At 42.8% G+C, this 57,089-nt stretch overlaps 3 non-coding genes across 3 annotated transcripts; all 3 read left to right on the top strand.

The window, feature by feature from the left end:
* The first annotated feature begins 16,603 nt into the window (after positions 1-16,603).
* Positions 16,604-16,675, top strand: Trnah-gug (transfer RNA histidin (anticodon GUG)). The gene has a single exon. It is a non-coding gene; the product is annotated as a tRNA-His (tRNA).
* A 9,463-nt stretch (positions 16,676-26,138) lies between these two features.
* Trnah-gug (transfer RNA histidin (anticodon GUG)) lies at positions 26,139-26,210 on the top strand. The gene has a single exon. It is a non-coding gene; the product is annotated as a tRNA-His (tRNA).
* A 20,790-nt stretch (positions 26,211-47,000) lies between these two features.
* On the top strand, positions 47,001-47,072 carry Trnah-gug (transfer RNA histidin (anticodon GUG)). Its single transcript has one exon. It is a non-coding gene; the product is annotated as a tRNA-His (tRNA).
* Positions 47,073-57,089: the final 10,017 nt, after the last annotated feature.

Raw genomic sequence — 57,089 nt, 5'->3', positions numbered from 1 at the left:
CTCACGTTGAATGATTCTCTTCAGTCGTCTTTGGACCGCCGGCCGGTGTGGCCGAGCGGTTCTAGGCGCTTCAGTCTGGAACCGCGCGACCGCTACGGTCGCAGGTTCGAATCCTGCCTCGGGCATGGATGTGTGTGACGTCTTGAGGTTAGTTAGGTTTAAGTAGTTCTAAGTTCTATGGAACTGATGACCTCAGATGTTAAGTCCCATAGTGCTCAGAGCCATTTTTCGTCTTTGGACCAGTTCTTGCAGGATCTTTTTCCGGCCACAGCGATGTCGGAGACATGAAGTTTTACCGGATTCCTGATATTTACGACGTCGCACTCGTGAAATGGTCGTACGGGTATGTCCCCACTTCACCGCTACATCGGAGATGCTGTGTCGCAATGCTCGTGCGCCAGCTATAGCACCACGTTCAAACTCACTTAAAGCTTGATAACCTACCATTGTAGCAGCAGTAACCAAAAACGAAAACATGAATAGAATCATAAGAGCAAGACACATCGAAGAATACGACTGTAAGATAATATTTAGAAGCGAGAGAGCTTTTGATACCCATCGTCAGGATAAATAGTCAGTGGTGCCACTCCCTTTCCGAAAGCCATACCGTAATTGTATCAAATTTTTACTAGTTTCCAAACGCCGCTCATAATTTCAGAAAGATTTCAAAAGTCTAGACAGCATGATAATAGTGTGACTGGAGGTATACATTTGCTACTGAAAGATCTTTACCAGGGTTTGATACAGGTACTAAAATTTTTTTGGTCCATTTGCGGGAATTCCTATTTATCTCCACATTGTGTGAAAAAATTGCAACAGTACATGTTCCATTTCTGCCGGGAAGTTGCATATCATAGGGTAATTTGTTTAATCAACTCCACGTGCCGTGTCATTAGAATATATAAGTGTAATTTCTAATTCTCACTTTACAGACGGTTTATACAAGGATCACCAGAACATTCCGATCACCAAAATAACAGCCAGTATGTACGATAATGCGCTGCATGTATTATTCCGAATTACGATGCAATGTTTTTCTGACATGCATGCATGTCCGGAAGAACAGGCACTGCGGCGATTACAGCTGTTATGAAATAAATGAAAAATATTCAAAATTTCGAATATGGATTACCATCAGCTGTAGAATGGAAAGACAACAATGAAAAACATTACCGGTCCGGGAGTCGAAATCCGATCTCCCGCTTTTCGCAAGCGTCGCCTTACTCTTGGGCTATCCGAGCATGACTGAAACCAGATACAACCTTCTATATGTCGTTAACCGTACTGATACGAACTAAACAATTCGCAGTTGATGGTACTAACCTTGAGATACAATTCAAGTGATCAAGTATCGATTTTATTTTGGTAAGATGCAGAACCAATTGTGGATAGAATAGATGACTCAAATATTGTTGCTGCCGCTTTTGTATACATTCAGAACGATTTAACTTGTATGTGACAACCCTTTTTTGTGTTCAAGGTATGATAAATAAGAATACGGCTTGCCACCAGTAACCTTACTTCCGCTAGGGATGTGGGGAGAGACATGAATATATAAACATTTGAAATGCGCTAACAGGAGTTCTACATATGCTGTCATTAGGAAAGGTTGTGTGACTTCCCACTTTTGTAGTTTTCTGTGACTGTCTGCCAAAATTAAATTGGCAATCATGAAACAATGTGGTCGACGCTTTGTTATTGTGTGAATTGCGATTTCTGTGAACTGTGAGAACAAGGGTTAGCAAACCACGTAGCATGAATTAATGTTTTGTATTATTTATTAATACTTTGAACATAGCGCAAGTGAACCCATGGACCAGTCTCCTAAAAGTGGTTGCAGCAATTTTAAATATATCAGTGTAATCGATACGACCTGTTACATGTATTGGTGCCGTAATTTTAATTTATGAAGGCTCAGAGCTTAATAGATTTTTGACATTCAGTGACAGGTATAACTAATATAACTGGTACTGCACGAAAAAAGAGGTCGTAACAAAAAGAACACCACCTGTAAAAAAAGTGTGTGTGCCTGAAAAAATGTTTACGCATCCTGGACCTAAAAACTATCCAACAAGTTCTGGAAACTGCAAGTAATTGTCTGATTTATCTAAGTTTGCAAAAATTGTAGCTGCGTTGCGTCACAGTATATCACCCTGCAATACGCCTATGTACCCGTAACAGGACCAGTGGTACCCCGATTTCAAAAAAAAAAGTTATTAACTGAATATGAGACCCACAGGGCTCGAGTTGACTCGTCTATTGAAATAAAAATCACGGTTAGTGACCTAATGAGATTTTTTTACGTAAGTAATACTGTCGTGGTAACGACAGTGATAACAATGGACAAAATGAAGGCTTATTCACATATTAGGAACGATCATAACAACATTGACGACAGCGACTTCGTTGTTACTAGAGCTCGCTTCAAAATCGTTTGTTGAGATACCCTGATAGCAAACTATTAAAATGAGGGTTTCTAGAAAAAACAGCCAGTTAATCAGAATTCCGTTTTCATCAAAAGTTGTACGGATCTAGTGCACTCAGTGCTGTTTTTGCGATCCTGTTTTATGCTTTTTTCACAAGTTTAAGTCAAGCGTGTGTCACTTAACAATATGTTTGCCTATGAATTTTCAAGTTCACCTACGTACTCCGGGGATTAAAACATTCAGATACGGCAGTATGCTGATTATCTCCAGCCGAATGACGCAGTATTGCGTTACCAGCATCCTCCGCTACGCACAACGCAGATGAGGCTCTCCCATCTTCATATTCGCGACGTTTTAGTGTGTGGCACAGTTCTGCGGAGTGCCTCGCGATGCTTTGTTCTGTAGACCACCCTAAACTTCGTATGACTTAACTGTGATAATTTTCGAGACGATCTGTACAAGTCAGTGCTGTAATGGTATACCAGTAATTCGATCGGTGGTAAACATCTTGAACACTGGTTAAGATGATTTTCCCACTTGCTGAAAACGAGATTAAGGACATAAGAGATTTTAATAATTGAAAACAATCTAAAACACGAATATATTAATCTTGGATATTTTAGATCCCAATGTTACGAAATAGTATTTCGTGTATGTTTACTTTACGCCACAAACCATCGGTCACGATGTTTATTCACATAAAACCAAACCAATGGACAAAGATTGGACATTACTGAAACTTTTGGTTGGTTGGTCGATCTATGTGACTGCAGGTCAGAGATAACCTACCGCAAAAAAACCCAGTGGAAGAAACCACAAAGATTTAGCAATGACAACGAAGATGAGGGAAGGGACAAAAGGAAGAAAGGGGGACAGAGGAAGAAAAGTTGGCATCCCATCTAGTGAGGGGTTAGTAGCCCCTGAAAGCAGAGTGCAATGAGGGAACACACATCCCACAATCCCCGCCATTTGTCAGAGGCACATTACTCAGAGATTGCCTTGAAAAGACTGGCAACACAGACAGGCCAAGAGAAGCACAGAGACACAAAAGATGAACAAGTCTAACCAACCACTAAGTGGGCTCGCTGCATGGCGGCTCAGTTGAGTCAGTCTAGCAAAAACTAGGCCGGCATCAAACGGGAGCCACAACGACAGAGAGGATGAACATGAGTCAGCCTAAGTATGGGAGATGCGGAGTTGGCAAAGGACAGTATAATCCTTGACAGAAGCTCGTTCGGAAGCTCCAGATTCAGAGTCCCCTTTTTATTCGTAGTCTCCTCTTTTAGGTTGTTTGGTGAGGTCAGAGTGAGCCTTTCCGTATTTCAGGCGCCTAGAACATGACGGAGGTTTGCTTCTGGAACACCAGTCTCAAGTGTCGATTTACTGGTAGCCAGTTTGGCCCGGCTACCAGTGAGTTCATACCGCAAGATCCCAACGTGGCCCTCGGTTCAGAAGAAGATCACGGGGCGTACATACTGTTCAAAGGCATATAGGGAATTCTGGACAGCAGTGACCGAGGAATGGCGAGGGTAGCATTCGTCGAGAGCTTGCAGACTGCTCAAGGAGGCGCTATGTAGGATTACTTTTAAACACTAAGGTGCACCAAAAATGGAGAAAAATAGGCACCGTAGAGCCTCGGGATGAATGAGTCTTTCGGATCTTGTGAAAAAGAGGACAGACCAGATGCGGATGGCGAACGTAATAACTGATCGGGGCCAACATTGTGGGAGATGGATTACCATGTTTGGCGAGAGAATACGATAGTTCAGATCCTTAGGGGAAGTACGAACTTTGATAGCACAATTGACATGATGTTGTGGCGTCCAGTTCGCAATAGATGGACTCCGGTCTGTACAGGTAAGCTGATAACTTGTCTACGTCGGTAGGCTCCTGTTGGAAGTCAAACCTCACAGTGGTGTATCAGATCCAGTATCCGCTGTGCTGAGGACGATGCCGAACCGTATGCCAAACTCGCATAATTAAGGCGGGATTGTATCAGGGCTTTGTAAAGCTGCAGAAAGGGGTAGTGAAATCTGCACTCATCTTGTGTTACTCAGGTATCGAAGAGTATTCAGGTGCAGCCAGCACTTTCACCTAAGCTTGCGAAAATGATGAACCCATGTAAACCGAGAATCGAAGACCAGTCCTAAAAATCAATAAGTTCAAATGGTTCTGAGCACTATGGGACTGAAAATCTGGGGTCATCAGTCCCCTAGAACTTAGAACTACTTAAACCTAACTAACCTAAGGACATCGCACACATCCATGCCCGAAGCAAGATTCGAGCTTGTGACCGTAGCAATCGCGCGGTAAAAAGCAATAACTCTCCACCACATTGAGTACCTGGTAGTTGAGGTAAAGTTCTGGTTGTGAGAGAACGGTGCGATGTCGACAGAAGTCAATGATGCGTGTCTTGGCTGCAGAAAATCGAAAGCCATGGATGAGGCCATATGCCTGCACGTTCTGTATGGCGTCTCACAGTCAACGTTCAGCGACATTCGCGCTGGAGGAGCAATAGTAGAGGCAGAACTGGGAGACTCAGTACAGATCCCTGCAGGACCCCATTCTCTTGGATATTGGAGATACAGTGGGACTCACCAACCCGAAGCCAGAACGTTCGGTGCGACAGGAAGTTGTAGGTGAAAATTGGGAGCGGATTCCAGAGACTACACTCGTGTAAGATAGCAAGGATGTAGTGTCGCTATGTGGTGTCAAAAGTGTTTTGGAGGTCGAAGAAGGTGTTGACGGCGGGTAAAAGCTGTTCGGATGGCAAACTCCAGGTGAACCTGATAATCAATAGTGGAAAGCTATGGAAAAAAAAACTGTCGGACTGAGTCAGAAGACCCCTATAGTCAGGAGCTAATACAGCCACCGGTTCACTACGCTTTTAAGAAACTTACAGAGAACATTTGAAACTTTCAGTACAGTATTTGCTATGCACATAGTTCGGACATAGCGGTGTCCCAGTTTAGTGAATTAAATTAATTATATAAAGCTCTCTGTTGTAATTTCTATGAGAAACATCAATGATTATTTAAACTGATAATTACTAATGACCCTCCCCCATTTCGTACAGGTAGTACCCAATATCTACGACCAGATGACTTGTTTCCAATGCGTGGAGATATACACAAACCTTCATCGTCAGTGAGTCTGTCTATTAGTTAAGACTACACTAAGATCTTTGCAGTAGTGTCCGAGAAGAGGCTTCAGTTACAGTCAGAAAAACGTGACATGGGAGTTTATGATATGTATAGATTCTGACAAGCTTCGCTGTCCTCTAGAGTTGTGGCGGCTGTTCACTTTAATGCATTTTCCGCCATTGCCGCCATCTTTGTAGTTGACTAGCTCGTAGCTCCCACCATTCCCACGAGATGTCACTCAAAACGCCATTTAAATATCGAACAGATAAAAATGTGTGTATTAAACTCTCATCATTTTTATTGATTATAAATTATATACACAAACTTTCTATAAGAATCCGTCTACGTATTAGTGAAAACGGTATCCAAATCCCTACAGTAGTTCCTCAGATTAGCCCGAACATACAAACAAAACCTTAGTGGGGCATTTTAATTTAGAATATCAACAGAACGAAAAGCTTTGTTTTCTGTTTGATTCTGTTTTGTTGCAAATATTAAGAGGAATGTAGGAAGGAATGAAGAAGTTTATGGATGTAATATAGTTATTGTGTATAGAATAAACATCTCTAAAATTAATCGATTCTCTCTCTCTCTTCTTGTTGTTGTTGTGGTCTTCAGTCCTGAAACTGGTTTGATGCAGCTCTCCATGCTACCCTATCCTGTGCAAATTTCTTCATCTCCCAGTACCTACTGCAACCTACATCCTTCTGAATCTGCTTAGTGTATCCTTCTCTTGGTCTCCCTCTACGATTTTTACCCTCCACGCTGCCCTCCAATGCTAAATTTGTGATCCCTTGATGCGTCAGAACATGTCCCACCAACCGGTTTCTTCTTCTCGTCGAGTTGTGCCACAAACTCCTCTTCTCCCCAGATCTATTCAATACCTCCTCATTAGTTATGTGATCTACCAATCTAATCTTCAGCATTCTTCTGTAACACCACATTTCGAAAGCTTCTATTCTCTTCCTGTCCAAACTATTTGTCGTCCATGTTTCACTTCCATACATGGCTACACTCCATACAACTACTTTCAGAAACGACTTCCTGACCCTTAAATCTATACTCGATGTTAACAAATTTCTCTTCTTCAGAAACGCTTTCCTTGCCATTGCCAGTCTACATTTTATATCTTCTCTACTTCCACCGTCATCTCTCTTGCCATTAAAAATTATTTCTGCTCTCTTTTTGTATTGTGCAAGAACTTCCAACTCCTCCATTAACTCCACTGTGCGTAATTCCTGCAAGTGATATCTTAAGATATTCTCTGTTTATGATGAATTGGATTCCAGTGTCGTTGCTATTGGTGATTTTCCGAGTTTGTAATGTGTATATAGTATCAAAATTCCTGGCAGTTCGATGTAGCAACTTAAGCAAGTTTTACATTTGGTTTTTTATAATCCTGAATCTAATTCTTTATCCGTGTTATTGTTTAAGATGGGAACCAATTTCTGTTGAGGAGCGTGTAAACTTGCACAGCCTGTATCAGTGCAGATGTACGCCGAGCTCGAACTCTTCCGGGAATCGACGAAATGCCGCGATTAAAACGGCTAGTGAACAGGGGTACTACATCAGTAGTGTGTGGTACAAGTTGAAAATTTGGGTTTGACGGGAGACGAGTTAGGATACTCTGTGCCACTGCAGTGGCCACTGTGTCCGAATGGCGTATTCCGGCTTCGCACGCCGGGCGAGAAGGTTCCGTCTGTTCCCGCCCCTACCGTTGCACCGCGAGACCTTCGTTGATTGTCCTCAGTGTCGAGTGAGTCACTGAGAGCGCCATATCGTTGTTTGTCTTTCGGCGTCTCGTGTTTGTGATTCCACCTTAAGTCGTGATGTCGTCCATGGCTTCCTGGAACATTCCATGCACAGATAACGTCAGTTTTTGTTTTGACAAGTCCATGCGTCATGTGCAGCCGAGTTCATTAGAAATTCGCGTTTGGCGAGTAGATACGATCATAATCACTTCAGAACGGGTTCACACGGCTTACGATTCTGACTCGTAATAGTTTTGTATCGAGTTTATAGACCCGCTTCAGGTTGACGCTCCCATTTAGGCGCACGGACAAGTTCCCTTCACTCATCGCGATGGCTCTAAATAGCATAACTATTTTGGCGAACGCGGAGGTAGAATATACGAGTGTTAGGGTGTTTAACCTTCCTCCCGAAGTTGATGACAGTTTCCTCAAGACCATCCTGCTTTCGTTTGGGGTATTCGAAAATACGTCAGGAATGGTAAGCTCAGCATCTTTTAGATGTTTATAACGGAGTTCGAACCGTGGATATGGTGGTCAAACGGAATAGTCCCTCTCATTTGCAATAGTGTGGATACCGTATGGATGTAGTTTACACAGGCAAGAAGGGGCCAATTTTGTATGTGGTGAGAGTGTACACTTCCGTACAAATTGCCTGCGTGATATTGCGGTCTTAAAATCCACTGGACAACATAAAAGGCTAACTTCAGGGGCTCTGTTTCCCCAAGTGACAGCCATTGTGCCAAACCACGTTTTTGAGGGGCAAGGCGAGACACTGCGTGATGGTCCTAGCGCGTTTCCACCGTCAACCTTGCGTTGTGGCTCCGCCACTGTAGCTTCCGTATCGCCACCACCTTCACTTCGAAACAAGCGTAGACGGACGCAAGACGATTCACCGGTTGATAATATGTTAGTTACTGTTAAAGATTCGAAAGCATCGAGCACTCCCTCCGTCCTGACTCCCGAGACCGCCTCTTCGGAGGATGCACCTGTTCCGGAGCTGCGTACTATATCTACGGATCTGACAGACGTCAATGAGTCCGTAATGTATTCCCACTCTTCTTCTGCACCCTTCTTGGGAAAGCATGCCATGAGCCACTGCTGATCAGAATCAGATCGGCCCACGTGTGCCAGGACCATATGTGGTGACGATAAAAGACGCACCGTCGGTTTCCGTTTCCGTTGATTCCCAGGAGCCCCAACGCCCACCCATGCAAGGGTGGAGTGTATCCTCCGTACCTGATACCATATTTCCGCAGGACCCCTCTCTCCCCTTTTGATTCAACCGTTGACTCTGCCATGGATTGTTAACGTTCATTCGCAAATAGTCACAATACTTTGGTAATCAATACATGCAGGCCTATAGCTTTCTTACCTCGAATGTAAAAAGAATTAGTTTGCGGTGCTGCGACAACTTACTTACGATTCAGCTGCAGAGTGATATTTTTGCAAGAAGGGTCATTTGAAAATTTTTCTATTTTCATCTATTCTATTTTCTTTAGTGCGACTCCTGAACTATCTACTAGTACTGCGTTATTTTACAGAGAGGGAATACCACTGACTGATTTCGTGGTTCTTGATAACAGCCGTTGAATAGGCTGCACTTTCTGTGATCTGACTTTAATTCTTGCTTGTACCCCTTCAGGATCTTGTTGTTCCATTCCATAGATCGTCCGCGTTTTGATAAAGAGTAATTTTGTAAAACTCCGCTGAAACTTCTGTTAGGCGGATATTTTAATTGTTGTGCGTCATGGGGATCAGACCCGCAATTTTCATTTCAGTAATAAACTAGACAATCTGGAGAGTTATTCGAAAGTATAAGATGCGCGGATCTGTCAATATCCCAATCTTGTCAGATACTTCAGCAGCCGACTCGATCGCTTTTATATTTCTGTTTCGTTATGAGGACAGCTGTTAGCGATAGACGTGATACCCGCTTGTTTCACTGATCAATGTGCTGTAACTTCAAATTATGTGCAGCACCTAGTGAAACTGTACCGCCTCCCCTGGATGCTGAACACATCCCTCTTAAAGGATTATTCCCTCGAGATTATCATTCGAGATGGCCCGTAGCTTCGTTCGCATCACAGTTATCCTTCTCTTATGGAATGGTGGTCAGGGCATGCCAAATCTTTGCTCCGGAAAGCGTTAACGCCCTGAGAGGGCGAGGGATCTCCATCGGACCCAGGGATTTTATTATTTCGTCTTGCGCCAACTTTGATTGTGTCAGACAAGCTCCCTTACCGATTGTGGATATCCGCCATGTTTAGGTGAAACTTCTTTAGTTAAAGAGGCAACAAATGGAAGAAGCCAGGGTTCGATCGAAATCCCGCTCCTTCCATGTAGAATGAGCTAACCTCCTCATATCACCTCTTCCGGTTGCCGACGCGTCGCAGAGGAGCACATATCATGTCCCATACTCAAACAGATGGTCATATACTGACATCCCAACGTGACATTTCCACAGCAATTTATAATTACTTTACCGACATTTATGATGACACTGATACTGATAAGATTTCCGTGATGGTTTTACTCCTCTCCTAGGCTGCGTGCTTACTCCTGCATTAAATGATGACGTTCTGAGTGACTTTATTTGCGATGATATGCATCGCCTTATTGTTGATTCACCATCTCAAAAATCGCCGGGACTCGACGGTATTCCTCAGGAATTTGATTTACATTTTTGGCCTGTTGTAAGATATACCATTAAGTCACTGGTAAATGAGGGGAGTTTTGGGCGGGAGGGTTTGATTCCTGACCCCTTCAAGGTTGGTAAAGTCGTTCTATTTCCGAAGATAACTGGTCGTCCAGATGCTGAAAAATTCCACCTGATCACTCAACAAAATATCGATTACATAACTGTCGCCTATACAGTTAATAGCTGTTTGCGATACTGCTAGAGAAAATTCTTGCTATCCACCAAAGCTGTGTGCCTGTGCGCACTATTCTGACTTCTGTAATCGACTGCTGCGACGTTGTCTCGCCGGCTGCAGCGACTTTTGTCTCCGGAGCCTTTTATTATCGATTTGCCGTATTGCTGACCACTTAAGTGGCTGGAAGATAATATGAGAAACCTTCTCGGTACAAGCGTTCGCGGGTGATGTTATGGGATTGCTACATCATGTCGCTGATACGTCTTTGCTTTAATTTTCTTCTCTCTCTGGGGCCCGTATTAATGAACAGAAATGTACCCTATTAGCATTGCGGGATATTCAACACATTGTTATTCCATGGGCAGCGATTTTTGCTCGCCACAAATCGTTGGGGATCGTCGTGGATAGCTGTCCGATGGAAATGGCTGCACTTACTTGACGGGAGGTCACAAATTGAATTCAAGGAGTAATTCGTGAGCACTAACGTCGTTCCCTTAGTCTTTTTTACAAAGTGCGGATCCTAGAGTCCAACATTTCCAGCAAAGTGTAGTATGTTGTACAAATGCTCCCACTTCCCGTCATGATGGCGCACAAATCGATGCAAATGTCCGGTCGTGTCCTTTGAGAAAGTCGCTTTTTTCAACTTTCACTGTTGGTACTTACCAATATCAAATCGAAAGCTTCAGTATTGTTTTTACGGCGTGCCGTTTTAAAAAGTACTGGAGCAACTCATTCTATTACATTTCGCTTATTTTCGTGTCGTCGACCGGCTAGTCTTGAAACGTCCCCTTAGAAAAAATATACAAGATCGTGCTTAAACTGACACACAATATTGTTAGCGCAACGCAATCTGCCTTTCAAAAATCTCTACAAAAAATGGCTCTGACTAACATTAACCTATACGTTTCACAAATCTCTCACCTCACAAAAATCTTGTTTACTCGAACTACTGCAATACAGCGAGCGCCACTACTGCCAGCTAAATAAAAGATTCAAACTACTGAAGGCACTAACTACTGACAGGCATAGTTAGCAAATGAAAGATTTTGATAGAGAACAAACAATGTATTTACCTTAATAGTCATAATATATATAGCAGTTCATGACATCCAGTCTTACAAATTACCAAACTCCGCCATCTCTCTCCCCACGTCCACCACTGCTGGCGGCTCACCTCCAACTGCGCAACGCTACGCGTTGTTAACATCCAGCAGCCCAACTCTTGAATGGCGAGTATTACAACAATACCAACCAGCCACTAACTGCACACAGCACAGCCAGTGATTTTTCATACAGAGCGCTATGTGGCGTTACCAATAAAAATACCTAAACAGTCCACTTAGAGTCTGACTCCGTCCACCGATGTTGCCAGGATATCTCTAAATTGCGGTACGTACTTGAATTTCATAATATAATAAGTTTTCAGGGTGATGACATTTATAAGCGACACACCTTTCCACCAGAACCTTGCCTTCTCGTCCGGGAGTACAAACATCCCTATTCGCCGGCCGGAGTAGCCGAGCGGTTCTAGGTGCTAGAGTCTGGAACCGCGCCATCCAGCCTCGGGCATGGATGTGTGTGATGTCCTTAGGTTAGTTAGGTTGAAGTAGTTCTAAGTTCTAGGGGACTGATAACTTCAGACGTTAAGTCCCATAGTGCTCAGAGCCGTTTGAGCCATCCCTTTTCGCAGTGGAAGTGGCCGCTCCATTGGTATAGTGGAAAACAGTGTGGTTTCACGTTAATCTTCCTATCCTCCTGATGGAAGCCACTTCATCGTGTGTAGGGTCAGTCATAGTCTGATCCCCAACACGAATGCCTCCATCCCATTGGTGTTAGTCTGACTGATATTTGGGACACATGTCATCAACCTGATACATTACCACAAAGGTTTGTCTCTTGTGGACGAGGACACTGGCACTGTATTCGCCGACAACTGGCTTTCCTTACCTGATCAGCTGCTTTCTCCGTTGGACTTCTATTGTATCCAGACTTTTACATTTTCCCTGGGACCAAGACTAATGCGATGGTGTGTCTCCTCGGTCGCTACGCCCAGTATGTAGTTGGCTTTGATAACGATCCCGACCCCCTTGTTTTTCGCCAGTATATAGTGAATGCTCAATGGAGGTAACAGAGGCTTCGACGTTTTCATGCTTTACTTGCAATTATGTTGCACCTTGTCTTTAATCGTCAAGAAATTGGGTAACTTTTTTTCTGACGCTCTCTCTCATTGTGTTATTCCCAGAGAAAAAACCTGTTTTGGTATGTGTCCTGGAATTGTAGAATCTTAGTTTACCAACTTTCTTTTCATGAAGCAAATGACAACAAAATCGAAGAAAAATTTATAAAAATATGAAAAATAAAAAATTGTGAAATAAAAAATCCATCCTAGTGCCATGTCCAAGTTAGAGACCAGCCCAGTGACAAGTGGGGCGGAGGCGTCGTGGGCAGGCCTCGTGTTTCGACCCGACCCAAAACACTGAAAACAAATTAAATGCCGACGATTGGAACATCTTTGCAGCGATTCTCTTCAGGACGACTAACTGCTGGATTTTGGTAATTACCTTATGCTGTCTTATTTCGCCTGTCAGATGCTATCGATGTCACATTCTGGGATGCCATTGCACAATTCAAAGCAAAGATTGGATTGAGATGCATCGAGCTGCCATTCATCCAAACCAAAGTATACTTCGAATTCTCTAATGGCATTCCAGGCTGAAATGTCTGGAGCCACCTGACAGAAGAAATAAGACAGTGTACAGGGGTCTAGGGGTAACACCTTCGATTAGTAATCAAAAGGTGTTATATCGCGGATTCGGGCCTGGACACTGCTTAAATTGTGATTGCAAATCACCGGCAGTTGCGGACGAAGACTCCCGGTAAGACGTCACCCTCATTCTACCAACGGCGCTGTCAAAGAAGGCGGAAGAGCGGACAAATTCAGGGTCCACTCTTGTCCTTTGGATGGGAAACTGCCCTATAAGACGGACGAATCACCACTGACCAACGGCATGAGGATGTAGAAGACAACGGAAGTCACTGCATTAAAGAGACACGATGTGTACCGACAGGGCATGTGGCCTGAACTGAAAAATTGAAAAAGTGTCATGATGACCTCTCCATCGGGAACCCCATTGGGATCTCCGAGAGGGGACTGCCAAGGGGAGGTCACTATGAGTAAAAGATTCAATAACCAGCGAAAAGATGACTTTCTACCAGTCGGAACTTGGAATGTCGGAGGCTTGAACGTGGTAGGGGAACTATAAAATGTGAAAAGGGAAGTACAGATGCTCATTCTAGATATACTAGGGATCAGTGAAGTGAAATGGAGAGAGAGTATTTCTGGTCAGATGAGTGTAGTGTAATATCAGCAGGAACAGGAAATGAAATAATGGAGTTAGATTCTTTAAGAATAGAAAAGGATAAAGAGAGAATTAATCTGAACAGTGCAGTGATAGTGTTGTTCTCATCGCAATCGACATCAAACCATCTCCGATAACAATAGTTCAGCTGTACATGCCGACGTCGTAAGCATAAGAGGATAAAATGGTTCAAGTGGCTCTGATCACTATAGGACTTGACTTCTGAGGTCATCAGTCCCCTAGAACTTAGAACTACTTAAACCTAACTAACCTAAGGACATCACACACATCCATGCCCGAGGCAGGGTTCGAACCTGCGACCGTAGTGGTCGCGCGGTTCCAGACTGTAGCGCCTAGAACCGCTCGTCCATCCCGGCCGGCGAAGAAGAAAAGATAAACTATATTGAACGGGTAATTCAGTACATAAACGGAGCTGGAAATCTAATAGTCAAGGAAGACTGGAATGCAATTGTAAGGGAAGGAGCACAAGATAATGTTATGTCAGTATATGGACTGCGGAATAGGGAAGAGAGAGGGTAAAGACTAATTGAGTTCTGCTATAAATTTCAGCTAATGACAGCGAATACTCAGTTCAAGAATCAGAACAGGTGTGGTACACATGGAAAAGGCAGAGACATAAGGGAAGGTTTCCAGTCAATTTACATCATGGTACGCAGAGTTTTCAAAATTAAATTCTGGGTTGTAAGGCGTACCAAAGTGCAGATACAGATTCAAACCACAGTTTAATAGTGATGAAGAGTAGACGGAATCTTAAGAGAGCAGTGAGAAAGAATCGGTGCCCAATGAAGTGGGATACGGAAGTACCAAGGAGTGACGGGATATGCTGTAAGTTCCCTCAGGCTATAGTGGCTCCCATGGAAAAAAGGATGAAAAGGAGAGCAGGAGAAGTAACAAGTGGTTAGTCGCCTTCGTGAGGATCGCTTCAAAGACGGTCGGAATCTCAGTAGTCGAGGTTTTTTTGTTTCATGACGACACGGCCTAATACCCAACATGATTTTATTCAAATTTATGTTGTAGTTCATTGTTTATTAAAAAACCTACTTCCACATTATGTAACTTAAGTCACTTGATTACTTTCACCACATTACTCTCTCTCTGTGTAGAATGTGGTCCAAAATTGTTTCAATTTTAAGATGGAGAGCCTTATTTTTTTAAAGGGCAATCTAATGCTGAAATGAATAACATAAAATTTTGTATGGGAGTAAAATTACACGTTAAAAAGAGAGTATATATTGCTGGAGAGAGCATCACAAATCGACAGTGTTTCGCGCCCTGTGGGACTTTAAGCTGGCCGTGATAACAGAGTTGTTTCATACGAGTACTCTGGTGCACAGATTTAGACGCGTACTCATACTTGTTAAATAAACTACCAAAATGGTTACAAGCTCTCAATTTGAAGAACGGTTTCGTATATTTTGTTTTCAAGTGAGTTATAGATCGCTGGCGGCGTGCAAAGGCCGCATAAGCACTGTTTTTGTCTGCTGTGTAAGTTACATCTGTGGCTACATAGCGAAAGTATATCTGTATGCCGTACTTTGGGGGCTGTACCCTGCTGATCAATCGGCAGCATAGTGCTTACGTTGAGGTTGTACATGCGTACGGAGATAAAGCATGTGGCGTTCTTCTTCCGCTTATTGCTGGGACTAGACATTTAGTTATCATCATGTGGACGATTCCTGCAACTTTCGTGGTTCTACTTGTTACGGTAAAATGTCTTGTCTTCTTTTCGTATTTACTGAAAATGCGATTTCTGAGCTGTTACACATGATTATCAGCTCTGTACATGAGATTTCCTTGAGATCAAGGTTAATTCTGCTGTTAAGAAATTGTTACATCTTCAAGTATTAATATCAGTCTGTCGTTAATTTATCCATGTATACAGGTCATGTCTCACATTACTATTCCTCTTATTTACTATTACTACGGGAATATAAGGTTCTGTGGGGTTGCTTTTGTTCTGTTTTCTGAAAATATGTGTAACTAAAATACACATGATCCCTATGGGGACATTAGTACCAGTATTACTAAGTTTTGGTATTACTCTAATGAGTAATAATCAAAGGCCACTTCATATTCTCTTTAATTATTTTACGTCCCGGAGCCACTTACTAATTTATGAGGTTTTCATATTCAAACTGCATGTGATTAAATGTTCTTTATCTGATTTCGTACCTGATGCGACCACAACTCACAGAATACGCTCTGTCGTCAGTAGGATGTTTGTTCAGATAAGCTGACATCGGCAGATGATACATTGCGGTCTGTTACTACTAACTAGTGGCACAGGGTTTCACAAAGTGGACGATTGGGTAATGTTCCCATTTTCTGCATAACATTTATTATTCTTCTGCGTGCCTGTTACAGCGATCGTGGGGGTAGTTTTGAGCTGCTGAGAACTAGACAAGTGCCAATGCTCAGTACGTGGAGAGTGCCGATTGTGATGAAATCTTCTTACGAATAAGTGTGGCACTCTACAGCACTGAGACTACACCTCCGCCACACGCATTTTCTCTATAAGAGAGGGCGCACTTTATTTTTAGGCTGTGTTAACAAGTTCGAACCAGCTCGTCGTAATTTTTCGTTATTTGAAATCTTGTTCAGGTCCCCTCGTATTTCTCTTGGTGCAACGAATTTTTTCTCACATCTGAATGTCACCAGAAATCAGGTGGTGTACTAATGGGGGCATTTTCAGCGCATTAACGCTGAAGTCTTACCAATTACGTATGAGATTATATTTAAACAGGATTAGGGTGCTTTCAATGTAAGGGGACGGACTGAATCGGCACTACGTTACAGTTGCCGGACGAATTTTCCTCTCTCTTTATATTTTTAAAGTGCATTTTGGAAACACGTGACTTGGGGAAAATAGAAAGGCAACGCTGCCAGCCGCATTCTGTGACGCTCTGCCTGTGCACCAGTGCTGGCGCGGCTCACCAGGGAACTGCTCGTGACGTCACGGCTACGGTCAGTGGTTCTGCAGCGTCTGCAGAAAAACGGCTTGTGTCCTACTCGAGAGCGTCGGTGTTGCCTGCCGTGATAGTCTAGTGGTTAGGACATTGCGTTGTGGCCGCAAGAACCCAGGTTCGAATCCTGGTCACGGCATTGGGGTGATATTTTTATCTAAATTTCTAGATAACTAACAATTTCTCTCACTTGTTATCGACAACAAAAGTATGCTGCAACCCGCTTACGTCCCAGTGAATTTTCATCGGTGTCAGCGGCTTCCCCGTTATTTTCTGTTGAATAACGGGTAAAAAGTTGGAACGCCTTCCAAAAATTACTGTGAAGCTCGCCACCAGTCTCGGCAACTATAGCAGTCTAGTGCATTGCAAATCAGACACCCAAAATTACTCTCTGGATTGAGTTCCTGATCGATTAATTTCTCAGTTTAGAATTTATCCCTGTCACCAAAGAAAAGATAACCTACTCACGTTCTAGTTGCAGTGGCAGACAACGAGTTTGTCAACACGTAGAAAATGATATAAAATATATATTGTAACGAAATGTCACTAATATAGAGGGCCAAATACAGTACTATATACTGTCTGTACTGAGACAGATACGATACCTACTTTCATCTGTTCCTGTTCTAAAAATAATCCCTCTGGTTTGGCGTGCTATCATCTGAAGTACCTTCTGCTCACAACCAGATTAAGTTAAAATCTGGGGAATCCGTCTGAAATGTTAGTGTTGTCATCAAGGTACTGAAATATCACCAGTCGGACTTCGACTGCCGCACTGTCCTGGTGTACTGCGTTTACATCACTGCTGGTGCTGTCCGAGCGCGGTTGCTGGTGAGTTCAACACCGTAGCGCGTTCACAATTACTGACGTCGACTAACTGTAGAAACTGGTAATTGCGGAATCTCTCTAAAGAAAGATAACTTGAAGTTTACCTTTGATGTCTTCCTAAGACCTAATTCCTTTGAAGCGGAGAGATTCATGGAGGAGAGAGTCAAGTTAACAGGTGAGGACATCATTGAAGTGCACCAATCGATTTGTAGCAATGCTGTTTTCCTCAAGTTAAAGACTGCTGAGAAATGTGAACTAATTGTAGAATTTTGTGGATCTAGTGTAGGGGTTTAATTCTGGTGAGGGTAAAGTAACGCATGCTGTTTTTGGTGTTGGAACAATTAGAGCTTTCGAACTTCCGCTGGAAATAATTGCCGAGCACATTAATAGTGTGCTGAGGCCTCACGGAACCATTAGAAGAAACGTCGCCGAAACATGGTCCGCCGCTCATAAATTTCAGAACGTCAGTAATGTGCAGCGTATCAAAACCGATATGGTCAATACCGTCTTACATCAATGTCTTCGCGTATAAAGTTCTTGTGATATGAGGGGAAACAAAGAACGTGCGCATGCTGTACTCTACTGGATGTGTTCTCGTTCAACGTTAGCAAAGACGCGTGACGCAATTACCGACAGGTGAGGCAGCAGTTCCAAACACTTCGCCGCAGCTGCCGCTGACATGGTGATAGGAGGCTGTAGATAATTTCGTGGGATTTTCTCTAGTGTTTGAATGTCATGAACACGCCTTCGTACTGTTTGAAATTATAAGGTGCAGTTTCAGCAGAGATGCTGTGTCGCCTGGACGTTTGCTCGGACCGTCTCTGCTTTGCAAGGTGCACCGCAGGTGCTGCGCATGTTAATCACGCGATGAGGAGACACAGTAGTCGGCAGTGGTATGTTATGAGTAGTAGTAAGACATAGGCCTAGTGACATAGTTGCAATTATATTCTGAGGAAGTAGAACATGTTGACGTACTGATTAATTATTTGTGATGAAGAAAGAGAGTGAGGCTTTTTTAGAAGAATCTTTTAATATATTTGCTTAGATGATTAATAGAGGAGGATATAATTTGAAGTAATTTATTTCAGATTTTGTACATTAATTGAGGTACCTTGTAGTTAAGCATTGTTGGTTAAGACATTTGTATGAGTATAGGGAAAGATAAACACCCATCCACAATTCCCAATTTTAATATGTGGCTAAGATTAACTGTTCAATATTTGTCATTTTTACGAGCCGCATTTTTGAAAAGATCTAATTTAAAGTTAAATACTACTTGGTTTGTCCACTCAAGAACTGTAATTTTTTGTGTATTAATGTATATGAAGCAAAGACAGAGCCTTTTTCAATACCGATCTTTTCTAATGAGGAAATTAATTCTATTTGATGTTATAAATTATCCCTATTCATTATCTGCATCCTAAGTCCACGCCAAAATATGCTTCGCCTTTTTTAAAAAGGCAACGCCCTGCAGCAGACAAATCTCAGTAGTTAGTTGTAGCTCAGCAAATGTGACGCGCTTTCGAAAAAGCAATGTCACGGTGTTTCCATTACGCAACAGGTAAGAAAAAATTAAATAATAAAAAAGGGAACATTGAGGTTTTCCAGGGCCAATATATCAGTTCAAAAGTTTAATGATTCACAATGTTGAATTCAGACAGTATTCTTGTCATTACGAATGTTTAAACAGACAGGGAACTAGGTAGGCATCTTCGTATGATTTCTCGCACTCAAATTTTGCAGAATATTCTCGCGATCGAATTCTTATGTTTCATATTGTTCATTTTAAGATAACATTCACAAACAAGTGAGGATTGAGCGTCAAGGAATCAGAAAACAGCAGTGCTCCTATCGTTTTTCTTTTCTTCTTCTGTGGCGTGTTTCGAAAAGGAAAACTTTCGCGTTGGATTACGCACAAATCAGTCTGTAGTATAAGATGATAAAGAATGTCAGGTTGGGCCCCACCACATTCGATTTACTGCACGTTAGACATTTTTCTGTTTTCACGGCATTATGACTAACTTGTTCAGTCCACCTGAAGCTCCGCTAAGTAACTTTCCCGTTGTCCGATTATTAAATGTGAACGGTCCCTTGCTAAAAGTATTTGTGGGCTATGATCAACGTTTTCGTGTAAAGAGAACCACAAAAGGTTTCGAAGATGACGGAATGAGGCAGTTCCTCAAGGATCAGTCACATAATAGATAACCTACATTAGTCATCCTTGAACAATATAGCTGTAAGGAAACAAATGATGTATATATGCAAGTATCGTTACGAATTGGAGTACACGAATAGCATGGTCAGGTATATTGCATAAGAGTTTTAGATTAGCAACTTTAGGTACTCTCTTCGGCACTGGGGAGGATTCATATGAGATGTTATTTGGATGTCTGATGTAACAAACATATCTGCCTTTGAAAACAAAGGCAGATATGTGGAACACGTATATAGTTTAACTTTTTCAAAATATATGAAAACCTCAATAGGATCATAAGTACACGTCATATCGAAGAATATGTTTGTAAATAGTCAGGGGTGCCATTCTCTTTCCCAAAGCCAGACTGTGATAACTGCAAATTTGTACTATGATAAAAGTGATAGTGGACGATATACGTTTGCTATTGAAGGATCTTTATCGGGCTTTGATAAAGACACTACAATTTCTGTGGTCCATTATGCAGGAATTCCGCTTTCTGTCTACATTGTACGAAAAAATAGCAAAAGCACGTGTTTGTTTATCGTTGGGAAGTTGCATGTCACAGGGTAATTTATTAGATCGACTCCAAGTGCCTTCTCATTAGGATACGTGTCACCTCTAAGCCTTGCATACAAACAGTTTATACACGGATCAGCCACAATATTATGACCATCTACCTAACCGCCGGTATGACGACATTGCAGTTCCGAATTACGATGCAGTGTTCCTTCGGACCGGAACGGATACAAGCTTCCATATTTCGTCAATCACGTTGCTACAAGCTAAACGATTCACAACAGATGGTACTAACATTGTGTTATAATTTGTCGGGTATTAATTATGGGAGCGAAATCGATTGCGCTCAGCAGACTCTTTCATTCCACACTAACGTGATATTATGTAAATTCATCTTTCAAGACATGTTTCTAACATCAACTCAACAATGCTCACTGTTCGCTGAATGAATGTTCTGATACTGGGTTTTCAGATCTCTGTAACAATATTGTAACCACATGAATTCAGTACCCCATGTTTTGCTACTATAAACTAAGCAGAGGGTAACTGTATTCATTGGATATCTCGTTTTCTGCGTAATTACTATATCACGTACGGAGAAAGGAGTCGACAGTGCATCATCAAAATCCTATTAAACGATGTTTTCTTATACATCAGTCATTCAGCTTACTTTGGCAGACAAACTTTCATGTTTTACTGGATAGCAAACACATCTGGTGAATTAATGTAAAAAAAACTATTTTTTCGCTATCCACTACTATGGAAATATGGTACCCACACGAAATCTGAGTCTAGTTTCGGAATGAGCAAAACAAATGCGTTAAGGTGAGACACTTCACACAACATTTTAAAATAATTTTAAATTACCTAAAAATTACATTTATTTTATTTTACTGAGATGGCAGAAAGAATTGAGAATGGAATATATGACTCAAATATTATTGCTACCACTTTTACATCCAAACAGATGAAAATATTGCTTTTCCCTGGTAACCTTACTTCCCCTGGGAAGGTGGGGAGAGAGATTAATTATATATATACTACTGACCATTAAAGTTGCTATACCAAGAAGAAATGCAGATGATAAACCGGTATTCATTGGACAAATATATATTACTAGAACTGGCATGTGATTACATTTTCACTCAATCTGGGTGCGTGGATCCTGAGAAATCAGTACTCAGAGCAACCACTTCTGCCGGCCGGTGTGGCAGTGCGATTCTAGGCACTTCAGTCTGGAACCGCGTGACCGCTACGGTCGCAGGTTCGAATCCTGCCTCGGGCAAGGATGTGTGTGCTGTCCTTAGGTTACTTAGGTTTAAGTAGTTCTAAGTTCTAGGGGACTGATGACCACAGATGTTAAGTCCCATAGTGCTCAGAGCCATTTTGAACAACCACCTCTGGCCGTGATAACGGCCTTGATACGCCTGGGCATTGAGTCAAACAGAGATTGGATGGCGTGTACAGGTACAGCTGCCCATGCAGCTTCAACACGATACCACAGTTCATCAAGAGTAGTGACTGGCGTATTGTGACGAGCCAGTTGCTCGGCCACCATTGACCAGACGTTTTGGTGAGAGATCTGGAGAATGTGCTGGCCAGGGCAGCAGTCGAATATTTTCTGTATCCAGAAAGGCCCGTACAGGACCTGCAACATGCGGTCGTGCATTGTCCTGCTGAAATGTAGGCTTTCGCAGGGATCGAATGAAGGATAGAGCGACGGGTCGTAACACATCTGAAATATAACGTCCACTGTTCAAAGTGCCGTCAATGCAAACAGGAGGTGACCGAGACGTGTAACCAATAGCACCCCGTACCATCACGCCGGGTGATACGCCACTATGGCGATGACGAACACGCGCTTCCAACGTGCGTTCACCGCGATGTCGCCAAACACGGATGCGACCATCATGGTGCTGTAAGCAGAACCTCGATTCATCCAAAAAATGTCGTTTTGCCATTCGTGCACCCAGGTTCGTCGTTGAGTACACCATCACATGCGCTCCAATCTGTGAAGCATCGTTAAGGGTAACCGCAGCCATGGCCTCCGAGCTGATAGTCCATGCTACTGCAAACGTCGTCGAACTGTTCATGCAGATGGTTATTGTTTCGCAAACGTCCCGATTTGTTGACTCAGGGATCGAGACGTGGTTGCACGATCCGTTACAGACATGCGGATAAGATGCCTGTCATCTCGACTGCTAGTGATACGAGGCCGTTGGGATCCAGCATGGCGTTCCGTGTTACCCTCCTGAACCCACCGATTCCATATTCTGCTAACAGTCATTGGATCTCGATCAACGTGAGCAGCAATGTCGCGATACGATAAACCGCAATCGCGATAGGCTACAATGCGACCTTTATCGAAGTCGGAAACGTGATGGTACAGATTTTTCCTGCTTACACGAGCCATCACAACAACGTTTCACCAGGCAACGCTGGTCAACTGCTGTTTGTGTGTGAGAAATCGGTTAGTATCTTTCCTCATGTCAGCACGTTGTAGGTGTCGCCACCGGCGCCAACCTTGTGTGAATGCTCTGAAAAGCTAATCATTAGAATATAACAGCATCTTCTTCCTGTCGGTTAGCACGTCATGTTCGTGGAGTAGCAATTTTAATGGCCCGTAGTGTATATATACAAATTTTATAGACACCAACAGCAGTTATTTACAAGTTGTCATTGGGAATGTCGTGTGACTTCCCATTTGTGTAGTTTTCTGTTCTTGTCTGTCACAATAAAAAAGACAACTCTGAAACAATATGGCCGACGCATTGTCACTGTGTGAAGCGTGATGTATGTGAGCTGTGTGAACGACGTTTATCAACAAAATATGTAGCTTGAATTAATGTTTCGATTTATTTATTAATAATTGGAACATAGCACAAGTGAACTCAGGGATCAGTCTCCTAGAAGGAGATGTAGGCATTTTAAAAACATCAGTGTAATCGGTGTGATCTATTACCTGTATCTGTGCCGTCATTTTAATTTATGAGCGCTCAGAGTTTAATAATTTTTGACATCCTATGATAGGAAACGCCACAACCTATGCAACTAACATTGCTGCTGCAGTTAAAAAGGCTGTAACAAAAATAAGACAACATGTAAGAGTTTGTGTGTCTGAAAAGGGGTTTACACATCCTGAACCTATGAAGTATGTTGCAACTTCTGGAAACAGGAAGTAACTCTGTTTTTTATCTAACTTTGTAAGAATTGTGGCTTCTTTACGGTACAGTATATCACCCTGTAATACACCAGTGTACTGTTAACAGGACTAGTGGTAGTCTGAATCCAAAAAAATATTAACTAATTAGGCATCTGAAGATGAGCCCACCCCCTAAAGGGCTCGAAATGCATCGTGAATTGAAATAAAAAGCACCATTAGTGACCGAATGAGCTTAATTTATTTTTTTAAGTATGTAATATAATCACGGCAGCGACGCCGAATACAATGTTCACAATTAAGGTTTATTTACCTACTAAGAACTTCCATAACAACATCGTCGACGGAGATTGTTTGCTTTCGTTGTTACCAGAGCTCGCTTGAAATATCCTCACAGAAAAACCATCAAAATATATGTCGCTAGACAGAATTCCGTTTTCATAAAGTGTAGTGGGAGTGTAGGTCGCTCAGTGCTCTCTGTGCTATCTTCTGTTACACTTTTTTCGACAGTTTTGAGTAAAGTCAGTGTAGATTTACAGTATGTTCGCCTCTGAGGTTTCAAGTTCACCTGCGTACTCCAGTGCTTAAAACATTCAGATACGCCAGCGTGCTCATTTTCCCATTTATGGATTTAATACGAGCAACATTTCTAGAAATTAATCAAGTCACCATCCACCTTGTCAGTGAGAATTGCGCCAGTCACACGGAAATCAATAATCAGATTTGATTTTGATTGATGCTTCCTATGCGGTTTTTTGCCTCTGGACAATCAAAAACCGGTTTTTCCCATCCGATATGATATGACCTTGCCGTGGTGGATAGGCTTACGTAACGTATCACGTATACACACTGAGTAGTACAGTTTGGTAACGTCAAACGTACGCCTTTGGCATTGTTGTATGATTCATTAGTCATTTGCAGTCGACCACTATTAAATTATTATGCTTACTGCGCCATCTATTGCTACATTTGGTAACTAGTTATTTTTCTTCTGCCATGCGTTTTCCCCCTTTTTTAATAACATTCCGTTGCAATTTGAGCTCATACTGACCAGGGGTGTTATTTCTCAAGCGGTTTGAAAGTGTAATTGTAATCACGCCGTTTATGTGGTGCAGAAAAGTTTCATTTATAAGACGCAGACACTTAGTTTCTGTAAAGGGGAAGCTAAATCTGAAATGAATAACATAATATTTGATGTGGAAGTTAAATTTTACGTTAAAAAATGATTATTATTGCCCAAGGAAGTGTCAAAATTCGTCAGTGTTATGGGTCCTGTGCGGGTTTAAGCTGGCACTGATAAGGGACAAGTATGTTGGTGCACACATTATGGTACATACATCGTAAATAAACCGCCAAAATGGTTGCAAGCTGCCAGTTTGAGAAAGGGTTTCATATATATTATCTTTATGCTCATGTTTTGATTTAGATTGTGCATGCGGACGGAGATGAAACATGTTCTTTTGCGCTGAGTGCTGGGGCCAGGTGCAGAGTTCCCATCATGCGGACTATGCGTTCAACTTTCATGGTTCTGTTTGTTAAGGTAAGTTGTCTGTCGTTTTTTGTTTACTGAAAAGTCAGTATCTGTGCTGCAACACGTGATTATCAGCTCTGTACATGTGCTGTCCTTGTGATCAAGGTTAAATCTGCTGGTAAAATCGGGGCACATTGTTCCATCTTCAAGGATCAATAGCAGTTTGTCATTGGTTTATCCAGTTATATAGGTCATTGCTCACGTTACTATTCCACTTACTTACTTTAACTATGGCAATATGAGGTCTTCTAGGGTTCCTTTTGTTCTGTTTTTTGAAGGTATGTGGTATTGTATTACATATGGTTCCTATGGGGACATATGTAACAGCATTACTAAGTTGTTGTGTTTGCCTAGTTGATAACAGTCAATAGCTATTTCATATTCTCTTTAATTATTTTACATCCCGAATACACTTATGCATTTATCACGTTTCCGTGTTCCAACTGCATGTGATCACATGTTCTTTATCTGAATTCATAGCTGATGCGATCACAACTCACAGAATGCGTTCTGCCTTCAGTGGTATCTTTATTCAGATAAGCTGACATCGGTAGATTATACATTGCAGTGATGGATTTACTAACTTGTAGCATAGGGACATTTGGGTAATATTCTCGTTTTCTGCGTCTGATTTATTATTTCTTTTGCTTGCCTATTCAATACGTATGGGGGTAGTTCTGAGCTGCTAAGAACTTGGCATGTGCTGATACTCAGTATATGGAGAGTGACGATTGTGATAAAATCTTCTTACGAATAGATATTGCACTCTAGAATATGGAGTCTACACCTCCATTGCACGCATTTTCTCTGTAAGAAAGGGCTCAATACGTTTGTAAGCTGTGTTAGCAAGTTTGGACGTGTTGGTCGTAATTTTTCAGTACTTACAAGCTTGTTGAAGTCCCCTCGAATTTCGCGTGGTGCTATGAGTGTTTTCCCTACTTCCGAATATGCCACCAGCAAGTCAGATGGCGTTATTTCTCATTCAAGAGGGAATATTTTCTGTACGAAGGAGGATATTTTCAGGGCATTAATACTGAGGTTCTACCAGTAAGTGATTGAATTTAGACAGGATTAAGAGGCTTTCAATGAAAGGGAGTGGGTTGAAGCGGCACTAAGTAACCATTGCCGTACTAATCTTCCTCTCTCTTTGTGTTTTTGAAGTGCATTTTGGAAACATGTCAGTTACGGAAAATGGAAAGGCAACGCTGCCAGCCGCATTCTGTGACGCTCTGCTGTGACGCAGTGCTGGCCCGGAGAATGCGCCGCGGCTCACCAGGGAACTGCTCGTGACGTCACAGCCACGGTCAGTGGTCCTGCAGCGTCTGCCGAAAAAACGGCTTATACCCTTCTCGAGAGCTTCGGTGTTGCCTGCCGTGATAGTCTAGTGGTTAGGACATTGCGTTGTGGCCGCAAGAACCCAGGTTCGAATCCTGGTCACGGCATTGGGGTGATATTTTTACCGAAATTTCTAGACAACTAACAATTTCCCTTACTAGCTGTCGACAACAAAAGTATGTTGCACCCGGCTTACGTTTCAGTGAATTTTTATCGGCCTCAGTGGCTTCCACGTTATTTCCGGTTGAATAATGGGTAAACAGTTGGAACGCCTTCCAAAAACCACTGTGATGCTCACCCCCAGTCTCGGCAACTTCAGTGATGTCCTACATTGCAATTCAGACACCGAAAATTACTCTCTGTATCGAGTTCCTGATCGACTAATTGCTTATTTTACAACTTACCCTGTCACCACAGAAGAGAGACCTTTCCCATATTCTAGTTGCAGTGGCAAACAACAAGTTTGTCAAAGTGTAAAAAATGGTGCAAAGTACATGTAATGACGAAATGTGTTACTGGTATGTGGAGTCATTCGCCGTACTTTCTATCATGAGGCAGATACATATAATATTTCATTGTTTTTGTGTTGATTTAAAAACGAACCCTGTGCTGTTGCGTGGTAGTATCTAAAGTCCTTCACCCACAATCAGGTTCCCTTAAAATGAGGAGCACCCATCTGAAATCTTCCTGTTAGTATCATGGGAGAGAGAGTCCCTTTAGTCAGCCATAGTGCCGGTAGTGTTAGTGTCATCGTAACTGCCGTCTGCTTCACATCTCCTGTGCAACGAGCTACGTTAATTTAAGTATTAACTGTATTTTTCTTATTTGTCACTTCTTATTTCGTGTGTTTTTGCTTTTAGGAAGCTTTAATTTTCGAGTACTAGTGATAGTGTTCCACAGATTTCGTGTTTGTTTTGAAAACAGTTAGAGAGTCCCTTTCGTAAGCTGTAGTGCCAATAGTGCTAGTGTTTGTTTTGAATACAGTCCAGAGACAGGTAGTGCTTATTTTCATTGTTTTCAACAAGAAATGTCTAGTAACCACAGTTTAGTCAGCTATCAGCCGCCTTTAGTGAATTAACCGTCTAGTTAAAAGTTGATTAACTGTCTACAGCAAATAGATTTCTTAGGATGGATAGGATGTGTGACTGCTGTGTACGGACGCAGGAGGAGCTGGCCACTGTTCGTGAACAGCTGAGCTTGTTGATGGCCGTCTTCAGGCTGCTGCCTCGGAGTGTAGCGGCAGTGGGAGTCTGGTGCGTCGCAAGGTACACCCCAGGTGTTACATGCTTCACCCACTGTCCCCACTGTCGAGACATCTTCACGGGTACCGGGCGCGGATGGGCCACCATCTCCCCAAGGGGAGTGGCGGGTTCAGCGGCGTTCGCGGCGCACGAGGCGGAGGGCCAATGTGGGGGCTGGCCGTGTGGCGTCGCCCGCTCTGCCTGTGAGAGGACATGTGGCCGCTCCTTCAGCAAGGCCTGAGCAGGCATCCGGGAGGAGGGGTTTATTAGTTATTGGGAGCTCCAACGTCAGGCGGGTGATGTAGCCCCTTAGGGAAATAGCGGAAAGGTCAGGGAAGAAGTCCAGTGTTCACTCTGTCTGCTTGCCGGGGGGTCTCATCCGAGATGTGGAGGAGGCCCTCCTGGCAGCGATAGAGAGCACTGGGTGTACCCGACTGCAAATTGTTGCTTATGTCTACACCAATGACTCCTGCCGTCTGGGTTCAGAGGTCATCCTCCGTTCGTACAGGTGGTTGGCGGAGTTGGTGAAGGCGGAAAGCCTCCGACGCGGTGTGGAATCTGAGCTAAGTATTTGTAGTATCGTTCCCACAACCGATCGCGGTCCTCTGGTTTGGTGCCGAGTGGAAGGCTTAAACCAGAGGCTCAGACGATTCTGTGGTGATCTGGGGTGCAAATTTCTGGACGTCCGCTATCGGGTGGAGAAATGTGGGGTCCCCCTGAATAGGTCAGGCGTGCACTACTCGCAGGAAGCAGCTACAAGGCTAGCAGAGTACGTGAGGAGTGGTTCAAATGGCTCTGATTATTATGCGACTTAACTTCTGAGGTCATCAGTCGCCTAGAACTTAGAACTAATTAAACCTAACAAACCTAAGGACATCACACACTTCCATGCCCGAGGCAGGATTAGAACCTGCGACCTTAGTGGTCGCTAGCTTCCGGACTGTAGCGCCTAGAACCTCACGGCCACTCCGACCGGCCGTGTGGAGTGCATATGTGGGTTTTTTAGGTTAGAGGATCCCGTCCCGAGGCCCGACAAGACTCCTCCTGAGACGCGACAAGATAGCAGTAGGCAATACGCAACAGGGAATAAGAATATTAATGTGTTAGTAGTAAACTGCAGGAGCGTCTATAGAAAGGTCCCAGAACGGTAACAATGCCTACATAGTACTAGTGACTGAAAGTTGGCTGAAACCAGATGTAAACACTAATGAAATTCTAAACTCAGATTGGAATGTATACCACAGAGAAAGGCTTGACAGTGAAGGAGGAGGCGTGTTTATAGCGAAAAAAGTGTAGTAGTATCGAAGTAAATTAACGGAGTTCCGAAATGTGAAATAATTTGGGCGAAGGTCACGGTTAAAGCAGGCTCAAACATGGTAATTGGATGTCACTATAGGCTCCCTGGCTCAGCAGCTGTTGTGGCAGAGCACCTGAAAGAAAATTTGGAAAAAATTTCGAGTATATTTCCCGACCATGTTATAGTTCTGGATGGAGATTTTAATTTCCCAGATATAGACTGGGAGATTCAAATGTTTGTAACAGGTGGCAGGGAAAAAGAATCCAGTGAATATTTTTTAAGTGCATTATTTGAAAACTACCTTGAGCAGTTAAACAGAGAACATACTCGTGGCGATAACATATTAGACCTCTTCTGGTACAAACATACCCGAACTATTTGGAACAGTTAACGGAGAACAGGGAATCAGCGATCATAAAGCGGTTACTGCATCGATGATTTCAGCCGTAAACTGAAATATTAAAAAAGGCAGGAACATTTTTCTGTTTAGGAAAAGTGACAAAAAGCAGATTTCAGAGTATTTGACGGCTCAACACAAAAGTTGTGTCTCAAGTACAAATACTGTTGAGGATCAGTGGACAAAGTTCAAAACCATCGTACAATATGCATTACATGATTATGTGCCAAGGAAGACTATAAGAGACGGAAAAGAGCCACCGTAGTACAACAACAGAGTTAGAAAACTGCTGCGGAAGCAAAGGGAACTTCACATTAAACATAAACATAGCCAAAGCCTTGCAGACAAACAAAAATTACGCGAAGCGAAATGTAGTGCGAGAAGGACTATGCGAGAGGCGTTCAATGAATTCGAAAGTAAATTTCTATGTACTGACTTGGCAGAAAATCCTAAGAAATTTTGGTCCTATGTCAAAGCGCTAGGTGGATCAAAACAAAATGTCTAGACACTCTGTGAGCAAAATGGTACTGAAACAGAGGATGACAGACTAAAGCCCGAAATACTAAATGTCTTTTACCAAAGCTGTTTCACAAAGGAAGACTTCACTGTAGTTCCTTCTCTAGATTGCCGCACTGATTATAAAATGGTGGGTATCGAATAGACGACACAGGGATAGAGCAACAATTAAAATCGCTCAAAAGAGGATAGGCCGCTGAACCTGATAGTGTACCAGTTCGATTTTACACAGAGTACGCGAAGGAACTTGCCCCCCCCCCCCCCCTCCCTTCTTGCAGCGGTGTACCAGGTCTCTAGAAGAGCGAAGCGTTCCAAAGGATTGGAAAAGGGCACAGGTCATCCCCGTTTTCAAGAAGGGACGTCGAACACATGTGCAGAACTATAGACCTATATCTCTAACGTCGATCAGTTGTAGAATTTTGGAACACTTATTATGTTAAAGTATAATGACTTTTCTGGAGACTGGAAATCCACTCTGTAGGAATCAGCATGGGTTTCAAAAGACGATCGTGAGAAACCCAGCTCTCGCTATTCGTCCACGAGACTCAGAGGACCATAGACACGGGTTCTCAGGTAAATGCCGTGTTTCTCGACTTCCGCAAGGCGTTTGATACACTTCCCCACAGTCGTTTAATGGACAAAGTAAGAGCATATGGACTATCAGATCAAATGTGTGATTGGATTGAAGAGTTCCTGGATGAAAGAGCGTAGCATGTCATTCTCAATGGAGAGAAGTCTTCAGAAGTAAGAGTGATTTCAGGTGTGCCGCAGGGGAGTGTAGTAGGACCGTTGCTGTTCATAATTTACATAAATGACCTTGTGGATAACATAGGAAGTTCACTGAGGCTTTTTGCGGATGATGCTGCGGTACATCGAGAGGTTGTAACAATGGTAAATTGTACTGAAATGCAGGAGGAACTGCAGCGAATTGACGCATGGTACAGGGAATGGCAATTGAATCTCAATGTAGACAAGTGTAATGTACTGCCAATACATAGAAAGAAAGATCGTTTATCATTTAGCTACAGTATAGCAGGTCAGCAACTCGAAGCAGTTAATTCCATAAATTATCTGGGAGTAGGAATTAGGAATGATTTAGAATGGAATGATCATATAAAGTTGATCGTCGGTAAAACAGATGCCAGATTGCGAGAATCCTAAGGAAATGCAATCCGAAAACAAAGGAAGTAGGTTACAGTACACTTGTTCGCCCACTGCTTGAATGTTGCTCACCAGTGTGGGAACCGTACCAGATAGGGTTGATAGAAGAGATAGAGAAGATCCAACGGAGAGCAGCGCGCTTCGTTACAGGATCATTTAGTAATGGCGAAAGCGTTATGGAGATGATAGATAAACTCCAGTGGAAGACTCTGCAGGAGAGACGCTCAGTAGCTCGGAACGGGCGTTTGTTGAAGTTTCAAGAACATACCTTCACCGAGGAGTCAAGCAGTATATTGCTCCCTCCTACGTATACCTCGCGAAGAGACCATGAGGATAAAACCAGAGATTAGAGCCCGCACAGAGGCATACCGACAATCCTTCTTTCCACGAACAATATGAGACTGGAATAGAAGGGAGAACCGATAGAGGTACTCAAAAGTACCCTTCGCTACACACCGTCAGGTGGCTTGTGGAGTATGGCTGTAGATGCAGATTTAGATGGGAGTGGAATATCACCATACTGGCTTCAATGGCTGATCTGTGAATGTGTGCTGTGATTACATCACCGCTTCTGCTGGAAGAGTGCTGTCACTGGTGAGTTTAACGCCGTGTCGCGTTCGCAGTTTGTGGTAAGATCTTATGAGACCAAACTGCTGAGGTCTTCGGTCCCTAAGCTTACACGCTACGTAATGTAACTAAAACTAACTTACGCTGAGGACAACACACACACACACACACACACGCACGCACACACGCGCACGCGCACATATGCCCGAGGGAGGACACGCTACTCCGACAGGGGGACCCTCGCGAACCGTGACAGGGCCCCTGAGTAACCAGAGTAACCGGATCGACTAAGTGTAGAAATTGGTGATGACAGAATCTCTCTATGGAAGTATACCTTGAAGCGTACTTCTGATAATGCCTTGGCAAGACGTAACTCTTTTGAAGTGGAGAGATTCATAGAGGAGGCAGTTATGTTAACAAGTGATGATATCGCTGGAGTGCACCAATCGATTTGTAGCAGCACCGTATACCTCAGGTAAAAGAATCCGGAGAAATGAGATTAAATTGTTGAGTTTTGTGGGTGAAATTAAACGCTTATACATTCTGATTTCAATATTGATGAAATTAAGGTAACCCACTCTGGCTTTGGTATTAGAACAATTAGAGATTATGAACTTTCTCTGAAAACAATTCCCTAGCTAATTAATGCTGCATTGAGACCTAATAGAATTATCATAAGCAACGTCACTGAACGGTGGTCCGCTGCTCTTAAGTTTCAGATTCCCGCAACTGATCGAAATCTATATTGTCAGTAACGTCTTACATCAGTTTTTTCCGTTATGCAGCTCTTGTGATCTATGAGGGACTACCATGAGCGTGCGCTGGCTGTATTCGACTGCATATGTTGACGCTCAGCGTACGCAAAGACGCTTGACAGAATTACCGACCGGTAGTATTTGAATGTCGTGAGCGCATAAGCGGCTTTGTGATGTTTGACATTATAGGCGCGCAGTATCATAAGAGAAACTGAGCCTCCTGGAGTCTTGTTTGGACCACCGCTGCTTTGCAAGATGCTCGGGAGACGATGCGAACTCTTAATAGTGAGATGAGGAGACAGAGTACTAGGCATCAGTGTGTCATGAGTAGTTCCGTTTTACGGTGTAGGCCGAGCACGACTCACGGCCAGATACAGCCTCCCATGTGTCGTCAACCATACTGATACGAACTAAAAAATTCGAAATGGACGGTACTAATCTTGAGATATAATTTAAGTTATCAAGTATCTATTTTATTTTGTTAAGATGGCAAAACGATTTGTGGATCGAATAGATGACTAAAAGATTGTTTCCACCACTTTTGTATGCATTCAGGCCGATTTAACTTGCAAGTGACAATCTCTTTTGTGTTCAGGGTATTATGGATAAAAATATTGCTTGTCATCAGTAACCTTACTTCCGCTAGGAATATGGCAAGAGACAAGAATATATATAAATTTTTGAGGTACACTAACAGGAGTTCGTCATATGCTCTCACTGGGGCAGGTCATGTGACTTCCCATTTGTATAGTTTTCTGTAACTGTCTGCCAAAATTAAATTGTCAACAATGAAACAGTATGGCCGATGCTTTGTTATTTTGTGAACTGTGATTTATGTGAGCAGTGAGAACAACGTTTACCTACAAACCATGCAGCGTGATTTAATGTTTCGACTTGGAACATAGCAGAACTGAACCCAGGGACCAATCTCCTATACGGGGCTGCAGCCATTCTAAAGACATGAGTGTAATCGATAAGGTCTACTAAATGTATCTATGTCATCATTTTACTTTATGGAGGGTCAGAGTTTAATAGATGTTTGACATGCAGTGATAGGAAACGCCGCAAGCTTTATAACTAGGATAACTGCAACTACCGTAACAAAAAGAAATATTACAAAAATGTCTAAGTGCCTGAAAAGATGTTTATACATCCTGCACCTAAAAACTGTGCAACAACTTCTGGAAACAGTAAGTAATTCTCTGTTTTATCTAACTTCGAAATGTTGTAACTGCGTTATGTCACAGTGTATCGCCTTGCAGTAAGCCTACGTGCTCTTAACAGGATCAATGGTACCCTGATTTCCAAAACATGATATTAAATGAAGATAAGACCCCTAGTGCTCTCAATGCATCATGTATTGAAATAAAAATCACGATTAATGACCGAATGGGATTTATTTTTACGAAAGTGATACGGTCACGGCAGCAACAGTCATAAAAGTGGGCAAAATTAAGGTTTATTTACATTTTAAGAACGTCAATAACAATATTATTGACACAGGTTGTTTGCTTTCGTTGTTACCAGAGATCGCTTGAAAATCATCTTTTGAAATATCTTCACAGGAAACTGTTAAAATGTGAATCTCTAGAAAAAACAGTCAATTACTCAGGATTCTGTTTTCATTAAGCGTAGTAAGAATCCAGTTCACTCACTGTTGTTTTTGCGATCCTGTTTTACGCTTTTTTCGCAATCTTTCAATCAAGTCTGTGACACTTTACAGTAGGTTTGCCTCTGAGTTTTCAAGTTTGTCTAAGTACTCCAGGGCTCAAAGCATTCAGATAATGAGTGCCTCACGGTAGTTTGTTCTGTACAGCTCCTTAAACTTCATATGGTCGGAATGCGTTTATTTGGCTTTTTAACTTCAACTGTGATAAGTTTAGAGGCAATCTGTACGAGTCAGTGCTGTAATGGTATTCTGGTTATTCGATCGGCAGTAAACACCTGCAACAGTGGTTCAATTGGCTCTGAGCACTATCTGACTTAACAGCTATGGTCATCAGTCCCCTATAACTTAGAACTACTTAAACCTAACTAACCTAAGGACACCACACAACACCCAGTCATCACGAGGCAGAGAAAATCCCTGACCCCGCCGGGAATCGAAGCCGGGATCCCGGGTGCAACAGTGGTTGCACTTATAGTATTAAGGACATCAGTCATTTTAATAATAAAAAACAACGCAAAGCACGAATATATTAATCTTGGCTGTTTTAGATACTAATGTTAGGAAATAGTATTTGTTGTGTATCTACTTTATTACGCAAACCATCAGTCACGATGTTTGTTTACATATATCCAAACCCATAATACAAAGATTGGATATTACTGAAACTTTTGGTTTGTTGGTTGGTTGGTTGGTCTGTATGACGGTTGGTCAGAGATACTCTGCCACAGGAAAACCCAGGGGAAGAAACCGCCGAGATCTACCAATGTGAGTGAAGATGAGGGAAGGGACAAAAGAAGAAAGGGAGACAGAGGAAGAAAAGCAAGCAATGTATCCCATCTACTGAGGAGCCAGAAGCCCCTGAAAGCAGAGTGCAATGAGGGAACATACATCCCGCAACCCCCGCCGATTACCAGAGCTACTCCACTCAGCGACTGCCTTTAAAAGACTAGCAGGGCAAGAGAAGCACAGAGACACAAAAGATGAACAAGTCTAAAAGACCACACGAAAGGAAGGGGGGGCGGAGGAGAGGGGAAGAAGAGTAAAACAGCAGGTAGGGTGAAGACTGAGCTGGACCACCAAGCCCAGACAGCTGAAGCGTAGTCTGGGTTGAAGAGGCAACATAGTGTTCTGCTAAACCCTCAGTAGGCCTCCCTTAAAGAGAGTGGTAAAAGCCCGCTTCAAGAATAAAATTTAAAACTGGCGAGTCAGGGAGATAGAGTCCGCTGGATGGCGGCTCGGATGGGTCAGTCCAGCAAACTGTGGACTGGCTTCAAACTGGAGCCACAATGACAGGAGGGGATAAACATGAGTCAGCCAAGGAAAATGCAGAGTTGGCAAAGGACAGAAGAGTCCTTGCTAGAGGCCTGCTGAGAGGCCCAACAGATTTGTAGTCTCCTTCATTGCCCGTAATTTGTTTGGTGAAGTCAGAGTGAGCCATTCCGTATTCCAGGCACCTAAAACATGAAGGAGGCCTACTTCTGGAATACCAATCTCAAGTGTCGGTTTACTAGTAGCCAGTTTGGCCAGGCTATCAGTGAGTTCATACCGCAGGATCCCAAAGTGGCCCAGGGTCGAGAAGAAGATCACTGAGCGCCCACACTGTTCAAAGGCATATAAGGAATCATGGATAGCAGTGACCAAGGAATAGAGAGGATAACACCGGTCGAGAGCTTGAAGACTGCTCAAGGAGTTGCTGCAGATGAGAAAGTGTAGGAACAGATATGCTCAAGAGCATGAGAGATGGCTTCCAACTCCGCAAAGGAAACACTGCAGCCATCTGTCAAGGAGAGCAGTCCAGTATGTCCCACATAAGTAAAGCCTACATGACCAGCAACCAGCGAGCCATCAGTGTAGATTACTTTTCAACCCCGGGATGGGCCAAGGATGTAGAAAAAAAGACGTCATAGGGCCTTGGGATGAACTGAGTCTTTCAAACCTTGTGACAGGTCAGGACGAAGCTGTTGTCGAGGAATGCTCCATGGAGGTGTAGAAGAGTGGGTGCACAGGAGAGAAGGAAGATGAAAATGCTGAAGTTCAGAGAGGATTGACCAAAGGAGGACTGCGACATAATCTCTGATCGGTGCCACCATTGTGGGAGATGGATTACCATGTTTGGAAAGAGGATATGGTAGTTCACAAGCTTAGGGGAACACTGATAGCATAATTGACATTATGTTGTAGCACACGATCCGCAATGGAGGGACCCTAGTCCCCATCGGTAAGCTGCTCACTGGTCTACGTCGAAAGGCTGTTGTAGGAAGTTGAACCCCACAGGGATGTATCAGATCCAGTATAAGCAATGGTGAGGGTGATGCTGAACCATATGCCAGACTCCCATAATCAAGATGGGATTGTATCAGGGCTTCGTAAAGCTGCAGAAGGGTAGTACAATCTGCAACCAGCTTGTGTTACTTAGGCAGCGAAGTGTTTTGAGGTGCAGTCAGCACTTTCGCCTAAGCTTGAGAAGATGAGGAATCCATGACAATCGAGATTAGTAGACCAGTCTTAAAAAGCGATAAGTCTCTATTACAGTGAGCAGCTGGTCGTTGAGTAAAGTTCGGACTGTGGGTGAACGGTACGATGTTGACAGCAGTGAATGACGCGAGTCTCGGCGAGTCATGGATGAGGCCATATGCCTGCATCTATCGTATAGCGCCTAACAGTCAATGTTCAGCGACACTGGCACTAGAGGAGCAATAGTAGAGGCACATGAAGGACACTCGGCACAGCGTCGTGCGGGACCCCATTCTCTTGGATATGGGGGACGCTGTGGGAAGCACCATCTCGAACCAGGAACGTACGGTGCGACACGAAGTTGTGGATAAAAACCGGGAGCGGATACCAGAGGTCGCATGCGTGTAAGGTAGCAAGGATGTGGTGTCACCATGAGACGTCATAAGCGTTTTGCAGGTCGAAGAAGACGACTGTAAGGTGTTGACGTCGGGCAAAAGCTGTTCGGATGGCAGGCTCTAGGTAAACCTGATAAAAAGTAGTGGAACAGCCTTGCCAAAAACAACCCTGGGATGGTGCCCGAAGACCAAAAGACTGTAGGAGCCAATACAGCTCCCAGCTCACCATGTGTTCAAGCAACTTACAGAGAACATTTGAAACTTTCGGTAGAAATTTGCTATGCAGAGTGTTCGGAAACAGTCAGTTGTGCTCCAGTTTAGTGAGTTAAATAAATTATATATAGTTGTTTGTTATAATTTCTATGAGAAACGCCAATGATTTTTAAATTAACAATTACTAATGACCATCTACAGCGTTGTACGGTACTACTAATTATCTACGGCCAGACGGCTTGTTTTCAAGGCATGGTGATATACACATCCTTCCCCACAGACAGAAAAACGTGGCATGGGAGTTTATAATATGTATAGATTCTGATGATGATCTTCGCTGTTCTCTAGACTTTCGGCGGCTGTTCACTTTACTACATTTCCCACCATATGTAGCCACCTTTGTAGCTGACTAGCTCGTAGCTCCCATCGTTGCCACGAGATGTCACTCGAAACGCCAGTTAACGTCATTTTCTAGTGAATCTGCTCCAAAAATTCGATTTGTTTTCCATCTTAAATCAATATTTTGAGTTTTGTCAACGAAATGGTAGTAGTAATCGATTCGGACATCGCGAACATCTCTAAAACCAACTTTGAATATATGTAGGTAAGCGGCAACGACCTTGTTTCCGCTGCGGTCGGATGTCAAATGGCGTCATTATTATTTTGCCACTTCGAAAAGATACACTGCGTAATCGTTTTTTGAGTTGGCAGCCCTGTTAGCACACACGCTTTCCGATCCTTCTTTGTTTTCCTTTGTATATCTGTGGTTTTCGAGAGTTATTTGTGTTCAAACTTCTGTACGTTATTGAGTTGTTGGTGCTGTGTCATTCTCCGAAGCAGTTATGCCTCCAAAAAGGGGTTTGGAACGGGAAAACTTAAGTTTTATGGTAATCGGTTTACTTCTTTGGAAACAACACTCGTGGCTGCAGCATCGCGGTCGCGAAGTGGGGCCGAGTCAGTTCCAGATAAGTTTTATAGTCTGACGATAATTTATCGATGTGTAGTTTTAGCTTGACGGTGTCCACTATGGACAAACGTTAGTTACTGCTATTGTGTGATGGTCCTAGCGCGTTTCCGCTGTTTACCTCGCGTAGGGTCTTCGCCACTGTAGCTTCCGTGTCGCCACTACCTCCACTTCAAAACAAGTATAGATGGACCCAATAAGATTCCTCTGCGCTAATCCGCTCCGCTGAAAACACTCCGGTGGAGGAGACCCCTCCCCGCCCTGAGTTGAGCCCGGATGATGGCGGTTGCTGTTAAAGATTCGAAAGTGTCCAGCACTCCCTTCGACGTGACCCCCGAGACCGCCCCTTTGAAATCACATGAAGAATAGACCTGTTCCTGAGCTTTTACTACATGTACTGACTTCACAGTACATATAGTCTGTAATGTATTCCTACCCTTGTTATGCGCCCTTCTTGGGAAAGCATGCCACAAGCCGCTGCTGATCAGAATCAGATCGGCCCGCATGTGCGAGGGGCACAAGGGGTGACGGTAGAAGCCATACCGTCAGTTTGTTTCCGATTCCCAGGAGCCGCACCGCCCACTCGTGGAAGCGTGTGGCTGATACCGAATTTCCGCATCCTCCCTTAACCCCCCCTCCCCCTTCCCACGCTCACTCATCTCGTTGTCCCATGCGGCAGGGCGGTCGCCTTCCAACACAGCCGCAACGTTTTCAACCTGAGTGCGCAGCATCGCGAAGAAGGGAAGAAACAGGAGGAGGGTCGAAAACAGGGATCCACCTCTTTATGTTCAGATTCATCTGTTGATTCTGCCATGGACTGTTAACGGTAATTTTCAAATAGTTAACTGCATAGTTTTGTATGCAGCCTATAGCTTTGTCACCTTGGCTGTAAAGGGAATTTCTTCAGAGATTTGACTTGCGGTGCTACGACAGTTTACTTACGTTTCAGCTGCAAACGTGATATATTTGCAATAAGTGTTGTTTGAAAATTTTTCTAGTCTCAGATGTTCTACTTTCTCTAGTGCGACTCTGGAACTATATACTGGTACTGCGTTATTTTACAGAGAGGGAACACTGCAGATTGATTTCGAAGCTCTTGATAATGCCCGAGGAATAGGCTGCACTTTTTGTGACCTTATTTTAATTCTTGTTTATGCCCCTTCCACAGATGGTGCGCGTTTTTATAAAGAGTATATAGTTTATTTCATTCGTAAAACTCCGCAAAAACTTCTGTTAGGGGGAGATTTTAATTGTTTTGTGTCCTGTGGATCAGACCCCTAATTTTCGTTTCAGTAGTGCCCCTACTCCCATGAATATTGGACCAATCCTTCTGAAAGGATTCTTCCCTCGCCGGCCAGAGTGGCCGTGCGGTTCTGGGCGCTACAGTCTGGAGCCGAGCGACCGCTACTGTCGCAGGTTCGAATCCTGCCTCGGGCATGGATGTGTGTGATGTCCTCAGGTTAGTTAGGTTTAATTAGTTCAAAGTTCCAGGCGACTGATGACCTCAGATGTTAAGTCGCATAGTGCTCAGAGCCATTTGATTCTTCCCTCGAGGTCATCTTACGAGAGGTTTGGGCCTGTAGCGTGCGTGCGCAGGACCTTTATCCTTCTTTTATGAAATGGTGGTCAGACATGCCAAACATTTGAAACATTTGCTCGGGAAAGCGTTAATGTGTTACGGCGCTGAGAGGGCGCGGGATCTCCGTCGGACCCAGGAATTTTATTATTTGGTGTTGCGTCAACTCCATGCCAGACAAGCTCCCTTACGGATTATGGATGTCCGCCACGTTAAGCTGAAACTTCTTCAGTTGAAGAGGCAACAGCTGGAAGGATTCGGTATGCGATCACAATCCCGCTCCTTCCTATAGGATGAGCTGACCTCTTTGTATCACTTCCTCCGCTAGCGGACGCGTCGCAAACGAGCACGTATCACGTCCCTTACCCAAAACGATATCACATACTGATATCCCAACGTGACATTTCCACAGCGATCTATAATTACGTTACCTACCTTTATGATGACCCTGCTACTGATAAGACTGTGCCTGATGTTTTTACTCCTCTCCTTGACTGCGTGGTTACTCCCGCATTAAATGTCGACTTTCTAAGTGACTTTACTTGTGATGATGTACATCGTCTTATTGTTGATCACCATCTCAAAAATCTGACTCGACGCTTTCCTAATAAATTAGATGGTTCAAGTGGCTGTAAGCACTGTGGGAATTAACACCTGAGGTCATCAGTCCCCTAGACTTAGAACTATGTAAACCTAACTAACCAAGGACATCACACAGATCCATGCCCGACGCAGGATTCGAACCTGCGACAGTAGTAGCCGCGTGGTTCCTGGAGGAAGCGCCTAGAACCGCTCGACCACAGCGGCCGGCAGGAATTTTATGTACATTTTTGGCTTGTTATAGGTGATACCATTGAGTCGCTTAATTTAAATTGCAAAACTGTCGCCCGGGTGGTTAATAGCCTTATGTGGATACTGATAGGAAAAATTCTTGCTGCCCGTCGAAGTTGTGTGCCCGGGAGCACGATTCTGACTTCTGTAGTGGAATGCCGCGACGTTGTCTCAGTGGCTGCAGCTACTTCCGTCTCTGGAGCCCTGCTTTTATTAATTTTAATAAGGCAGGGTCAGTCACGGTTTCTTGATTCAGGTGCTCAAGGCGACCGTCTCAGTCACACTGCGTGTCAGGCATAATCCTATTCTTTTACTGGTATCCACGCATCTGTTGTAGTGATTGGACTACTTACTCGCCAGATCACCGTCCAACGGGGCTTACCACAGGGCAGCCCGGTCTCCATGTAGCTATTGCCATGTCCCTAGAACCTCTGCTTCGCCGTATTGCTGATCAGGTAAGTGGCTGGAAGGTATTAGAAGCAGCGTTCTCGGTACGAGCGTATGAAGATGATGATATGGGATTGCTACGTCATGTCGCTGATACATCTTTGCTCTAGAATATATTAGATTCATTTTATTCTTTCTCTGGAGCCCGTATTTTTTTGTTTTTTTGTTTTGTTTTTGGACATCAGTCTTCTGACAGATTTTTGCAGCCCACTACGAATTCCTCTTCTGTTCTAACCTCTAACCTCTTCATCACTTTCAACCTACGTCCTCAATTATTTGCTGGAGGTATACCAATCTCTCTCTACAGTTTTTGCCCTCTACAGCTGCCTCCAGTACCATTGAAGTAATTCCCTCATCTCTTAAGAGATGTGCTATCATCCTGTCCCTTCTCCTAGTCAGTGTTTTACACATATTCCTTTCCTCTCCGATTCTTTGCAGAACCTCCTCATTCCTTGCCTTATCAGTCCACCTAATTTTCAACATTCGTCTGTAGCACCACATCTCAAATGCTTCGATTTTCTTCTGTTCCGGTTTTTCCACAGTCCATCTTCCACTACCATACAATGCTGTACTCCAGACGTACATTCTCAGAAACTTCTTCGTCAAGTTAAGGCTGATATTTGATGTTGGTAGACTTCTCTGAGCCAGGAATGCTCTTTTTGCCATTGCTAGACTGCTTTTGATGTCCTCTTCGCTCCGCCCGTCACTGGTTATTTTACTGCCTAAGTAGCAGAATTCCTTAACTTCATCTGCTTCGTGACCATCTGTCCGGATGTTAAGATTTGCGCTTTATTTTATTTCTACTACTTCTCACTGACTTCGTCTTTTTTCGATTTACTCTCAGTTCATACTCTGTACTCATTATACTGTTCATTCCGTTAAGCAGATCATGTAATTCTTCTTCACTTTCACTCAGGATAGCAGTGTCATCAGCTTATCGTATCATTGATATCCTTTCACCTTGAATTTTAATTCCACTCCTGAACCTTTCTTTTATTTCCATCATTGCTTCCTCGATATAGAGATTTAACAGTAGGGCCGAAAGGATACATCCTTGTCTTACACCCTTTTTAATACGAGCACTTCGTTCTTGCTCGTCCACTCTTATTACTCTCTCTTGGCTCTTGTACATATCGCATATGACACGTCTGTCCCTATAGCTTACACCTAATTTTTCAGAATTTCGTTCGTCTTGCACCATTTTACATTGTCGAACGCTTTTTCCAGGTTGACAAACCCTATGAACGTGTCTTGATTTTTTTCTTTAGTCTTGCTTCCATTATCAATAAACAGAAGTGTACCCTATTGCCATGGCAGGGTTTTCAAAACATTGCTGTTCTATTGCCAACGGTTGCTGCTATCCACAAATCGTTGGAAATTACTGTAGATCGCTGTCCGATGAAAATGGCTGTACTCAACTGGCGTGAGGTGACGAATTGAATTAGAGGGCAATTCCTGAGTTCGAACGACGTTCCCTTAGACTGATTCACAAAATGCGGATCCGAGTTTCCTCCATTTTCAGCAAAGCGTACAACGTCGCACAAATATTCCCGCTCCCCGCGATGATGGCGCGCAAATTGATGCAAATGTCGGGTCGTTTCCTTTGGCCAAGTCACATTTTTAGACTTCGGTATGAAGTGGATGCAAAGTCCCGTCCCCTTGAAGGGTTGGGACTTCACAATGTCAAAGTGAAGGCTTCAGTATTGTTTATACGGCGTACAGTTTTAACATGTACTCGAGCAACTCATTCTATTAAATCTCGCGTTTTTTACGTGTCTTCGACCAGCCAGTCTGACGCCACGTGCCGGATCAATTCTAAATTGCAGCATTTACGTGAATTTTATAAGTTTTCTGCTCCCTGGCATTTCATCAATGACGCCCCTTATCATTGGATCCTTGCTTTCTCGTTGAGGAGTACAATCATCCCTCTCCCCAGTTGAAATGGCAGCGCCTTTGGTATCCTGGAAAACGGTGTGGTTTTTCATTACTCTTCCTACCCTTCTGTTGGAAGCCGCCTCATCGTGTATAGGGTCATTCACGGTCTCATCCCGACCAGCGAACGCCTCCATCGCATTGGTCATAGTCCGACTGATCTTTGGGACACATGTCATCAACATGATACATCACCACACACGTTTGTCTCTTGCGGACGAGAACACTGGCACTCGATTTGCCGATAATTGGTTTTTCTTGCCCGATCAGCTGAAACTGCTTTCTCGGTTGACTTTCTGCCGTGGCCAGACTTTTTCGTGTTCCCTCGGACCAAGACTAATTCGATCGTATGGCTCCTCGGACACTACGCCCACTACGTAGTCAGGTGTGACAACGATCCCAACCCCCATGTTTCTCGTCGTTATATGATGGATGCCCATTGGAAATGGCTTCAGCGTTTTCGTGCTTTATTTGCAATTATGTTGCACCTTGTGTTTAATCGTCAAAAAATTGGATTGCTTTTTTTCTGACGCTTTATCTCATTGTGTTATCCCTAGAGAAAAAACTTGTATCCTTATGTGTCCTGGACTTGTGCAATTTTTGTCTGCCAACTTTTGTTATCATAAAACAAATGACAAAAAAATTAAGAAAAATTTATAAAAATAAAAAAAATAAAAATGTGAAGTAAAAAACCCACCCTAGTGCCATGACCAGGTGAGGGACCAGCACAGTAACAGGTTGGGCGGAGGCACCGTTGACAGGCCTCGGGTTTCGACCCAACCCAAAACACTGAAATCAAATAAAATGCCGACGATTTTAACATCTTTGCAGCGAATCTTTTCAGGACGACTAACTGCTGGATTTTGGAATTACCTTAAGCTTTCTTATTTCTGCTGTCAGGCGCTACCGATATCACACTCTGGGATGCCATTGTACAATTCAAAGCAAAGTTTGGATTGAGATGTATCCAGCCGCTGTTCCTCCAAACCAAACTATAATTCGGATTCACTAGTGGCATCCCAGGCTGAGATGTCTGGAGCAGAAATAAGACAGTGTGCAGGGGTCTAGGGACAACACCTTTGATTAGTAATCGAAAGGTGTTCGATCGCGGATTCGGGCTTGGCCACTGCTTTAGTTGTGATTGCAAAAGACCAGCAATTCCGGACGAAGACTTCCGGTAAGAAGTCACCCTCGTTCTACCAACGGTGCTGTCAAAGAAGGCGGAAGAGCGAAAAATTCAGGGCCTACTCTTGTTCTTTGGATGGGAAACTGTCCTAATAGGCCGACGAATCACCACTGACCAACGGCATGAGGATGTAGAAGGCAATGGTAACCACTGCGTTAAGGAGAGACGACGTATATCGACAGGACATGTGGCCTGTAATTGAAAAATTGTCATGATGACTTCTGCATTAGCAAAAGATTCCGGACTAGTCCCCAATTGGGATCTCCGGGAGGGGACTGCCAAGCGGAGATTATCATGAGTAAAAGGTTCAATAACCAAAGAAAAGATAACGTCCTACGAGTCGGGACGTGCAATGTCAAATGCTTGAACGTGGTAGGGAAACTATAAAATCTGAAAAGGGAGATACAGAGACTCAATCTAGATATAGCAGGGATCAGTAAAGTGAAATGGAAATAAAAAGAATATTTCTGTTCAGACGAGTGTAGGACAATATCAGCAGGAGCAGAAAATGGAATAATGGAGTTAGATTCTCTACGAATAGAAAAGTAGGACAAAGAGGGAATTACTGTGAAGAGTTCAGTGACAGGGTTGTTCCATGGGAATCGACAGCAAATCATCTCCGATAACAATACTTCAGCTGCACATGCCGACGTTGCAAGCAGAAGAGGAAAAGATAAAGTATATTGAACGGGTAATTCAGTACACAAAGGGAGCTGAAAATCTAATTGTCATGGGAGACTGGAATGTAACTGTAAGGGTAGGAGTACAAGAAGATGTTACGTCGGAATATGGACTTCGTAGCAGGAACGAGAGAGGGGTAAGACTAATTGAGTTCTGCAATAAATTTCAGTTAATAACAGCAAATATTTAGGTTAAAGAATCAGAACAGGTAGTGGTACACATGGAAAAGGCCGAGAGATAGGGGAAGATTTCCAGTTAGCTTACATAATGGTCAGGCAGAGATTTCAAAATCAGGTACTGAGTTATAAGGCGTACCAAGGAGCATCAGTGCGCAAAGAAGTAGGATACGGAAGTACTAAGGAGTGACGGTATATGCTATATGTTCCCTCAGGCTATAGTGGCTCCAATGGAAAAAGGATAAAAAAGGAGATCAGGAGAAGTATCTAGTGGTTAGTCGCCTTCGTGAGGACTGCATCAAAGACTGTCGGAAACTCAGTATTCGACGTGTTTTTTGTTTCATGATGACACGGCCTAGTACCCAAAATGATTTTACTAAAATTTATGCTGTAGTTCGTTGTTTATGAAAAAACCTACTTCCACATTATGTAACATAAGTCACTTGATTACTTTCACCATACTAATCTTCCTCTACGTAGAATGTGGTCGAAAAATGTTTCATTTTTAAGATGGAGAGCCTTATTCTTCAAAGGGCAATCTAATGCCGAAATGAATAACACAATTTGTATGGGAGTAATATTACACGTCAAGAAACAAGCATATATTGCTGGAGAGATCATCACAAATCGACAGTGTTTCGGGCCCTGTGCGACTTTAAGCTGTCCCTGATAACAGACTGGTTTCATACGAATACTCTGGTGCACATATTTAGACGTGTACTCATACTTGTTAAATAATCTCCCAAAATGGTTGAAAGCTGTCGATTTGAAAAGCCGTTTTGTAGATTTAGTTTTTAAGTGAGTTACAGGTCGCTGGCGACGTGCAAAGGCCGCATAACCACTGTTTTTGTCTGCTGTGTAAGTTACATCTTCGTGCTGGATAGCGAAAATATATCTGTATGCTGTACTTTGGAGGGTGCACCTGATCAATTCGCAGCATGGTGCTCACGTTTAGATTGTACATGCGGACGGAGATAAAGCATGTGTCATTCTTCTTACGCTTATTGCTGGGGCTAGACGTGTAGTTATATGTGAACGATACGTGCAACTTTCGTGGTTCTGTTTAAGGTAAAATGTCTTTTTTTTTAAATTACTGAAAAGGCGATTTCTGAGCTGTCACACATGGTTACCAGTTCTGTAAATGCGCTTTCCTCGCTATCAACGTCAAATCTGAGGTTAAGAAATTGTTCCATCTTCAAGGATTAATATCAGTCTGCCGTTAATTTATCCATGTATACAGGTCATGCCTCACATTACTATTCCTCTTATTTACTATTACTATGCGAATATGGGGTGTTATAGGGTTCCTTTTGTTCTTTTTTCTGATAATATGTGGAATTGAATTACACATGGTCCCTACGGTAATAGACTTGGGACACAAGTAACAGTATTACTAAGTTTTGGTGTTCGTCAAACGAATAATCAACAAAGGCTACTTCATATTCTCTTTAATTATTTTACATCCCGGAGCCACTCACGAATTTACCAAGTCTTCATATTCAAATTTCATGTGATTACATGTTCTTTATCTGATTTCGTAGCTGATGCGAGCGTAACTCACAGAATACGTTCTGCCTTCAGTAGAATCTTTATTCAGATAAGCTGACATCGGCAGATGATATAGTGCGATGCGTGACTACTAACTTGTGGCACAGGCTTTCACGAAGTGGATATTTGGGTAATGCTCCCGTTTTCTGCGTAACATTTATTTATTTCTTTCCGTGGCTATCACAGCGATCGCGGGGGCAGTTCTGAGAAGCTGAGAACTAGACAAGTGCCGATGCTCGGTATGTGGAGAGTGCCGATTGTGATAAGATCTTCCTACGAATACGTGTTGCACTCTACAACATGGCGTCTACATCGCATTTTCTCTGTAAGAGAGGGCGCACTTCATTTTTAAGCTGTGTTAGCAAGTTCGAACCTGTTCGTCGTAATTTTTCGTTATTCACAAGCTTGTTCAGGTCCCCTCGTATTTCTCTTGGCGCTAGGAAGGTTACCCTTACGTCTAAATATCTCAAGAGGAGAAGTAAGGTGGCGTTATTTCTCATTCATGAGTGAGAATTTTGTATACGAATGGGGACATTTTCAGGGCATTAATGCTGACGTCATAACCGTTACTTATGTGATTAGATTTAGACAGGATTAATAGGCTTTCAATGTAAGGGGGCGGATTGAATCGGCACTACGCAACAGTTGCCGTACTAATTTTCCTCTCTCTTTGTTTTTAAAGCGCTTTTTGGAAACAGGCCACTCAGGGAAAATATGAAGGCAACGCTGTCAACCACATTCTGTGACGCTGTCGCTGCATCAGTGTGTTGGTACGGAGAAAGCGCCGCGGCTCACCAGAGAACTGCTCGTGACGTCACAGCCACGGTCAGTGTTCTTGCAGCGTCTGCAGAACGACGGTTTATACCCAGCTCGAGAGCTTTGGTCTTGCCTGCCGTGATAGTCTAGTGGTTAGGACATTGCGTTGTGGCCGCAAGAACCCAGGTTCGAATCCTGGTCACGGCATTGGGGTGATATTTTTACCTAAATTTTTAGATGTATTGGTGGTTAGTGTTTAACGTCCCGTCGACAACGAGGTCATTAGAGACGGAGCGCAAGCTCGGGTTAGGGAAGGATTGGGAAGAAAATCGGCCGTGCCATTTCAAAGGAACCATCCCGGCATTTGCCTGAAACGGGGAAATCACGGAAAACCTAAATCAGGATGGCTGGAGACGGGATTGAACCATCGTCCTCCCGAATGCGAGTCCAGTGTGCTAACCACTGCGCCACCTCGCTCGGTCCTAAATTTCTAGATAACTAAATTTCTAGACAACTAACAATTTCCCTCACTAGCTATCGACAACGAATGTATGATGCACCCCGCTTACGTTTCAGTAAATTTTTTTCGGCCTCAGTGGCTTCCACGTTATCTTCGGTTGAATAATGGGTAAACAGTTGGAACGCCTTCCAAAAATCTTTGTGAAGCTCACCGCCAGTCTCGGCAACTTCAGTGATGTACTACATTAGAATTCAGACACCGAAAATTGCTCTCTGTATCGAGTTCCTGATCGACTAATTGCTTATTTCACAACTTACCCTGTCACCACAGAAGAGAGGCCTTTCCCATGTTTTAGCTGCAGTGGCAAACAACAAGTTTGTCAAAGTGTAAGAAATGGTGCAAAACACATGTAATGACGAAATGTGTTGCTGGTATGTAGAGTTTTAGGTATTCAATAATTTAGTTGAAAACGAGGACAAATATGTGGAACACGTATATAGTTTAACTTTGTCAAAAATACGAACACGTCAACTGGATCATAAGCCCAAGTCATATCCAAGAAAACTTTTGTAGTCAGGGGTGCCGCTCCCTTTCCGAAAGCCATACTGTGATAATGGGAAATATGTACAATTTTTCTACCGCCACACACAGCTTCAGAAAGCGTTCAAAGTCTTTGGTCAATATGATAATAGTGATAGTGGACGGTATACGTCTGCTACTGAAGGATCTTTATCGGGCTTTGGCGGTCGGCGTGGCCGACCGGTTCTAGGAGCTACAGTCTGGAAGCGCGCGACCGCTAAGGTCGCAGGTTAGAATCCTACCTGGGGTATGGATGTGTGTGAAGTTCTTGGGTTAGTTAGGTTTAAGTAGTCCTAAGTTCTAGGCGACTGACGACCTCAGAGGTTAAGTCCCATTGTGCTCAGAGCCATTTGAACCATTTTTATCGGGCTTTGATTAAGGCACTACAATTTCTGTGGTCCATTCTGCAGAAATTCCGCTTTCTATCTGCGTTGTACGAAAAAATAGAAACAGAATATCATAGGGTAATTTATTGGATCGGCTCCAGGTGCCTTTTCAGTAGAATACGTGTCACCTCTAATCCACCTGTCGGAGTGGCGGTGCGGTTCTAGGCGCTACAGTTTGGAACCGAGCGACCGCTACGGTAGCAGGTTCGAATCCTGCCTGGTGTATGGATGTGTGTGAAGTACTTAGGTTAGTTAGGTTTAAGTAGTTCTAAGTTCAAGGGGACTGATGACCTCAGAATTTAAGTCGCATAGTGCTGAGAGCCATTTGAACCATTTGAACCTCTAATCCTTGCATTACAAACGGTTTACACACGGATCAGGCAGAATATTATGACCACCTACCTAAACGCTAGTATGACGATATTGAAGTTTCGAATTACGATGCAGTGTTCCTTCGGACAGGGGCGGATACAAGCTTTGATATTTCGTTAACCACGTTGATAAAAACTGAACGATTTGCAGCAGACGATAGTAAAAACGTTCAAATATGCGTGAATTCCTATGGGACCAAACTGCTAAGTTCATTGGTCCCTAGACTTTCAGACTACTTAAACAACTTATGCTAAGAACAACACACGTGGTCGAGGCAGGATTCGAACCTCCGGAGGGAGGGGCCGCGCAATCTGAGACATGGCGCCTCAAACCACGCGGCCACTCCGCGCTGCCAGACGGTACTAACATTGAGATAAAACCACCAGGTTTCCTTCCATTCAGAAGGCTGCTGTATGCAGCGAATGTTATATTGATTTGTAAATAATAGATTTCAGATATCAGTCGCCCTTCTTAAATTTTATTAGCAGATCTAGATTTCAGCTAGAAACTAGCCATTCTCAATGCACTATAATCAATGCGTGTAATGCCTGTTGGTCGGGCTTCATCCACAGTTGATCGAGATATAATTTAAATGACCAGGTATCGATTTATGAGAGCAAAATCGAGCGCAACACTGCTCAGCAGACTCTTTCATTCCACACTAACGTGATATTACATAAATTCATCTTTCAACACAGGTTTCTAACATCAACTCAACAATGCTCACTGTTCGCTGATTCAGCGGATACCGAATGAAAGTTCTGATACTGAGTTTTCAGATCTCTGTAAGAATGTTGCAACCACATGAATTCATTACCCCATGTTTTGCTACCATGAACTGAGTAGCGGGTAATAGCATTCACTGGGGATCTCGTCTTTTGCCCAATTACAAGACTGTATCACGTATGGAGAAAGGAATCGACAGTGCATCATTGAAATCCTGTTAAGCGACGTTTTCGCATACCTCAGTCATTCAACTTAGGTTGGCAGACCAACTTTCATGTTTTACTCATTAAGCGTAGTGGATAGCAAACAGATATGAAAAATTAATATAAACAAAACTATTTTTTTTTTCTATGCACAACTATGGAAATATGGTTGTTACACGAGATATGTCTAGTTTCGGAATCAGCACAACAAATTCTTCAAGACGAGACACTTCACGCAACATTTTAAATAGTTTTAAATGACCTAAAAATTACATTTATTTGATTTCACTGAGATGCCAGAAAGAATTGTGGATGGAATAGATGACTCAAATATTATTGCTACCACTTTTTACATCAAAACAAATCGAATTTGCAAGTAACAGTCTGCTTTGTGTTCAAAGTAACACAAATGAAAAATTGCTTGTCCTCAGAATTATATAGATATATAAAGACACTAACAGCAGCTATTTACAAATTGTCATTTGTGAATGTCGTGTGACTTTCCATTTGTGTGGTTTTCTGTGATTGTCTGTGAAAATAAAATAGGCAACTCTGAAACAATATGGCCGACGCTTTGTTACTGTGTGAACTGTGATGTCTGTGAACAGTGTGAACGACGTTTACCAACGAGCCATGTAGCTTGAACTAATGTTTCGATCTATTTATTAATAATTGAACATAAAAGTGAACTCAGTGACCAATCTCCTAGAAGGAGCAGTAGCCATTTTAAATACATCGGTATAATCGTTGAGATCTATTATTTGTCTTTGTGTCCTCATTTTGATTTATGTGGTCTTAGAGTTCAATAAATTTTTGACATGCAGTGTTAGGAACGCCACGCCCTGTATAACTAATATAGCTGCTACTGCAGTGAAAAAAAAGGCTGTAACAAAAAGAAGACAACATGTAAGAGTTTGTGTGGCTGAACAGATGTTTACACATCCTGGACCTATAAAGTATGCTGTAACTTCTTGAAATTGTATGTAATTCTCTCTTATACATAACTTTGTAATAATTGTTGCTACGTTACGATACAGTATATCACCCTATAACACTCCAGTGCACTCTTAACAGGATTAGTGGTAGTCTGACTTCCAAAAAATATTAACTAATTAGGCATCTCAAGATGATCCCACCTCCTAAACGTCTCGAAATGCATCTTGTACTGAAATAAAAATCACCATTAGTGATTGAATGAGTTTAATTTTCTGTTTTACGTAAGTAATAAAATTACGGCAGCGACGCTGATAACAATGGGTAAAATTTTATTTACCTACTACGAACTTCCATAACAACATCGAAGACGTTTGCTTTCGTTGTTACCAGAGCTCGCTTGAAACATCCTCACAGAAAAAATCATTAAAATGTGGGTCACTAGACATAATTCCGTTTTCATTAAGCGTAGTGGGAATGTAGTTCACTCAGTGCTGTCTCTCCTATCCTCTTTTACGCTTTTTTTCGCAAGTTTTAAGTCAAGTCAGTGTCACTTTACAGAAGGTTTGCCTCAGAGCTTTCAAGTTCACCTGCTAACCCCAGTGCTTAAAACATTCAGATATGCCAGAGTGCTCATTTTCTCCCGCCGGATGACTCACTATTGGGTTTCCAGCTGTAAGTAGGCTGTTTAGGTTTTTATGTTGGTAACGGCACGTAGTACTCTGTATGAAAATCGCTGACTGCGCTGTGTGCAGTCTGTGGCTGGTTGGTCTCATTGTTGGAATATTCGCTAGTGTAGCGTTGGGCAGTTCGATGTGAACAGCGCGTAGCGTTAGGCAGTTGGAGGTGAGCTGCGAGCAGTAGTGGATATGGGGAGAGAGATGCCAGAGTTTTGAGAGGTTACTATGAGCGGACGATCTGGACGTGTCCGTCAGAAAAATGAAATTTGATTAATTCGGTGTCACAATATATATAATGACTTTTAAACGCTATTAAGGCAAATACATCGATTGTTCTCCATCAAAATCTTCATTTGCTAACTACGCCTATCAGTAGTTAGCGCCTTCAGTAGTTTGAATCTTTTATTTAGCTGGCAATAGTTGCGCTCGCTGTATTTCAGTAGTTCGAGTAACGAAGATTTTTGTGAGGTAAGTGTTCATGAAAGGTATAGGTTATTGTTAGTCAGGGCCATTCATTTGTGGGACTTATTGAAAGTCAGATTGCGTGCGGTAAAAATATTGTGTGTCACTTTAGTGATGATCAGAATAAGTAAAGAGAGAACTGTCTGAGTACGTTGTGCTACTCAGATGTTTCTTTATCAAATAACGTAGGAGTTTTTCCAGCACTGTCATTCTTTACATACAAAGGGGAAGTTTTACATCATCCTCCGCTAAACTCAACGTAGATGAGGCTGTCACTGGCTGTAGTTCGCGACGTTTTGAAGTGTGTCTCAGTCCTACGGAGTGTTTCGCGAAGCCCTAAACTTAATATACCTGGAAATCCTGCATTTTACTTTTTAATTTTACTGTGATAAGTTTCGAGGCAATATGTACAAGTCAGTGCTTTAATAGTATTCCGGTAACTCGATTGACAGCAAACACCAGGAACACCCACATATTGAAAGAGATTAAGGACGTGAGTGATTTTAATACTCAAAAACAATGAGAAACGAGAATATAATAATATTGTTTTTTTTTTTTGAAACCTCAAGTTAGGAAATAGTATTTGTTGTGTATCAGCTTCACTGCGCACCAAATTCATGCACTCGAATATCTATCAGTACGTTTGTATACGTAAAACAAAAACGCGGTACAGAGTTTGGACAGTTTGGAATGTTTTGGTATAGTATTGCTGTGCACAGAATTCGCAAAGTCAGTGGTGTTCCAGTTTAGTGAATTAAGTTAATTGTTTAAAACTGCCTATTATAATTTCTATCAGAAACACCAATGATTATTAAAATTAACAATTCAGAACGCTCCTCTCCGGCTTCGCTTGGGCAGTACTAACTATCTGCGACCGGACGACTTGTCTTCAATATCCAGTGACAGGCACAAAACTTCGTCGGTCAGTCTGTCTATTACTGAAAACCACACCAAGATCCTTACAGTAGTGAACGAGATTACACTTCACATACAGGCAGAAAAACATGGTGTGGGAGTTTATATTATGTACAGATTCTTCGCTGTTCTCTATAGTTATGGCAGGTTCATACTTTACTGCTTTTCTCGCCACATGCCCCCGCCTCTGTACTGGCTAGCTCTTAACTCCCATCATTGCCACGATTGTAGCTCGAAACGCCAGTTAAATACGGAACAGATAAAAAAAAACACAAACTTTCTATGAGAATCTGTTTATTAGTGGAAATTATATCAAAACCTCCGACAGTACTTCCTGAGATTGGCTTGAACATGCAGGCAAAAACCGTGTTTGGGATTTTAATTTATAGTATCAATAGAAGGGGATGCTTTACTTCCTGTTTTACACTATTTTGTTGCAGAAATTGAGAGGGATGTGTGAAGGAATAAGGAAGTTTATGAATTTAATACGAGAAACATTTCTAGAAATTGTCTGAGTCACCATCCATCTTGTCAATGAGAATTTTTTCTCCTCCATTATGGATGTAATTTCTGCTAGTGGCTATCTCTATCTTAAGATCTTGCGTGTTTGTGAATGGGTTTCAAGTATATGTTATGTGTATTGCTCCTATTGCTGATTTTGCGAATTTATATTTAGCGTATGTAGTAACTTGAACAAGTTTTACATGTGATTTTGTGTGATCCAGACTCTAATAATGTACCTTTTTTTTGTTTAAGGTATGAACTAATTTCCGTTGTGGAGCGTGTAGACTTTCGTAGTCTTTGGTAGTCTGAATAACAGACACGACAAATATAATTGAGGCGATGACGGCCAATGAGCCGTCCAGTGCAGATGCATACCAACCTGGAACTCTTAAGGGAAACGGCGAAATGCCGCGAGTAATCAAGAGGGGAACTACATTAGTAGAAGACTGTTTACGTTTTTAGAAAAAATTGGTGTTTCATACACCGATAATTAAAAAATGTCAGTTACGTCTCTTTCTATATCGATAAGTATCGATATATCAATGGAGAAAGTAACGATGGACCGGCTATAAAAATATCGGCTGAATATTGTAAATACACTGCCGGTTATAGAGCTCTATATTTAAGCACTGATTTATAATTAGATCTTCTGTTCATCAACAAGCTAGCGGTAGTAGTCTGCCTATTACCCTTACAGCAAGGACACAAAGTAAAGCGATGCACGTTCACGCTTGGCGATAACCACTTTCCTAAGAATGGTAACTCCATATAAGTGACAGAGTGTAAGGTGTCCGATGGGTCCGTCGTTCGGCTCCGTCAAATATCGGATTTGTCCGTAACACCTCATGTCAATTTCCCTGTTTTTTCGTTTCCGCCAACGCCAGCGACCTAGCATTTGTAGTGTCAAAAATTCGTGATGTAGCTAAACGTTGCAGTTTCTGTAGGAAGCGCCGACTAAGTCAGCATTTCCTCTCACACGTTTCCGTCCACCGCAAAACAATCTTGTCACTTAGATTTTTGTTCACTTTCAGCAACTGTTTTTGAAGAAAGCCGATGTTAATAAATAACACACTATAACTGCATTAAAAATTGTTGTTTACGCCACTGTCGTGCTATTTCTTCACATAAGAGATCTTGCTATTCCACTCACTCCACAAATCCCCAGCGTAATGCGACTTCTTATTTTCTGCCATCTATACTTCCTTCACACAGTCAAAGAGAAAGTTGGGCGTGTTGAAAACACAAAAAGTAGTAAAACTTCTTCACACTGTGAACGTAAAATTATGTTCGACCACAATTTCAAAAGAACAGTTCCAAATATTTACCGAAAATGATGAAGAAAATATAATACACAATATAAATACCGGCACTTAATACTGTAATTTTGCTATCCATATATCTAATGGTTCAAACGGCTCTAAGCACAATGGGCCTTAATATCTGAGGTCATCAGTCCCCTAGAACTTAGAACTACTTAAACCTAACTAACCTAAGGACATCACACACATCCATGCCCGAGGCAGGATTCGAACCTGCGACCGGACAGAAGCGCCTAAAACCGCTAGGCTACTGCGACCTGCATCGATATATCGCCGTATTAGATATCGCTGACTGATATCGACATATCGATATTATATTTGCAGCCCTAATCAGAAGTGAGAGGTATAAGTTGAGAATTTGGTCTGACGGGAGGTGTACTAGGGTAATGTGTGCCGTTGTGGTGACCGCTGTGTCCGGATTGGGGTCAGAGCGACTATTTAGTAAGCAAGAGACACAGGTTTGGATCCTAAACTGGCACAAAAATTTTAACTTCTTCCACTGATGTAAATCAACGACCACTGGCAGCTAATGTGTTGATACAATCATATTAGGTTTCAGCCTGAGTCACTATGAAACACTAAAACCAACTAAAATGTCGACGTTTTGAGCGTCTTTATAGCGAAACTCTTCAGGGCGGCAAACTGCTGAATTTTGGTGACGATTCATATTGTCTTATCTTGTCAGTCAGTAAGCTGCCGATGTCATATTCTGGGATGGCATTGTACAATTTGAAGAATATTCTTGGATACGTCGAACTGCTTCTCGATTTCTCCAGTGGCATGTCAGACTGAGACTTCGGTAGCCGCTTGACAACCGAAATAAGACTGTGTCGTAGTCTAGAGGTAATCAAAACGTTTTACACGCCGGGTTCGAACCTCGCCACTTGCTGCGACCGTGACTAAAAATCATCTGCTATGGCGGGCAAATAATTGCGGCGTAAGAAGTCACCATCGTAGTGCCAACGGCCTTGTCAAAGGGGGCGGGGGTGAGACAGAGGTCCGGGGCACTCTTGTCTGTGGGGTGGAAAACTGCCCCTAAAAGGCGGAAGAACCAGCGTTGATCAGCGGCATGAAGATGCAAAAGATAATTGAAACCACTGCATTAAAGACACATATCGTGTATCCACAAGACATGCTGCCTGTGAAAAAGTGTAATGATGATTTCTCTATTGGCAAAAGATTACGGACTAGTCACTCATTCAGATCCCACGTTACTGCCAAGGGGAAGATGTCCATGAGATAAAGATATAGTAACCAACGAAAGAATAACCTAAGAGTTGGGGCGTGGAATGTCGGAATGCGGCAGGGAAGATCGAAAAGGCTAAGGCTAGGTACAGTCGGGGTGAGTAAAGTGAAAAGGAAAGAAGGCGAGGATTTCTGGTCATACAAGTGTATCGTAATATCAGCAGCAGCAGCAGAAAGAGGAATAACTGAGTAGGATTAGTCATGAATAGAAAGGTAGGGCAAAGACTGAGTTACTGTGAGAAGTTCAGCAATGGGATCTTATCAGGACCAATGGCAATAGTAATTCACGTAAGTTGAAGATGGATAGAAAAAGTATATCAACGGGTAATTCAGGACGTAAAGGGAGATGAAAATCTAAATGTAACGGGGGATTGGAATGCGGTTCTAGGCAAGGAGTGGAAGAAATGGTTGCGGAAGAATATGAGCTTGGAACTAGGAGTGAGAGAGGACATACAGTAAATGAGTTCTGGAATAAATTTCTGCTATTAATAGCTGATACTCTGTTCAAGAATCACAAAAGGAAGAAGTATACTTTGAAAAGGATGGGAGATGCGGGAAGATCTCATTTAGCTTACATCACGGTCAGGCAGATGTATCGAAATCAGGGACTGGACTGTAACACGTGCCAAGGATCAGTTACACCATCAGGTCGCAATTTAATAGTGATGAAGAATAGGCAGAAGTGTAAGAGATTAGTCAGGAAACAGTAGTGAAGACCGAGCGAGGTGGTGCAATGGTTAGCGCACTGGACTCGCATTCGGGAGGACGGTGGTTCAATCCCGCGTCCGGCCATCCTGATTTAGGTTTTCCGTGATTTCCCTAAATCGTTTCAGGCAAATGCCGGGATGGTTCCTTTGACAGGGCACGGCTGACTTCCTTCCCCGTCCTTCCCGAGGCCAATGCTCTAGCTGTTTGGTCTCTTCCCCCAAATTACCCAACCCAATCAGTGCGCAAAGAAGTGTGATACAGAAGTACTAAAGAATAAGAGGATACGCTTGAAATCCTCTGAGGATATAGATACTAAGATAAGGAGTAGCACAGTAGGCAATTCAGGTGGCAGTTCAGTTTAGGAGAAAAAGAACATTTCCAAAAAGAGCAATCAAGGAAGCCGGAAAGAAACCGTAGGTACAAAGAAGGAAACTGCAAAGAAACCGTGGATAGCAGAAGAAATACTTCAGTTGATCGATAATAGAAGGAAGTAAAAAAATGTACAGGGAGATTCACGGACACAGAAATAAGGCACTTAGTAGAGAAATAAATAGAAAGTGCAGGGAAACTGAGACGAAATGGCTACATGAAAAATGTGAAGAAATCGAAAAAGGAATTGCTGTGGGAAAGACTGTCTAGGCATATAGCAAAGTGAAAATAACCTTAAGTGATACTGAAAGCAAAGGCTGTAACATTAAGAATGCAATGGAAATCCCGCTGTTAGATGCAGAG

This window comes from Schistocerca gregaria, chromosome 2 (genome assembly GCF_023897955.1).
Source record: "Schistocerca gregaria isolate iqSchGreg1 chromosome 2, iqSchGreg1.2, whole genome shotgun sequence".
In the NCBI taxonomy this organism is placed as follows: domain Eukaryota; kingdom Metazoa; phylum Arthropoda; class Insecta; order Orthoptera; family Acrididae; genus Schistocerca; species Schistocerca gregaria.
This window is presented reverse-complemented; position numbering and strand designations above follow the sequence as displayed.